This window comes from Pleuronectes platessa, chromosome 6 (genome assembly GCF_947347685.1).
Source record: "Pleuronectes platessa chromosome 6, fPlePla1.1, whole genome shotgun sequence".
Classification (NCBI taxonomy): domain Eukaryota; kingdom Metazoa; phylum Chordata; class Actinopteri; order Pleuronectiformes; family Pleuronectidae; genus Pleuronectes; species Pleuronectes platessa.
The window spans coordinates 9,795,060-9,867,148 of NC_070631.1; the positions used below are offsets into that span (position 1 = coordinate 9,795,060).

A 72,089-nucleotide genomic window follows, 5' to 3' on the forward strand; every position below is an offset into this window, starting at 1 on the left:
GGGGGAGAAGGGAGTGCATGCATGGGTGCACTCTGAAATGCCATTCCTTTCCCACACCTCCATCTTTATGAGTTCATATCCTCCTGGTCCTATTGTGGAAAAAGAGGCCGTTTCCATCCCAGGAAGGCCCCTTTGACCCCTGTGAAAAAATCTGTTGTTTGTCCCTCCTGTAAGGACTCGATCCACGATGATTAACCTTTGGTGCATTGTTTGAAAAGACCACACTCCAAAATGAGAAATGCAGTCCTCGCCTCTTAAATAGTTATTTGTGATCCAAGCCTTTCTTTCACGATTATCTTAAAGTTTAAAACGAAATTCCCGAGTCGAAGATTAAACCGAACACAAGCCTCGTATATCCTCGTGACAGTGAGTTTCCGCACCGACTCAGGACAGTTTTTTCCGTACACTGCACGTGAAATCTTATCATCCCCAAGCCAATATGGAACACTTCCTCTCCCTTCGGTTGGAAAGCACCAGTGGGTCTTTACTACCCGCACACTGGAGAGCGTGGCTAATTTATCACCATCCGTCTTAAACTGTTGTAGATGGAGGCCGGATTTTAACTGCTGGTGTCACATGTTAACGAGCAGGTTTTATGGTGGAAATGATGGGGGGTCACACCACCTAGAAATTAACTCACCAAGTGGCTTAATTGCATATAAATTTCCAAAGTTTTCCAGACTTCACATCTTTGGCAGAAGCTCTGGTGCGTCTCCAACAATGAGGAATTACTTTTTTGTCCACAACTCTCCTGCCTTTGGTATAGAAAAATACACGACAACCATTCTCCTTGTCTGCAGGTCTTTATGAAGTTTGGGCCGCTTCCCAGGTCGCTACTGTAAGAAAGGCTCAAGTGTCCTCCTGGTTGCTAAGTAGCTGATGTCACCAAACTGGAATCCGTCCATTTTCTCTACGTCTCCCTCGCTGTGCCTCTGCCCCTGTGTTTAAATCTAATAAACGTGTGTCCTGTAGAAATCCAGGGGAAGACTGATAGCAACCGATGGGGATGGTTCATGAGGGGGTGAGGACAATTAAACTAATTGACTGGTGTCCTGTTGCACTAAAGTGGATTCATTAAGTTTGTGTGTTATCGCTGCAGGACTGTGGAGGTTCTACACTCTGATGGCTCCCACCAGGCACTGGAGGCTACAGAGGGAAACTGAACACAGGCTGCATGTCCCTGCAGGATACTGCACTCAGTGCTCAGTTTAATAGATACATCAAGCTAATGGCCGCTGCACACTGATCTACTTTTGACTGATTTTAAAAACGTGGGAGAGCACGGACATAACATGGACGACTTGGCCAGAGAACCACACATGCGGGAAACGGTTTCACAGTGGCAGAAACTTAACAGAAACTTGCAAGAGTCTTCTTTTTTATAACGATTGGCAAACAACTCTTAGGTGTATTACCGCCACCTACTGAGCTGGAGTGTGGAAAACTTGATTGAACGAGACCTCAGGATGAAAACACCTCAGACAACATGGTGGAGGACCGATGTCGTCTGTTCTGTTTTGCGATGAAAAACCAGCTGGAGGTGAGTTGAAGATTTATTATTATTTTTAGTTGCAGTTATACAAGTACACAACATCTGTTTGGTTACACTTCCTGGTCAGCTCACTCCCATTGGCTAGGGTTAGGTGTTACGATATGTTGGACGACATGACAGCTCTTCAAAAGTGAAGAAAATCTTTGTGATCGCCCCCTGGTGGCTGGCTTTAGCAGAGGTCATAAACCCTGCCTCGTCTGTTTTAGCTGATGGGACATGGACCAAACTAAAAAGGTAAAAGTAAACTTTAAATTATATTAAACAGTTTCTGTCATTTTAGCTATCACACTGATATTTGAGTTTTCATTTTTCCAGTGTCTTTGGTTTTAGTTAAAAATTGGGTGAAACGTCATGATTGACAGCTGAGATTGACATGCGATTGGTCGAGATTGGTATCCGCTGAATCTTGATATGCTGGATTCACATCACAATTACACACTTTGGCTTCCAATGTGCAGGATCGTGGTATTCGCTTCCAGCATATCTTGGCTCAATTTCTGAATATTGAGTGGAAGTGGTGACTCGTCATGTATATCCTTAATCCAAACCACAGAAAGATGAGGGAAGTGCACATTGCGTGTTGTAATATTATTACACAGTCACCAGCTTGAATATAGTACAAAAGTCAAAGTTGTATATTAACAAATGTTCCAGAAGCTACAGACGTCTCCCCCTCAGATTTCCATTTAGGACATGGAACCAGTCAAGGGGAGCAGATAAGAATATTTATCTGAAACTGCTCACAGATGTAGCTCAAAGGATATTAGGTCTAAAATTGGCAGAATGAGCTTCTGATCTACATAAAACAAGGAATTGAAAAAAGAAAAGATTAAATGAAATGATTGCAGAGACACGAGACTTGGTGATCAGTTTTTGTGCCCTGTAGCTCTGATTACTGGGGAAATAAAACAATAGTAAACTCTCACAAAATCCCAAATTTAGTCGGATTTAATCTCTGACCTCTATACAACAAATATTCCATTATTACTAAATGTTATCTGTATTTGTGTCAATTTATATTCAGGCTTAGGACGTATTATTTATCCACCAACAAGGTGAATATGAGTCCAGCAGATGTTTTACATTATTATAAACTAACACAAGAGACAGAGATATTCACCAATATCACTCGATTTCCCCTAACATCTGGACGGCGTGCTGCATGGGACGGACATCTGTTTAAAATTGTGCCAGTCGTTTCTGTGAAAAATGGAAGTTCAGAGTGGAGCCTCCTGCCAGAATAGACACGGATTCAGAGTAATTTCCTCTTCACTGTTTCCCTGCTTTTGTGAGGTGACAGTTTTTGAAGGGACGAGCTGAATCTCCTGCAGGAAGAAAAAAATTACATATTTCTATCTAGATAGATACATAGATACTGTAGGTGTTTGAATCTTTGGAGCAAAAAACACACAAACATTTATAAAAAATCTACATTCTGAATAGTTTTCAAGCCTTTTGTTCCTCCGCTCCTCAACCAGAGCCCATTTTTACTTGATAGATCCACAAACCTTCAGCCTGTATCTGGGAACTGCTCCACTTGTGTGAAGTGTCTGTTTGCCGACTGTTAAACTTGTGTTTTTCTTTCACACTGAACCATAAATGAAGAGTAAATAAAGCAGGGTAAATGATGCACAGACCACACACAGGTGAGAAGGACACTTAGAAACCGAACTGTCCAAACAAAGAGGCCCATTCAGAGACCTGCCTCTTCCCCTAAGGCTCAGAGTAATTGTTGATACACTTATAATCCTGTTTATTTGATGTATCTAATGCAGATAAAGAAATACATTTCCATTTGCCGCTTTCTGCCGTTGCTGGGCACTAACACTAGGAATGGCTGTGTTTTTGTGGGGGAGTGAAGGACGGCCACAAAGATTCTGTAGAATGGGGTAAATATTACAAATTCTGTCTTGGACAAGTCTCAAGGGGCTATTCAAAATGGAACAGTTCATTCAAGTCCCAGAGCGAGCCGTCTGCAAGACACAGGAGGCAGTTGAGCATGAATTCAAGAAATACACCGAGGCGCTGCAAGACATAAGCAGGGGTCAGGGTGTGGACCGCAGCCGAAGCTGTGGCTGGGATTTTTAATGAGTGGCCGCGGTGAGGCAAGGAGGAGGTCCATTGTGTCCAGAGTCTGCAGCGTCTTAGCTGGCTGCAGCCGCGGCCGCGCACATGGCAGTGAACTGGGGCTGAGCTTTGATGCACAGCTGCTCCCGGACCAGATGGAGAGCGAAAAGGAGAGAGAGGGAAAAAAATATACAACTGTTAAGGGATTAAAGAGACAAAAACTTGAGTTTGTTTGAGAAAGGATAGAAACAGGACCGACGAGGGGATGATGAAAAGAAAAATGAGCAATTTGTGTGAGATAGAGAAAGAGAGATAGAGAGATAGAGAGTCACCAAATCATATTAGCAGCCAGTCCAGGCCTCCACCCCTTTGTGCAGCGCTGCCAGCCTGGAGTTGGGGTGGGATATGCAAATGCAGGCCATCGGTCCGCCTGCCCCTTCACAGGCAGCAGAGCAGCACGCTGCTTCTCACACACAAACCCTCACTCATGCAGAGGAGGGCCGAGCCTAGTCAGCAGGTCGCACACAAGCATGTGTGTGTGTATACGGAGCTGAAACTTTCCTAGAGGCACTCTCGCACACTCTCTCCTCCCTCCTTCTCTCCTCTGTCCTGCTCTCCTCTCTCTCCTTTCCCCTCCTCCTGCACACCTTTGTGTTGTTTTCCCTTGCCCCTCTTCCTCCCCTCTCCCCTCCCTCTTCAGCCCTCACTTAGTTTTCCCCTCTGCTCTGCCCCGTGCACTCAGAGTGTGGTTGGTGTGCGAGCTGAAGGCGTTGCAGGGCGAGATGCTGCTGATGCTCCGGCTGTCTGGGCTCCATGTCACCTCCAGGGCCCAGTGAAGAAGACAAGACTGCAGGTGTGCCGGGGAGCTTCAACACAACAACCTGAGGAACCTTACCACCGGTCGCTTTTTACCCTGTTCTCCTCATCACCAGTTGCATTTTAGGAACAAACCATGGGGACCGAGTTGTGTCAACTGGCTGCCCAGTGCTTCCTCTTAGGAGTGCTGCTCTCTGTGGTGGACGGTAAAGGAACCTTCTATGGAGGCCATGTCAACCCTTTCTATGGAAACAGATACAACCTGTTCAAGGCTGGACACAACCCTCACCATTTACCAAACAAGCCAATGACCCGTCACAAGTAAGTTCTCCGTTCTGGCCGTGTCACAGGAGCTAGAGCACGTTTGATTTCCCTCCCAGTGCTTCAGGGAAAATATCTAGAGTGCATGCCAAATATCTAGAGTGCTTTGCGAGCCGGACCCACCTCATATACTGTATTCCCCCCGAGGAACGCATGTCACCGGCGAGTTGTAGAAATGTGGTTTCGGTTAGGGCATCGGCTCGGTAACAGATCCCTGAATTGACTCTGTGTTCCTCTCTTACTCACCATCAGCCCTTTTCTGTGGTTCACACCTAAAACCATCTGTGGCTGGGGATAAACATTATACAGCAACAATGACATTATGAAAACAAAGCCGTCATTATGGTCTTAATGGTGCAGAAGGGGGGTGGGGGGGTGCTGAGTTGATGACAAGGGTATTGATCCCTCGCAACCGCTGTGTGTTTGTGTGTGTACGTGGTGAGGAGGGGGCTCGATTAGAAGAAAGACGCGGCTGCCAGAAGGGAGTGGTAACACCAGTCCTCTGTCGATTCAATTTAACTTTCAGTGCGATTACTGTTGAAAAGTTTCTCTTTCTCCACTCAACTCTTCCAATATCAACACCAAGGATCTCCTGTCTCAGATCACTGGTCCGTGATGTGTGTAAACACACTGGCCTGATATTGACGGGACAATCAAACCTACACGAACAGAGCGGAATAACAATCCCTATGATGTGCATGAAATTTAAAAGTCATGAAGCCGGGAGATGAAACTGAGCCCTGTGGATATATATTTTGTCTGGATGGCTGATGTTTGGCCTGCGGGGCTCTCTCGGGTTTTCAGTCCCTTCCCCTCTCATCTCTTTTGCTTGGCTTCCCCTGAGAGCTGTTATGTCTTTGGACAGCTCCCCAGTGACCTGCTGCTTCACTCAAACTGCCTCAGAAGACTGTTGATCTCACAGCCCCGTTGAGACTCCCGGTCACAATCACCTTCGGGGGAAGAGAATCTTCAGCAACCCTGACTGCACATTCAGTTTTCTACTTTAAGTCGATCATCTGCCTTCATCCTTCATCTTCCCTATTCCTTGATTTCAGGCACAACATCATGTGCACTGTTTATCTCCCAGCCCTGCTTCACTTTTTCCACAGGGAAAAGTGAAAGCAGTTACTTATAATATATAGATTAACTCTGTATTGACTCACTATAGCTCTGTCAAATGGACCATTAAACAACGTGACAGCCTCATGTCACTTAGTCCATAGCTGTGCATCAATTCAGGGGCTGCATCCTTCGGGCCCTCGCCTAGCAACAAAGTGATTTTAATATGATTAAAAACTTTTAAAAGACCATTAGCCGTTCGGTTTTACATTTTTTAAATAATTCTTTTGACCTTTTACGCTTTGCTTTTGCCGCCATAACCTCTTTGAAAAAAGGTTTGTCACAGGAGCATAGTGAATAATGGGATATGTTGGGCCAGGAAGGACCCAACTGGTGGAGGGAGCTTGTGTTGCTCAGGGTGGAAGGAACATTTTTCACAAGGATGCAGCCCCCGAATTGAGATATAGCTATATTATAACACGTAAAGAAACTTAATTATACATTGTATATCATTGGGAATCGACCATCACCAGCGCGGTTGATGTTCGGACGCTTCATGCCAGAGGTCTCGTCCTCATCCTCGTCCACCACGTCCAATACACACAGCTCCTCATGCATGTTGGCAGAGTATGATAGTTGCATGCTAACTTTTCCACAGTGGCACCAAAGAGGTTTATTAACGTCAGACATGCTTGAATCCTGCAAATCGATCAGTTTGAAGAGTGACAGATGTTCAGTAACTTCTTGTTGCTGGTGGCCGGTGACGTTCTGTGTCCATGTGTCCGGCCTGTGTTTACACGAGAGGTGCCGAACCACCTTGGACACAGTGGGCCCCGGGGACCTGTCAGTGTCAGACCACCGCCACAGATATATGAGCTCAGGTGTTGTCGGCCTGACGGGTCAGTGGAAATAGAGACTTAAAAATAACACACGTGCCAAGTGTGTGTGAAAGTGTCTGTGCGAGTGTGTATGGGTGTGTGTTTGTCTGTATGTGCGTCTGTGAAGGGTTTCACCGCTTGTAAAAGCCTCCTCTGGTTTCTGACTGACCAAACTGTCACATGGACAAAACTCGCCTCTGTTTAGAAAAGGGAGGGATATAAAAAATTTTAATTCTCAGCTGTTGAGGTGCCAAAGTCTTCTCTTTCTTTAGGTTGACTTATTATCTGTGTTTTGGCAGCAAAGCGAGTGATTTGATTTCACAGTCATTCCTTTCATTCAACACAGCCACTCTCTGCTGTTAAAGAATCTAGAGCCTCTATTCACAGGCTGTCACATCTTAGAGTACCAGTGCACAGTTGAAATACTGCACCTAACACTTTATTACACTTTGCATCAGGTGGCTTAGAGAGCTCAGATTTCCTGAGGTGTCTTTTATTGACATCTCCATCTTCAAGGGCAAATTATATAATTCAATATTCTGTGCAGCACTTTCACAAAACAACTGAGTCCAGCGCAAAGGAAATGAGCGAGTGTGCTTTGCATCTCAAAAAATTGCAAAATAACATGTGAAACATAATCTCAGGCCCATATACCCTTGGATTGGCTTCAGTTTTTAAATCAATTAGGGTCCCAGCAGATGTCTCATGACTTCCCTGATCAGATTAGAGACATATCTGTGGGCTCAGCGATGATGTATGAGACAAAGGTCAGGGGAGAAAGGTCAGTGAGTCAGTAGAGGTCAGAGGTCACGGGTTGCAGTTGTAAGTTTGTGTTGAGTGTCCAGCGGAGGACAAGAATGGAGCCAGTCTCCTGCCAAGGGTCACAGAGGCTGGGCAGTAAACTCCCAAGCTCCCCACCGACGGCAAATATTTCAATAACACACTGGTTTCACTGACCTTCTCGGCAAAGATGCTTTCTAGGGTTAATGCAGTTAATGTGGATTTATTTAGATTTGTGTTACCTCTGCAGAGGAGGTTTTGTTCTGATTGTGTGTTGATTGGTTTGTTTGGAAGCCAGATTACGCAAAACAACAAGAGGGTAAAACTTTGGTGTGGATCACGTTCGCAAGAAAAGGCGTATTTCTACATGTTCCCAAATTTTTACACAGAGCGATTCAAGGATCTATTCAAGGGGACTGATGTGTGTGCAAGTGTGTGCAGCTTGATTGAATTTAAGGGAACTATTGGGCCTTGGCAGAGTTACGTGCTCTGCTTAGTTCCATTTTAGTTTGTAGGTTTGATTTTCAGCAAGATTATTGAACAGATTTCCACAAAACTTGGTGCATGAATGGAGGCATGAGCCAAAAAACACGTAGTAGAATTCGATGAAGATCTTTAAAAAAGAGGGGAGGGATTCAGAATTTACTTTTTTTCAATATTGGAAAAAATCCTGCATATTTTGGGGACTGATGTTTGGGAGAGTGTTTGCGATTTGGAGAAATCCAGATTGAACAAATTTAAATGTGGTTTCTTGAGGGAAGGCTCTGTATTGAGTGCACTAGTTTCTACCAATTGGCCTGGTCTGGCTGTCTTTCTTTTCTAAACAGCACTCTTGTATTTTCCAGTGACTCCTGCAACAGTTTTCACGAGAGCTACGTTGTTTTGCTCGGCAGCTACAGCACCTCAATAAAGCATCACCACACATTGCTACCGGTTGTTATGTGTGATTGCTTTTGGTTTCACCCACAACTCAGACAAATCTATTTCAAAACCCTTTCTTTCAAAAGAAACACAGAGAACTATTCTCACTCAAGAAGATTATGTGCTTTGGGAAATGCCTGAGGATAAGTCATCGGTGTGTTTTTTCACTACCGGTGTTTGAGCTGCTTACTGTGTCCCCAGAGAAAAATTCAAGAGAGCGAAACTTCATGGAGAATGAAGCGGCTTGTGTTTGTCTTATTTTAATATCTAAAAGTTAAATATGATGAATATGGATTCGTCAGAATAAATAATGAAGTGTCTTTAACACATGACCGCATTGCTGTAAGGATTAGAGCCCAAGAGCCAAACTTTGAGCATATGTCAAAGTAATGCACTGCCTTTAAGCTATAGCAATCAGAGCTGGCTTGAATCTGAGCAGCACATCTTTCCTTTAACCCTAATCAGTAGCCACAAGAGCCACGTCAATCACCTCTGCACCATGGGGCCCTTGAGTCCGGCCAGTTAGCCAGAAATAGGACTCATTAAAAGGATATATGGAAAGAGATGGGCCCTGGAGAGGGAGTTGTTAGCCCAGAGATCAGGTCCGCTGCAGCCGTAAATCTATCAGAGGCAACAGCAGTGACCTGAGTTCAAACAGTCAGAGTCCCTGCAGGTGAGTGTGTGGTTAGCAGGGAGGAAGAGCCCCCCCCCCCCCCCCCCCCTAGTGCCGCAGTGTCAAAACAAGCGGGGCGGTGGTTGGAGAAGTGGCAGGAGGACGTCTGTGGCGCGATCCGGCAACACGAGAGGCTCAGTGGAAAAATAAAAAGGTGGAAGGAAAAAAGAGAACACTGGAAACCGAGGCAAGAGCAGGACTGGTATGCTTGGATAATTAAACGGAGATTACCTGCCGCTTTCGAGGAAGGTTCTGAAAAAAGCAGAGCGTGGAAAGGTGAATTGTTTTGGTCCCAGCAGAGGGTGGAGGTCAAGCAGCAATAATATTTGCAGAAAAAGCTCCACGTGAGAATCTGAGCTGGGAATTCCTCTTCCCCCCTGGGAGGCCCGGGAAGCGATTTAGAAACTGTAATACCATACTGGAAATATTTACAGTGGGCCCAGACATGGCAGTCAAAAAAATGACACGGCCCAGTGACAGAAAAAAGACAATATTTTGGTGTGAAGGGCGGCCGGGGGGTGCTGGCGTTAGGAGAGAGAGAGGGCAAAATAAGTAGTAAGTGTGACTTTCCTGAAAGGAGGTGAAGGCTGTTTTGATTTTCATTATAGGGGGGGTGGGGGAGATTGAGGTCAGGTGATGGTGGAAGGTGCACGAGAGAGTTTAAGAATTGGCGGCGGGTCAGTTGGGGTTGGGAGGTTCACTGAGGGTGTGGATGAACTATTGACACATTGTTTTTTTGATCTTGGGTGTTTTCTTTCTGGTTTTGGTGAGATAGAGCTTCTATGTCTCTTAAAACACACAGAAGAAAATGTGAAAGATCATCAGGAGCATTTAGAACTTGTTAGTTTTAAGAAAGAGGGAGTACTGGCAGGGATTCGTTCATATGGGTGTTCAATGCCTTGTTTAGTTTTAAACTGCTAATGAGACAAGCTTAATGTAATCACATTACATACATTAGGTCAAGTTCAATTATAGGAAGCATTGTGTGGTGGCCGTGGCTCAGGGGGTAGAGAGAGTTGCCCACTAACCAGAAGGATTGGTGGTTCGATCCCAGCACCTGGAAGTGTCCTCGGGCAAAACACTGAACCTCAACCTGCTCCCTACTGGTGTGTGATAGATTGGAGTGGATAGAAGTGCTGGAGAATGTGTGTGTGAATGTGAATCACACCATAAAGTGGTGTGAGTGGCCCATTAGGCCTAAGAAGTGCTTCATAAATACATTCCGCTTCCTAAGCAGCAGGATTTGATGCCAGTAGTGTGGATCTTGGAATGGTGAAGTTTGTAATTCGGTGAATTGCATTTGGTTTGTCACCACAAATATTTGACAAACTACTGGGAGGATCGTGGTTGTGGCTCTAAGACGATTCAAACCAATGACTTTGATGATGAGGAAAAAAAATTTGGTTCATTGTGAAAAGTCTGTTAACTATCGGGGTGAAATCTATGTCCTCCTCAGGATGAATAACTTTCATGATTCCTGTATTTCTCATCAAATGCCATCATCAGCTTATAAACTTTATTTTTATTAAATAAATTACCTAATTACCTCCGCCAAGGAGATTTTCATCTATGCAAATATGTTTGCTATTTATCAGTACCAACCAAAAACTACAGCATAGATTACCACACAAATTTGTGAAAGGATGCAGTTTGGGTCGGGAAAGAACTCATTCAAGTTTGGTGTAGCTCCACATCAGGGGGCAGATCCGGGCATTTAGTTTTTCCACTTTCTTAAATATTGCAAAACATGGCATCTGTTCTTTAGAAGGTTCTGTGTCAATCTTGATTTGAAAAAATCTGACATATTTACACGGTTCATATCGAGTGTGAACATCTTTATGCTTATTCCTAATTAATTTAAATGTGTTTGTATAACTGGATTGTTGAGCCTTGGCGGACATATGTGCTCTACTAATTTCATTCTATTTGACAAATGTTAGTGTGCTAGAGCTCTTAACTGAGATGGTGACCGCAGTTAACCTACTTCACCTCACTGTGAACAGGTTAGCATGGAGACATCAGTATTTAACTGGGCCAAAGTGCAGCCGTGCAGAGCCGCGAGCATGTCTGCAGACTCTCTCAGGATTTATTGACTTCCTATTCCTCTGACCTTCATCACTATTCCACCTCCAGGTCAACGAGATCCTCTGACCAGATGCTTCGCTCTGTCCCGCAGGCACAGTTCGAGTTTTCTTATAAGTGACTGCGTTATTCCGTGTGGCCAACATCTCCCCTCTGTCACCCACCAGTGATAAAACAAACATCAGAAAGTATTAATGATGCATAATGCCCCCCTGTCTCTTCTCCATATTCTCCATATGCCACATCATACTGGATCAATGCTTCTCATCCTTGCACGTGTCCAGACTGGGGATCCTCCCACACGAGCAGCTTAAACAAAGCTCTCACCTACCCTGCTGCAGCTGGTCCTGGTTGAGACAATAACAAACTCTAACATATGTCCACTTGCCGATAAAACTTGTGAAATCCTCACCCTGCAGAGCTGTGTGGCCTCCGTGGATGTAAAATAAAAGGGCCTTGAGCTTCGCCGTGAATGCGGAGTATGCTCATGTGTGTATCTGCACAGCTAAGACACGATATCCATATCTCTCAAGGTGAAACTCAACATTGGTCTTGTAAAAATCTGTTTTTACGCAGCCGAGGAGGTGACCTGCTGCTGCTCTCGCCGACACCGCGGCGCAGAGGGACAGGATTTATCTCAGCGCTCAGCTTTGATTCTCCCAACGCCAGAGCCCCGCTGTCTGTAAGACTCACAATCCCAAATGACATTGACAGATTTGTGAAAACAGCCTGAGCGCAGACGGGGAGGGGAGCAGAAACAGAGACCTATAAACAGAAGAAAGGTGGTTCCTGCACTTTTTTTTTCTCTTATGAGTCTTGGGGTCATTGGCTCCCCCCAGATGTTCACCTGACAAACAAATGGGTGAACATGTTCACTGACGGCTCTGTGCGTGAGAAGGATCACACACCCCTCCCGCGCTGCATTCACAAGCATACCCACCGAGTCTGCTCTCGATCAGCTGTCACAAATCCTACTCTGCTCTATAGAAGCCTTTCCTCAACTCTCACATACACAAAAACAAGTCATAAAGCTCCTGATTTCTCTCAATAAATCAGTCTTCATGAGGAGAGAACCACTGAAAACAATTTTGATTTTATAACATAACACTTAAAGCGCTGGAGTGCTGAGAGTTTCTGGTTGGCAATGTAGCCAGATGCCAGGCGCCCCTGTGAAAGACTGATTACATCAGTTCACTGCAACGACAATTTGGTGAGAACCCCGTTAAATTCTGTGGTGAGCTCTGTACAGGAGCCTGCACCATCGCTGGAAACCCCCTAACGAGGCCTCATGCCTTTTGCTTTTTGCCAAACGCTTCATAATTTTACAGGGTCGTTGAAATTTAAAAAAATGTGTGTGTATGAAGTGGTGGTGGGGAATCGCCCTGAAACTTTACTGCTTTACAATTTCTTATACATATGCACATTATGATTTTGGTTTTGCTCTCCCTTGGGACCCTTTTGCCCGGGGCCCCCAAAGTCCCTTGAAACGCACCTGGACAGATCACTTTTTCTTAAATCCAGGGAAATCAATCTCCACTACCACATAACATTGATCAAATATAGTTGTTTAACTTGTCATTTATTATAGTGCCTAAAGGCTGAAAAACAAATAAATAGGATTTTTTTAATGGGAAGGAAATAGAGCAGAAATGGTGATGCAGCCATATTTGTTTGTTAGTATTCTCTTCAAGTGTTTTTATACACTTATAAACCACATGAAGCATTAAATCAATGTTTTCCAGCCACATGTTTTTTTGTTCACACATTTGCACCGGCCAGTCAATTGCCCGTGCGAGTTTAAAGTGCTCCCATCTCACCACATCAGTTCAGGTCTTAACCGCCACTTCCTTCCCAACGCATGACCTGGCAGCATGTTGTCAGGCGAGTATGAAAGGAGCTCTGTCAGTCTGACTCCTTGCGCTTTTCCCTCCCCAGCCATTAACATATGTCAACACAGTCGGAGCGGTGACACAAACGCAGGCAGCGGTTTGCAGAAAGCGGCAGCAGTGGTTTCTCCCCGACTTCAGCAGGCCGTGCTGTTTGTTATCCCTCTGAACCTGTTAACTTGGCATGCAGACCCCCGCTCAGCTCCCGTGTCCCTCCCTGCTCCTCCAAACACTTGTATTTGTCCCGAAACAGCTGTGGAGTAACATGAAGTACTGCATGTGTTGCTAAATGCTCCCTGCTGAACGTAAGAAATGCTTCACATGTGAGCCCAAAGAGCCCAGATCATCGTTTCCTGTGCTGCGCGGGGGCCAGGGGAACATTTAGCAGTTGCTATAGCTCCACTGGCAGTGGAGCGAGGGCTGAGAAAGGGGTCCGGCTCCGCCATGATGCAACAACTGTTTAAAGTACTTACAGAGAAGTTATTATGTGCTGGATTCTGGACACATGTGAAAACTGTCTCAGGAAGGTGTCTTGCTGCTGAGTTACCACTTTTAAATAAAAGCAAACAAAAGACCGATGAAAAGCTCCCAGCAAACATCATCTGTTTTCCTTGGTGTGAGAGTTTTTTGAAAGGATAAAAACAAATACAAAAGTTTGATTCAACCATATGTAACAAAAAGCTCCTCTGTGAAACTCATAGACTGTAAATAAAGATAGACGACGACGAGGTTCATCAGAGGGATAGGTCTACCTAAATTTACATAAACCATCTTGGAGAAATATTTAGTTGACTTGGACATTGACTTGTTACTTTGGTCCTATCTATCTATCTATCTATCTATCTATCTATCTGTTTGTCTATCTATCCATCTATCTATCTCTCGGTCTGTCCATCTATTTATCTATCTATATATATCTTTGTGACTTGCAAATGCAATCTAATTGAATCCACTGAGTTTGACTGATATTCAGTAAACACACTTGTGATAAATTAGATGGGGACTGTGGTGTTTTCATATCAGATACATAGATATTAAATAAATGATTTACCTCCGATGTCCCTCTACTGTCCCCACAGAAACCACTGTGCCTACGTGGTCCACAGGAACATCACATGCACCATGCAGGATGGAGTGTCCACCTACGTGAAGGCCGAGTACACCACCAAGTGCATCTGGGGTCAGAAGTGTCCTGTTGTCGTGTAAGTCTTTTTTCTTTTCATCTTAACAAAATCAGATAATGTGGATCAAACCTGTTATAATTCAGTCTGAAGTGCAACAAGTTTGACTCAGAGGATTTAAATGTATATTCATCAGCTAACATTCAGAAAACTGTGACTTTGAAGAGGACACTCTATGCAAATGCTGCCCTCTAGTGGTCACATGGTGAGCTGTTCGAAGAATGATGTGCAGGCCCTCTGCTGCCAGGACAATGCAAATATTATTTTAAGAGCATCATCTATCATTCAGCTGATTTTGAAAATTTAAAGATACATTTAAAGCAAATGTATTTATTGTAATGATGTAGATATGGTCACATTTTTATTTCTTTTGCCAAACTAAGAAAATATTCCAAATAATAAATTCCAAATAGATCATAAAAACTGTGGTCTGAAACAACACTTTAACAGTATATACTTTACTTTAACAGTGTGTGGTTTTATAAATTGTTTTAATGTCAAAAGCGCACACAGGGGAAATCGAAAGAGAAGACCTTTTTCCTCCCTGTTTGTGTGTGTGTGTGTGTGCGTGTACGTTCACAATTGAAATCCAGCTTATAGGAGATAACACTGAAGTGTGGTGTTGACCCTGGTTCAATCCTCTGATGCCACATCATTCACACTACACAATATTTAATCTCCTAATCTCCCTCTAATCTGTGTTTAATCCCAAAGAGAAAAAAATCCCTTTATTTCTGCCCAGCACCTCTCATCTCTCCGTCCTCTGTCCTGGCGCTGTAATCCTAATTAACAAGAACTAAAGCAGCTCTTCGGACAGACCCTCATGGGACAGTTGTATTAAAACATAAACCACCAACAGTAAACAAGTCTTTTCTCCTGTTTCCCTCAGGTACAGGACTTTCTACAAGCCAAAGTACAAGGTGGGTTTTAAGTCCGTGACTGAGCTGGAGTGGAGGTGCTGTCCCGGCTACTCTGGAGAGCAGTGCTACGATGGACCCACCTCATCGCCCGACGCCATGATACCACCTTTCAGGGGTGCTGGTTTGCCCCATCGTCCAGGGGTGAAGGGCTTCCCTCATGGGCCGAGACCTCCCGTGGACAAGAGGCCTGGAGGAGGCCAGTTGGAGCCAGGCAAACCTTTTCCCAGTGTGCCTGACCACAGACCAATACCAACAGGACAACTGCCTGGTGGAGGCGGAACACCAAACTATGGTAAGAACAGACTGATTTATTGTTAAGCCCAAGGGTTTAAACTCCCACAACTGCTGTCTGTGTGCAATGCTTGTGCATCTTTGAGATTATCTGAGCGAGCATGTACAGAATTTAAAACTAAGCAGGAGCAAAAATAAATCCTCTCTTCTCGTATTTTTCATTTCTGGAAATAAAGGAAACAGATTTGGGATTTCTGGTGTGACTGGTGAGCGTTTGGACCGTATGGAGGAGGACCTGCGTCGCCTCACCCAGGGGCTGGACACGCTCAACGGGGTGGTGGCCGGCCTTGAGGAGAGGCTGCGCACATCCCTCCGAGAAGATACCAACAAGATCCTGGTGTCTCTGCTGCCCAGTGGGCCCCGCCTGCCTGGCTCCACCGTGGGATTTGGGGTGATCCCCGATGGGACTCCTGATGGACTGGAGGGGGGAGAAGGCTTCCCTGGAGTTGGAGACTTGGCAGGGAGAGTGACAGAAGTGAGCGACGAGCTGCGAGCCAAGGCTCACATCTTAGAGGAGATTCAGGTACTGTGACACTTTGATGAGGCCAAGATCAGATGAATGTGTCTGTCCAGCTTGATCGAATCAGTCTCCTCTCCCCTTCCTTAATTAAATGCTTATTTTCCTCTGGTCTGGGTCTTCAGGGGATGGTCCTGGGGCATGATGGCCAGCTGAAGAGGCTGCTGGACGGGGCTAGAGGCATACCCATCCCGGGCCCCGGCACCAACGCTTACCTTGACGAGATCGTTGACACTAAGATGGCTGGCGTGCGGGCGGAGATCCTGGACGGCTTCGAGAGTCGTCTGAGCGGTCTGGAGAACCACTGCAACAAGAAGATCGGGGAGGTGCAGGAGCAGTGCCACCTGGAGCACATGGACGGCCAGGAGCAGATGCAGCAGACTCTGGACGGAAGAGAGACGGGGATCAGGGAGGAGCTGGGCACCATGCAGGCTCAGATCCAGGGTCTAACTCTGACGGAGAGCTGCTGTGGACAGGTAGGATGTGGATGAGATTGTGATTTGACCAACATGAAGTAGAAACATCCAATCTGTCAGGTGAACAGCACTGACATACATTTACTGATTGGATTTAGATACAGCCGTTTAAATGTAGAGGCAGGAGAACTGTTTCCCTGTTTCTAGTCTTTATTATTCAATCAATCAAATCTTATTTGTACTGCACTTCTTACACAAACAATGAAACGAGTGCTTTACAGAAGAAAAGCAATAAAAAAAAAACACCCAGCTCACACAGCAAAGAAATAATAACAGGAAGTGAAGTCTCATAAATTTGCAAAGAGGAAACACCGAAGGCAGGTAAATAAAGAAAGATAAAATGATAAAGATAAAATAAAAAATACTTAAGAAACATGAAATACAGAAAACCCTACTATTGTCTACCTTTGTCCGGGCAGAAATGTGTCTTTGCTTACATGTGCAAAATCTGCTATAAAGGTCGATTAAAAACCACAGTATGTCAGATCCAAACAGACACATTTAAAAGAACGTTCACATAAAAGACTCATGAAAGAACACTTAAAAATGAAGATGTTTATATTATAATACTAAAGAAAGAAACACTAAAAGGGATGAAAAAGTATTGACGGGAAAACAATGCTGAGAGAAGGATGGGTCCACATAGAAGAAAAGAAAATAGAGAAATCAATTATATTCCTGATAAGCAGTCCACAATGCATAAATAAATAATACAATTAAAATAAATAGAATTCAATTAAAATCAAGACTAAAAAAGGACAGTTATAAATCTTCTTTTAAATATATCATGTCACATGTTAGTAAAGCTCCTGGTTTTGTCTTTATAGTTTTGCTACTTCACAAACAAGAGCGTAATGTGATCTTAACCAGAGAGTCAATAAGAACATCTCCAAGTATATCGACAGGAAGGCCTACATTTCAGACTGTGCTACTCAAGGGGCATTTTATCACTACACTGTGATCATGTCTTATTAGTTTACCAATGAACCAACACCTTCTTGATGTCTGCAGGTAAACAGTCTGTCCAAGCGTGTGCTGCTCCTGGAGGAGTCAGTGAAAGGTCTGACTGAGTCTCAGCGTCTGCTCCAGACTGCGCTCACCGACCAGAGCATCCACGTGGAGACGCTGATCGAGACGCACCTGCTGGACATCGAGGGTCGTCTGAACGCCACAGACGGTGGACCCGATGGAGCCGGGGGGCTCCCAGGTGGTCTGGATGGCTTCAAGACCATGCTGGAGGACAAGCTGAAGACCCTGGAGGAGAGTGTGTTTGTGGCCGTGGAGGAGCTGAGCAATGCCACAGCCCCTGCTCTCCTGGAGGGCCAGGTGGTCCCAGCGCTGGAGACGGAGATCGAGTCGGTGAGGAGGAGAGTGGAGGGAGACCTGGACGGCATTCAGAAGCAACTGATAGACCTGGAGCTCCTCTGCACCTCCTCCTGCTCGCCCTCCACCCCACCAGCAGGGGGTGTCAGCATCACCGAGGTGTTGGAGGATTGTGAGGGGATGGAGAAAAAGATGACAGACCGCCTGGACTCCCAATCCACCAAGCTGAACCGCCTGAACAATACCATTCAGAACCTGCTCTACAGGATTGCACAGGAGGACGCAGAGGGCATGGTCCAGGGCGAGATCACCCTGCTGAAGGTCAACATCAACTCGGTGAACCGCACCCTGAAGGGCCTGAAGGACTCTATTAGCTTCATTGCAAGTGAAGTGGGCCACGCCAACTCCACCTGGGAGCAGAGAGAGCACCAGATAATCAACCAGGTCCAGGGGATCACCAAACTTGTGGGCCACCAGGCCTCCATCGTCGGGGCCGGGGAGAGGCGGCTGGCCCAGCTGAAGGGAGAACTGGTGACTTTGAAGAGGCGGCTGTCCGGGGAGCTGCAGGGCTGCAGGAGCACGGCGATAGAAGTGCAGAGAGAGGTGAAGGGCTTTGACAGCAGGGTGAGCCAGGTGGAGGGCCAGTGCAGCAGCATGGGAGAACTGGCGGAGCAGCTGGAGAGGATCCGGGCGGAGCTGGAGAGACACTCGGACTCGTACCTGACCGAGGTCAATGGGACCCTGGCTGTCCACTCAGAACAGCTAGCTGAGCTGAAAGGAGAGGTCAAAGACTACGCGGCCAAGGAGGCGGCAAACCAAAAAGAAGACCAGTAGCATCTGAGCTACAGATTATTATGATTATTTTCTTTATTTGTTTTGTTTACAAGGAGACTTAATGTGTGCTTCTCGTTAGGCCGATTCTCTCTTGTCGTTTTCAAATCCCATCTGCGCAGCTGCAAATGAACTGAACCGGTGAAAGACATTTCCCATAAGCCCCCCCAGCCCAGTGCCTCCAGATGTCCTGGGTATTTAGTTTAGTGAAGTGAGGAGGAGCAGACGCAGAATTACAAAGACACACATATGGTTGTATAGCTGGGCAATATTGTCCCTTGAGATTTTATTCAATAGGGCATTTTGTTTTTTCTCAGATCATGATTGTTTTCCTTTTCATATTTTACCTTTTTTCTTAACTTATATGAAGTGAATGCATTGATATGATGTAAACTGTTTGTATAAGAGAATGAATAGCAGAACAAAGTGAATGATATGGGACTGATACGCTGCTACGGGTTTCTGCTGATCAGCACATCCAACATCCTCTGTGCGGACTCTAGTCTGGCCCTTATTCAAGAATACTGTATCAACTTGGTGCTATTTACATTTTTTTGTAAACTCCACTTTTACACATGGTATAAAAATGGTATACGTGTTTCTGTTTTGACAGTTTTGTTTCCTGCCACATTTCTCCAGGTTTCAGAGAAGTTCCATAATTCACCATTGGGGGACTGTGACGAAACGTTACATGGCATGGTAGATGGAAAATAAATAAAATCAAAACCCCTCGAGGGCTGTGTGTAGAATGACGGCTTTATATGTATTTTTCCAAATGTTATATGGGTTGTGGATTATGTTCTGTTTAATTCAGTACAACTTTATTTATCGCTGTAAATAACTGACTGTCAGTAAATGTGGAGTTTATTGTGGAAAGAGTTATTATTGTTTATCAGCAATCGCACATTTCTTTGTGTTTTTTTTTTTTTTTTTTTTTTTAAAGGTGGGTGCCAACAAAAAACAATAGATAGAAAAAGAAAGAAAATGTTAATCACAAACAAAAACAATCTAGATATGGTCAATCGGTTATCAAATATTGAGATCAATTTGAAATGAATAAAAAAATAACCACTCAAAATAACTCAAAATACAATTACCAATACCATCATCAATGATGAACTGGGAAGTGCCAAGCAGGATGGTGATATGTTGTCATCTGTGTTTGTTTGTTAGTCAGTCAATGGGCGACAGACTAACCTGAAACTTGTAGGAGGAACAACTTACATTTTCGTGCAGGATCCAGGATCCAAATGAAAATCCAGATCTGGTGATTTTAAATGTGGTTTTATACAGGGACTGTTGGACCTTGGTATGTGCTCTCTGAGGGGCCCTCGTGTTACAAATGTAATCTGAAGGATTACAGAATTGGGTCAAATACCAGAGCCACTATTATGTGTACAGGTAGAGTATATCAACATCCTATAGAGGCAGTGATCGAAGATGTCAGACGTGTTGGCCAAGTGATTTATCCCCATGTTTCCTCTCTAGTCTTATTTTTAAATGGATCTTTGAAACGATATTAGGCTATGCTGCGGTTTTAAAGACAAGAAAAAAGACCAAGAAGAACTTCTCTAATGAGTTTTTGAAGGAGGTAAACTTGTCGAGCCTTTGACAGCAAGAAGTTGACGGTCAAAAACTACAACCCAAGTTTCCATGGTGGCATTAACATGAACCACTGTTTCTCTCAAAATCAATATCACAGAACCAGGAGAGAGAACAGACTTTGAATAATGACTGCGCCTGAAGTCGGGCTGCTCTGTGCTGCAGGATTCACAGAATATCAGCACAGGGTTGAAGACAGCAACATCTACCACTGATTAAATGGCTGTCAGCCTGTAATGGGGACCAGAAATGTAATCATATATTATATACTGCGGCTTCAGGAATGTGAGGTGTGACTGCACCGAGCAAGCGGGTTTTTCCTTCTTTTCCTGTAGAGGCACTCACTATTGTTCAAAACCCCTGACTTCACTAAACTACTCAAACTGAAAGGAAGCTGTGCTCATTTGATAAGAATGTAATTGAAACAGCAGCGGCTCACAAGACTCTGGTCACGTGACCCGGTCAGATGATCCACGGGTCATTCGGTGAAAGTGTTTGTGGACTCAGAGGTTTGGTGAGCCTCGGTGGTAATGAACGAAGCAGAGTGAAACGAACTGAAAACACAACAAGTTGACCTTGCACCACTGACGCAGCGTCAGCAGGTCTTTCTGTACAGCATCAGCACATAGTTTTATATAGACAACATCTCTGGATAACCAGAACGGGATGAAGCATTGGTAGCGTAATGAAAACCACAGGGCCACATATAAATATACCCAGTGGAGAGGGGGAAACCCGGGAGCGGATAGAGAGGGTGGAGGTCACAGATAAAGGCACATATGGATCAGCCTGCATCTGGTTGGAATGATGAGAGATGTAATGAGAAAGAAATGTATTTACAACTGTGCAGTACGGTAAAGATGTGTCGGAGAAACCCCCCCGAGGTGAGACAGTAGATGAGACAGGATGTGACAGTCAGTGTGGGATGCGAAGATGAGCCCGGCTCGCTGGAGAGGGAAGCTCCAGCTGATAGACGGGGATGTGACCCGGAGCCGGGCAAGCAGGAGAGCAAAGGACGGACAGTCAGTGACACAGAGAGACACAGCAGATGTGTTTACAGCCTCCCCGTCCATCGGCCGTGTCCCTGAGTCCTGACGTCAGAGCAGGCAGGAGTCACAACAGAAGACGGCTCAGGTATGCAGCACACACGGAACTCTACAACCCGGCCAAACAGCGTTAATGTAAGTGTAAAGGGCCCGGGGGGGGGGGGGGGGGGGGAATTGACTGGATGCTCTGCTGTCCTCTTTGGAAGCAGCAGCCATACAAAGGACAGGCCTGTTAGTGATCAGGAGAGGACGGAGCACCGCTGTACATATGACCAGAGAGAATACCATCATGGGGGGGGGGGGGGGGGGGACAACGCTTAAACCTGAGAGCAGGACGAGCGGTTATGTAAAACATAGATAGGCCTGTTACAAATTCACGTGACATGCACACAGGAACGCCGCGTCGCTCTACTCCGGGGTCTCGTGTTTTTTTGCACACGCCTGAGACGGCTCATAGTCATGCGTACACACACGCACGCACCAATGCACGTGCACACGCAATATCCCATAAGGCACTGCTGTGCTCTCCCTCTCAAACATCTGATTAAACAAGAAATGAGTGCAGGGCCCCTTGAATGCATGATGTCAGCACATACACTGTTTTATATAGAAGGCACTAAGCTATGCTGGAAAGCTAAAGGCCATGTCTCTCTGTGTTTAGAGGAGGCACGCACACTCTCTCACACACACACACACACTCACACACTCACGGACTCATCAGACACTCACACCGGACATTCACACAGAAAATGCAGCCACACAGAGGAAGTGTGGCTTGGATGAAGAGTGTGCCACCATTCTGCACCACTGAAAGACTCTTCAGCTACTTCCTGATGCAGATTCCAGTTGAGGACCCTCTGAGGGGAGAATCGCTCTGAAACAGACACACAAGCCGCATACAAAGGCAAGGCGCCACAGATGACATCAAAGCCTTTGAGTGGCACATTACTCATGGGGGTGCATGTGGATGAATTAATAACGGATGGGTGTGTGTTGCCTGGCGCGTGTTGTATACACATACCAAGACAGCTCTTGAGATCTTAAGAGCGGCCCACTGTGTGTGTCTGTCAGCTAAGTGACACTGGTGCTATAGAATACCAAAGCCTTGTGTTTCCCAGACTCCATTAAGATGTGGCTACTCCAGCCAGGCTCTGTTCCTCTGCCAAGAACTCTCTCTCTCTCACACACACTCTCTCACCCACTCTAAGACACACACACACACACGTTTTCAATCAGGATAAATTTAGGTATTTTTGCATGTTTCTAAATAAACTCCATCATATGAATTACTGCCATTGCACCTTAAACAACTGTGGGATATGTACATATCTCATCCCTGACACTTAGCATTTCCTTTTTGTTTTTCTGAGAGCATAATTAAATAATCAGCTGTCTCCAACTCGCAGAGAAGCACAGTGAATGTGCCAAATGCCACAGGCCTGTAGCTGCTCTGATTCAAAGCATCTCATTCTGTTCTGTGGACGACGGGCTGGACGGTTCCAACACACATCACCTCTGTCTCGGGATGTGGATGGACACACACACACGCACACACACACACAGACACACACAGACAGTCAGCAGTCAGGAAGAGAGTGGCACCATAAAGAAGAATACCAACATTGAGGAAACTGTAACAGAGATGTGGGGATTTTATTAGCAGCTGTGGATCACAAGAGCCTCGGCCATGCTGTCCGACACACAAACACACACAATAATCCTCTGTTTGGGTGAGAGCATGTTAAGAGGGGATGTGATGCCGTCTATATCCCTGCTCACACTGCAAAACGTCACGCGTTCCTCACACAGGAATTCAGCCCTCAGACTGAGGGAATTCAATCAGCTTTCCTCACGTAGTTCCTTTTGAAGGAGAATTCATGTGATAATAAGAGAGAGAGAGATTTGTAATTTCTGCAGAAAATTCTATTGGAGACTCTCAGCGAATACATAATTGTACCATTATTTCTAGACTTTCGCAATAAAAAAAAGATTGATGGATCTTCATGAAAGAGAAGAAATCAGGCCTATTTAGAGGACTGATATCAATGAGTGTGTAGAACATGGTGCAGCTGGATTGAATTGAAGGGACTGTTAGGCCTTGGAGGAGGTACAAGCCAAAGCAAAGAGGGTAAACTAGATATTTCTTCACAGGAGGCATGCGTGTGTATGATCATGCACACTTAGGAAGTGCAGAAGCTGTTATATGCAGCATAACCACATTTATCTTCCGAAGAATCAAAATAGACCCACTAACCACACAGCAAGGGAAATGCTTGAGCTTAACCAGTGGTTCCCGGAACTGCTTAACAGACAAACGCACACAGAGAGCGATACAGTATGTTTACAAGTTTTATTGGTGTACTTTGACAATAACAATGATGGTATAAAAGAAAATCTCCATCATACAAATTTCAATAATCAAAAGATAATATGCCAATACACAAACAGATCCACGTAAGGCTGACATCAAGTTTTGACAAGTAGCTTCAAATGGCTTCAATTCAAGGAGAGTTTCTCTCCTTACAATCAGAGAGTATAGATTTTTAATTTACCAATCTGCATTCTGTTTTTTCTTTTTAAGTAGTTAGCTTTCATACAAAAAAAAAATCTATGTCGATTTTGGAGTAGATCATGTCGCTGGTTTGGGTGCCTCTGTTTCATTGCATTGTAAGCATATGGTGTTTTTGGCTGACACATCTCTATCCTGCAGTGCTTTCCTTTGACCGTCACCTCACCCCGACTGCCGTCACTATCAAAGAGACTTGACATGCAGAAACAAGGACACTGGATTTCATCTGAAGATTGATGCCAACGTCCTGCTATGATACGTCTCTCCTACCGCTGCAGCATACTAAGTGCGGGGAGGCCTCCGGAATGCGGAACACGTCTGAAATAGTGAGAGGAAATCTAAGATTCATGGGATAAATATATTTTTTATTTTAAAAAAAGAAGGGAAAAAAAGGCTTTTGTGCTGGGAAGCGGTGATGTAAAAACATTGATGTCGCTGTGTAAGCTTCACTAGCACTTAAAAATGGCACCAGATAATTTGCCCCCCGGGCCAAACCCCTCCAAAACTTGTTCTTAACGCTAGCATCTGTAGTGATTTAAGACCTTATAGAATTTCTAAAACAGTACACACAACAATATTTACAATGATCAATATGATGATATGCACTTTTTTCAATTTAAATATTTTTGCTTATAAAAAAAAACACAACTTGAGTGAAAAATAAACACTGCAATAAATTAAGAAGCTTTAAGGCTGCCAGTCTTGTCAGATGCCCCCACAAAAATGGTCCCTTCATTTAAACTGGCACAGAATGGATCAGAGCAGGTGAGATTATGGTACAATGAAGAATGGGTTGACAGCAGCAGGCCTGGTCTTGTTCTAGACTGAGATCACATACATGGTATATGTAACAGGAACAAGACTAGCCAGGATGCTAACAATATTTCCTGTGTTTAATAAAAAGCATGAGGCTGATTTGCTCCTGTTAATACGCCATCTAGTGGGCAAAGCTGTCCAGCAGTCGGAGAAAACCCTCCCATTTTAGGACATGGTGTGATTAAGCTGCTCATTCTACATTATGGAGTATAGAGCTCAATACTGACTCTACAAGAATATCTACTGTACGTCATCCAGAGGGCCTCCTGATATCGAGAGGTCCCTCTGCGCCTGAATCTTCACCTGAATACTCAAACTAAAACCATTTGGCTTTTCCGCTATACGTCCATCGAGCTTTTAATTTAAAGCAATGAAAACAAAAAGGTAGTATACAATGTAATCATGTTGGTGTCAAGAACTAGAAAATAAACCTGCAAGTTCTGTGAGAACCAGGCCATAGATCATTTTCTTATCAGTGCTGGAAAAACAAAAAAATAAAAATAAAAAACTAACTCAAACTCCAGATGGAGGACAGGTTTAGCCATTTCACTCAAACACACATGGAAAAGAAAACTAAACACACACGCTGCCACTGTCCTTGAATTCCACTGGGCGCCTCCCGGCTGACTGGCGAGGAGGTAAACGCGTGCCTCTGCTTGTGGCAACAAATACACATATTAGCTTCACCTGGCAGGATGAGAAGGCATCAGGATTAACGCATGTTTTGATGTAAAGACACAGAACATCTATGCCACTTCAGAGTAGATTGGAATCAAATGCAAAAGCCGTAAAAGCTGCAAGGCTGCTCTGCCTGTGGATACTAGTCTTTATGTCAGGGTTGGTTCCAGTAAGCACGTAGAGAGAGACTCCGCTTCAACAAGAGCTCTGGAAGGTCAGCACCATTGATTATCAATTAGAATAAAGGCGGCGCCCAGTGAAAGACAGTGACCACTAGCATTTTCTGATTAGGCGTCTTTCTCTTCCTGTGGTTGTCACACAAAATGGCCTCCTCCAACGCGTCTGTTCAGCAGATTAATACACACCGTTCCGTTTCACCGAAAACCAGCCCCCACCCCCCCTCCATCATATCTGAGGAGAGGGAAACCCGTGCGTCTGAATGAAACGCAGCAGTTCCCAGTTTACACAGACCCGAACCTCACGATCCCACATATACACATTACTACAGGTTTCAGTGCATCTAACACTGTCATACAGTATGTCACCTACTAAATCATCACATCAATCGAAAGAAAAAAAATTAAAACTGAACAATTCCAGAAAATAATCCATAAAAGATCAAATAAATAAAAAGAGGTCCAGCCTCTTTGCTTTCTTTTCTTTTTTTTTTCACTGTGGGAACACAACAGTTTGTCAAACACCCACATTTCCCCCAAATTGATACATCTTAAGAAATGCATACAAGGCGATTTGTGTGAAATGAAGTAGCTGCATGACTAGGACAGCCAGTGAGGAAAGAGTGTCTGTATGTGTGTATATGTACGTGTGTTGTATTTTTCTTTTTTTTTCTTTCAAGGAACTACGTGTACAGTATTGGGATATTCTACTTGAAATCAACACTGTCAAACACAGAAATCAGGGAGGAAAACGTTAGCAATGGCTGAAAACTGCCATAGCGTTGTCAGTCAGTGCACAGTTAGGTTTCATGCCATGCGACAAAAACTCTGCTGAGGCCGCCACTACCTTGAGTCTGATTCACAAAACATGCCTACAAGCTACCAGGGATAATCAGTGGTTTATCACCTGATGTCTCAGAGAAGCGTTGAGCTCTGCTTTTTTTACTCCCCATTTCCAAGTCACGATAAGGAAGTGCCAGTAAAAGAACCAGACAAAGGCAGCCATAGATACATTACTGAAGAGATTTCACAGCACCAACAGTGAAGGAGGGCTGGCTGACGTCATATACAAACACAAGATAATCTGAAAAATAACAAAGAAAAAAGCTTCTGTAAACACCAGTGACAGTGACAGCAATCAAGTATTTTCTACCTCCGATCCTCTTCTGTAAAAATGAAGGTGAGTAAACATCGAGGATGTTGGAACTAAAGTAAAGAAAGAAGGCGACAGTTTATCTTTCCCTGGCCTGGACTTCCACCACGCACACACATGTGAGGTCTGGAGTCAAGTCGATCACAGTTTCAAGGGTGAAGACTGGTGGAGGTCACCCTGAAGACCTCGCACTGACAACAGACTACACACAGGCCATTTGCATAGCTCTCCCTCACTTTTAATCTCTCACACACACACACATACACATACACATGGTACTGAAAAGGGTGGCATGTTTGCTTAGGCAAAGGTGTGTTGAATGTGAAGTTTGCATACACAGTCACTCGTTCTCTGTAGTGAGGGAATGCTAGCACCCGTGCTATTGCATCTGTATAGTGAGGAAGTCTGCTGTCTGCTATTACAGCTTATTGCTAACAGGATGAGCATTGCTTTCCTACATACAGCCACTTCCAGGCAGCCAGAACATCCAACGCAACTATGCAAACACAAACATCACAGTCTGTAAATGGTATTTTCACAAGACAAACTATAGTTTTTAAGAGATGATTAATTAGGAATTAATGTTCTCCAAACTTAGGATAAATTATTTTACAAACAGTATATATATATATATATATATATATATATATATACAAACACACATACATATATATATATATATATATATATATATATATATATATATATATATATATATATATATATATACATATATATACATATATACACATACACACACACACACACACATATATATGTGTATATATATATATATACACACACATATATATATATACCTAAATATATATTTTTTTATAAATGAATGAAAGCACTCACTCTTTATATATTTTCTCTTGCTCTCTTCAGTTGTAGATTTGGCATACCTTCTGCAGAACCAGCTGCAGGAATCAACGCAGTTGAAGTAGCTATGTGGTTAGAAGGTCTGGAGTGTGTGTGTGTGAGTGTGTGAGCGTGTGTGCGAATGTTTTCAACGTTTTCACAGGTTTACTGCAGTTGTGTAAAATAAGAAGTGCAAGAGCAAAGTAAAAATCAAAGCCTCAGGGAGCGTGTCAGCGCATGCAAATCAAACTGTTTGTGTGCGTGCGCATGCACTTGAATGAGCGTGTGTATCATGGCCTTTTGTAATAAACGAGCACAAGAGTGAAGGGCCGACCTCAACGTTAACCGTCTGAATCAGAAAATGAACGGATGAATGATTGAATGGATGCTGAAGGCCAAAATGGTGCAAAAGGCATGTGGAGAGAGAAGACTAGATAAGCCCAGATGAGAGGAGTGATGGACTGTAGCGCAGCATTTAATCCTTATTTTTCTATTATGATTTATCCAACATACTTATTTAAGTCTTCTTTTTTTTTTTTTGCATACAAACAAAAGAAAGAAAGCAAAGTATCAGTCAACCAAAAAGTCATAAGCAGTACTGCAACTGGTGATATATGGCTGATGTCCCAGAGGACTTTGATTCCCATGTGGTCTGCAGTCCAGCTGTGCCTACGTCAGTAGACGGCTACGGGTGCAAGCTTTCTGCTCAAGCTGACTGTGATGTTGGTGTAGAGAGGCCTCCTGGACAACAAGGGGGAGTAGTTTAGGTTGTTAAGACCATCCACTTTCTGTCTCTCCTTTGAGTGGCGTAGTAGACTGTACCTGAGGAGAGGAGAGGAGAGGTTTCACCTTGTTTCAATCATGAGTAATGAGTAATTCATAGTGCAAGTTACATAAGTCACATCAATTAGCAAACTCATTTATGAAGGATTAGGAATGAATATGAAGAGGAACAGGTTTAATTATCCCACATAGTGTCTAGATTGATGAGAACATTGCTCTCTGTGGTTTGGACAGAAAGCGACACCTGCATATTTTTTACTTGGGAGTGATTCATCAGCAGATAACCCTCTCAGTAGGACTTTATCATCATGAGCATTTTAAATAAGAACTACCAGAGAAAATCTGTTTTTTAGAAATTATATGCATTTTCTTTGGCTCTGCCTCTGAATAAAGAAACATTTATTATTAGGGCTGTTTATAAAGAGACATTTTACTCTTAGGGCTGTTTTAAGTAACTTAGAATTTGAGCAGAGAGCAGAAGGGGCGATGATCGGAATTCAGCCCTGATGCGTACAAACATATCACATGCAAAGTCTTTAAAAGAGTGGAAATTCTCTCAAGGTTGCTGCTTTTCATGTGACTGGCTTACATCACATGAGGCTAAGCCACATTCCAATTATCAGCCTCCACATTTAACCAAAGGGTGGGTGTGTGTTTGCGTGGGAATGAGCTGTGCGTGCATGCAAACTAACCTTCCCAGGAACTGGACTTCCCCGCGATGGTGGTGTGGAATGGACATGTAGCGTCCCTGCTCTCCCCGCGGTCTACTCACTGTGAAATTGGCAAACTGCACCCTGCACATACAAATTTAAAGGTCATTAATGCATAATAAATAGACAGGCGGTATTGTTTTCACAGGAACTGAATGATTATGACACTGAAGAAGGACATGGCAGAGAGACAGAGGAAGGCTCAAAGTAAATACACACTAAAGGGATCATTAGGCTAAATAAAGACACATGTTGAGAGCCCCCATGGGTGAGTACAGCTGCCTGTGAGCTGCGTCAGTGGGGGCCGGCGAAACTGCTGTTTCTTAAAGGAGTTGAAATAGAGAAGGAAAAAAAAATAATACAAAATACAAAAGCTTCCCTCACCTATTCCAGAGGTCATCGTCCTCTCCTCCCCAGCCCCAGAACGCATTAGGAAATCCATTAATCTTCTTGAGCTGCTTTGACGTCATGCCACTGACACCGCCGAAGAACTCATTATATGGAAGCCTTGGAGGGACAATTACACTTATTATATTCATGTTAAGGAAGGAACACATTCACTAGACGTGGTCACAGAATCCAGACTCACATGTAAGAGTACTTGTCGAGTTTGACCGCAAAGTGACGGGGCATGCCTGTGCAGCCGTAGTAGTTCCTGTCGTTCTCCATGAGGTGGTCCACGTCGTGGAAGACGAGACAGTCCCAGTCCAGGTCCTTCATAGCCTCCTTGAAGCCCACGTTGAACAACATGGCTCGGTTAAAAGGCTCAGTGCCCCCCTAAAGAAAAAATATATCAAAGAGATGATTTCGTATTATAGCAATTCCTGTTTTTGACGGTAGCTATGTTCAATCATTTCAAACTGCGAGTATCTACTGCAGACCTGACAAAGTGTCAGGAATCACACGGATAGATGTTAAACCCTGCAAATAAATGTATGTGTATACCTGCTCTACGACATAAAAGGCGAACTGGAGTCTCTGTTTCTGCAGCACTGGCACCAGGTGTCTCAGGAGGATTGGTAAGTGTTCGTGTCTGTTTCTAAATGGGACGAGGATTGCCACCTGGAAACACAGAATGGAGGAAGATGCAATATATATATAAATATAACAAAAATCGACAGGAAAATCTGGTAGATAGCACGGCAGCGAGATGTGTGACACAACAATGCAGGCATCCTGTTCGTCCATATTCACCCTATTACAGAGACTTTAAACCTGAACGGCGGGGCAGAAAAAAGGTGCAACGTTCCCATCTTGAACATGCAGTGTAAAAGGGGCTTTAAGTAAACTGGAATGTTTGTGCACAGTGTTCCATTATTTTCCAGAAAACTAAAATGTCTATGAAAGGAGTTCATTTTTCCTTATAGACTGTATGCGTTCATTTTTACATGTGGCTGTCAGCTAGAAGAAAGTCATATTCCTGTTATGCAGCATAGGTTACAAAGTTAAAAAGCTGGTATGAGCAAAAGTATGACTTTGGCATATTCTGTACTTGAAAATAGGGACATATGTTCGACGTGCAGTCACTATATGTGCACCTCATCTCTTTGACATTATGTTTCTAGTCTTACATTACAGGGAAGTTCAAAAACAATGTGTAACAACCCCAGTTTAAGTTTGATACGATCAAAGTCCTTTGCTTCAACTATCCGGTGAACCCTGGTCCTCACTCTGACTCGCCATCTGTCCTCTGCATAATTCCCGGTCAGTAGGACTAGATGCCGTCTGAGGTCGGGGCTCTTTGCACTTTCCCTCGAATCACTAGCTCAAATGAACCAGTCTACTGCTGGTTCAGTTCAGTATTCCAGAGTAAAAGTGTGAAGATATCAGCTGCTGCACATTAGTTTGTGGAGCTCAAGATAATGATCTAATGGCTACTCTCAGTAACAGCTTTTTTTGTGCCCCTTTTTAGTTGTAGGTGTCTTGGGGAAAACTTTCCAATGTACTGTTGTTGGGGTTAGTGAGGATGACACTTCATGTAGAAAATGAGGTAAATCATACTGCCCCTGCTTTCATGTCATGTTCAGCTTATGTTGAAACTGTTTCAGGGATGTGCTGATTCAACCTTACAGTCATTTGAAGGATGTAGGTTGATGTGCTGTTGAACTGCAGAGGGGGGTTTCTGTTGATATGAATAGGGTTGACAAAACAACTCATTTACCTGTCACTAATACACAACACAATTCAACAACTGCAGCCGCCAAAACAAACCACAGAATTAAATTATGATTTTACATATAATAACAAACGATGTGACTGAACCCGACCAGAGCCATAACATTTTGTCTAGACTTGGCCCTACTCAATCAGGTCCCTATGGTGGAAATATCAGTCAAGGGCAATTAATATCCAGTGTCTTGCCCAAGAACACTTTTCAGCATGCGGACTGGAGAAGCCGGGGATTGAACCACTGACCCTCTGGTTTGTGGATGACCTGCTCTACTTCCAGGCTCTGCCATTTCAGATGCAGATGACTGACCAAACTGATTTAATGCTCCCTATAAACATTTTACAAGTCTCAGAAGTGTACGAGAGCACACACCTTTTCTCAAAAAGACGCTTACAAAGAGGTCTATAGTGTTTGTGGTAAAAAGGAAACTGATGACGGTGTCTGTGTGAAATCATGTGACCCCAGCAGCAGAACTAATACATCATTTCCTGCCCCTGTCTCCCTCATGCGGAGGATTTGCTGCTGTTGTGAATGTGTCTCCTTCCCAGTGCTGTTCATGTGTGAAAGGAAACCTGCGGATAAACACTGAAACCAGTTCTCCAACTTACCTTCCAGCGAGGTAAACAATCGTGGGGCTTCCAGTAGCCTCCTGGGGCAATGCTTGGCTCCTTCTCTAGCAAGTATCTCTCCACCTCCTCCAGCGACACCTCACTCATGTTCACCTGCAACCTGCCCTCTGTGTGTGTGCGTGTGTGTGTTGAGATGAAATAATGAAAAAGAGAAAGATCAAAAAATGAAAGAAGATAAGGAAAATGGAAAGGAAAGAGATATGGAAATGGAGGGAGGGAGGGGATGAAAAAAAAAACGCTTGTTAAAGCCTATAACAGTCGAGCGATCTGGAACATAAATGCTGGGTAAAGCAATTCTGTGCTATTACAACATATTTGCATGCATCATCAATCACAGCTGAAATAAAACCCAAGCTTAGAACCATTTCACTACTCATTATTAGGACAAATATGTACAGAGGCACAATGGACATCCCCTCGAGGGAACATTTAACATGGGCCAAGGAAACGGAAGAGTCACTGTTTAATGTGGTTAAAAGATCAACCAAGGAGACAGAGAGATTTCCTTATCTGGTGCTCTCAATTTATGACAGAATCATGCGCCAAGATCAATGCCAAGTAGAGCTGCTCGATTATGGAAAAAATCATAATCACGATTATTTTTGGACAATATCAAAATCACGATTATTCAAACGATTATTAATATGTGCCCTTATTCTGAAGTCTATGCATTATTTTTTTAATTACTTCCGGTGTGTCTTATTCCTCCATGAAACCAGGATATCGGTGCCCGATTATTCAAACCCTTAATGATGGCAACCCTAACACTCTCTGACCGACTGACCGGCGCGGAGAAATGCGGTTCCGGTCTGTCCGGTCTGAACAACCAGGCGGGAGCGCGCTTGAGAATAGCGGTGCGCAGCGCGGCCGCTACATGGTCTGCTGCTGCTCTCCCTGCTTTTCCACTCGCACTGTTTTTTTCACCAACGATCACCACACACACACAACTCACCTCCTTCACTTTACTGCTGCTTGAGAGTGAGTGCCAGTAAGATGGGCTGCTGAATGCTTTGGGGGAAGGAGTGAATTGCGCTCTTTCGAAAAAAATGCCAAATAATCGTTTCAACTCGATTATAGTAGTTTGGAGATCGTTTGACCCCATAATCGTAATCACGATTAGATTTCGATTAATCGAGCAGCCCTAATGCCAAGCATTAAAACTCAACTTTAAATCAAAAACTTTAACGTTGTGTACTTACTCATGGAGGGAAGCCTGGCAGGACAAACCTCAGAGGGGAGGTAGGTGAAGCCCTCAGGGAGGTATGTTGGGGGAGGAGCATCGCTGTCGCTCAAGTTGAAATCGTAGGAATAATCTGCAATCACAAAAAAAAAAAAAAATCATGCATCAATGCTTTGACTTTTTCAACTCTAATCTCTCAAGGGACCATAACTGTACGCATGAACGAGTCACAAAAAACAAGACCAGATGACTCAAGTCCAATTTAAATTGTATCAGTTTCAGAAGCTGATTTGTGCCCTTTTAAGTGCATAAAAGACAACATAAGAGCTACAGGAATCATTTCTAATACACCTATGTTCTTACCTGTGCCATTGACGCTGTATGCCCCTCTCACCACCTGCTCCAGTACCTGTGACCCGATGTATTTCACATTTTCTCTGATCTGGATCCCTCGGGCTTGGACCATGAACACATACTCATTCACTGTGGACAGAAGGGATGGAAGAAGAGAAAAGTTAGTTTCAGACAGTGCACACATTTTACAGTCCGACTATAGATTATTTTGTGACACGAGTCGAACATTTCTCTACACACAAAATAAACAACCAAAGTATTTGTAGGTGTTTTAGGTCCAGACAACATTTGGACTGATCCCCGCTAACAGCGCATACAGATACATCTAGACGTCGAGAGCTGATGCATCTGGATCATTTCGAACCCTCACCTTTGCAAAATCATATTTATAGAGACTACTCATGAGCATAATCATGACCCCCCCCCGTCAAAACACACTCTTCCACTTGATCTGGCCCAAACTGATTATCTGCCTTGGTGGTGGTGGTGGGGGGGGGGGGGGGGGGGGGGGGGATTTCCGGTGATTTCCGAGCCACACATTACGGGTCATTCATTGCAAAGGAGCCAACTACTGGAATGTTAATCTATAATGATGGGGGAGATGAGAGCAGGAGGATATAGACTGAGATAACCAACGTGAAATGATTGGGCGCTTTCCTCCTTGTGTGCAAGAAAATTGAATTATTATTCTTATCTGAGCATCTTTTATGTACTCTTAGTCACAGATTTAAAAAATTGATTCAGTTATCTGGTACAGGTATTAAAAAAAAAAAGGAGGCACGCAGTAGAGTGCAGGCCTCTTCCAAGGCCAGACCGTTGTGTTCTTCCCTGATCAAGTTTCATGAAAATCCTTTCAGTTGTTTCTGTGTAATCTTGCTCACAAAATATCAAACATACAAACCAACCGAGAATAAAACTGACAGTTTTAGAAATCTCTTATTGCTGCTGTTTAGTAGATTAGCATGATGGTTTCTATTGGTAAGTTTACCAGAGAAACTGAGTACCATTTCCACTCGGTGTGTGCTGACCTAAATAAGTAAAACAAAAGGTCAACCGGGCAAACAGAAGTTCCGTGGAACAGAGGAAAGAGGAAATGTGGTCTAACTGACCCGATTTCTTCAGCACAACTCACTCAGCTCTGCGCTTTAGGGTGATTATATATGCACAATAAACAACTGTGTGCTGCTGAATTACTGGAGAAGTGACTCACACTAGGTTCTGGTGCCAAAACACGACACAGACAGTTTACCCACAAGTCCTGGACCAACCTCCAGGATCATTTACTTCTCCTGTTTCTTTGTTTGGAGAAGCAGTCGAGCACAATGCAGCCAAACTGTGGGTTACAGCCTCAGGGAATCTATATCCAACTCTCCGGCCATGGATCTAATCAACATTCTTCTTAAAGCAATGCCAGAATAATCCACACCCTTCCAGCAAGCCAGTGCTTGCAGATGTGTGTCTCTGCTTCGTGTGTAATAATGCTGCGCTAGAAATCCACAGGAAGTGATTTGCCATTAGTAATTGTATTACAGTCTCCATCACATTCATCTTGTTTTATACAAACTGCCTCGCTTGCAGGACTAGAGACTTGTGGCGGAGCAGTAACTGAAATCAATGTTCTCATTTTACCTCTGTAACACGCAAATATTACTGTGGAGCTGGAGCAAATCTACGCTGGGTAGAAACAACAAAAAGAAAAGAAAGAATACAGGGTAGATCCTGTTCTCCCTCTCTTGCTGTAGGATGCAAAAGTGGATCGGCACACACACACGCACACGCGCGCACACGCACACACGCACAGATGCTCACACACGCTCTTTCACTGATGCCTTTCTGAGGCATCATATGATGAGATTATGCTGGGAGGCTTCTGGAGTGTGATCAAGTCCTGCAGGCAACAACATATTTTTACATGTTGGTATCTCGTGCCTGCCAGGAGACACAAAATGGAGTAGATGGAATGGAATCATGGGTATATATGTACTTATGGTCTGTTTCAGAGCAAAGGAAACTGGAATCTCTTCCTTGAAACATTTGTGTGTCTCTTTCTGAAAACGTCACTTGCTAGGTCCTTCAAACGACAGCTCGTCTTAATGCCCAGAGATGGAGAATATAAATAAACACTTCTACTGTACACAGACCAGGAGGCACACAGCTCCTCTCTCATCAAACAAGCACTCTATAGACTGGAGTAATGGTGAGTGCTGAGGTATTCATGGCTACAAACTGTGACAAATGCAATTAGACACGAGAGAGCTGCAGTTTAGAGGAAGCTAACGTGGCAGATCCGACACTAGGCCATAAGCAGCGCACATACAGGCATATGAGGGGGCACACGGAGACATAAAACACACAGAACATTCTGACGCGTTACTGGCAAGGGACGTTGCATTCATACGCAAGCACATGATACACAAAACTGCTTTTCATCCCATTAGAAACCCCCACTGTAACCCGTGAAGCATGACTAGAGACCTTGAACGACCTTGCACTCTATAGCTCTCAAGGAGCAGGCTGTCCGCATGCCAAGCCTGGCCCACCTCTCCCCACCTCCCTCTTTTATAGTTATCTGTACTTCCCTCTATCTCTCCTCTTCATCCCCCTGTGCTGCTGTCTCTGTGTAATGTGGTTTTGTATCACTAACTGTCAGGTCCATTTGCTCCAATTGTTTAAGTAAATAATCTGAACGATGTATTGCAGGCTTAAGGGGACAGTTCCAGGCACAGATCCTCCACCGCACTTTCCTGAGGTTAATCACAAAAAAACGGAAAAGGCCAACAAGGAAGAAAATAAAATAAAAAAATCTAAAAAGAAAACACACACACACACCACCCCACCCTGCTTTGCCTCTGAAAGGCAATTAACTCCACATTGATAGCTCAGCAGTGGGAGGTGATCGTCCCTGTTCTGCTAGCTCCCTGATAAGAGCTGAAAGGCCGTTTTTTTTGTTGCACCCAGCAGTAATGGCTGCTGCCAACAAAAGCGAACACAAGCTATGCAAGAACACACACATACATCGAATCATTGCCTTCAGGGTTTAAAGCTGTCCCTCTCAGAAGGTGTCATTTTTACTGCCACTGCCTATCACTGCCACGCAAAGACTAAGGGAAGCAAGGGCAGGGTGTGTGCGAGCATATCATCCATCAGTGAATGCTGAACGTGTGCTATAGAGTTACAAAGGCCGAAGTAATCACACTATCAGCTCTGTAATGCTGTAAATTAGCCATGCATGGCCTGCTGCAGCACCTTATTGGAAAGTAAGCAGGCGATTACTGAAAACATCAGCACTAAATCCCTCACAATTAACTAGAACAGCCACTGTTATTCGAGCGCATTGATCTGTCGAGGATGTTTTGGGATTGGCAGGAGATGCTGATGAGGATTATAGATTTCTGCTGGGATGTAAACTGACTTTTTTTTAAAGACATAAAATATGCATGTTCCTTTTAAAAGATTATTGGATCGGAACTACAAGGGACAAGCATATTATTACCTCCTGTGACCCTCTGTAAGTAAGTGATGCCAAGAAATCCTGAGGCTATGATGGATCGATACACACACACAGAGGCCTCTTGGTCAATACACTATATACACATACACACAACAAATTATATTTTTCATTTTCTTAAATCACTTCATTAATTTTAATATAAAAAAAAACAACTGAAAGTATCAGGGATTTTAATGTCATCTGAGCAGATTACCCTTCATTAACCAATGAATGCCCAACACAATCTCCTCTGTAATCTTAGGTTTTCACCATGCAGGAAAACTTTTAGTATCGCGTCTGTATATATTGTGTCTAGTTTGTGTTTCAACGAAAATACCTAAAGATTAAATCCGTAGGGGGAATGTTTTTTTTAAAACTGAGCAAAACCTCAGAGAACATTATTTTACTCTGTTGAGAGTTTTTTACTATGTCACCAGTAACACTACATACAACCACCAGGGGTCGAAATTACATGTACGCAAAGTCACGGGTAAAGCTGATATGACTACCTACCATTTTAACCTCTGACAAGTAGCTGCTGAAGTGGTTGCAACCAAGAATTGCAGTGTGCAAAGAAAAAAATAACCGACAGCTTATTGTTCAAGGTCAAACACTGTAGAGTTGTACCTAAACAGGAAGCGAGTTCTATATAATGACCTGGTTAACCGATTCAATGTCATTTTCTCTTTTGTTTTGGTAGCATTTAGACACAGGTTTCCAGGTGACAGGAAAAAAAGTTTATTGATCCTATCTTGCATTCTATCATGGAAAAAAGATCACTGCTGTCAAATATGGAATTTATCACTTCCCCATCCATAATGTGTTCCGTCTCACTCGCTGTCTTTATCTTGGTCTCTGTTTATCTTTCACACACCCTTTTCTTCATATCTGACTAGCTCCTACACCTCCAGCCCCCATACATTATATTGTCATGGGTTATGTAAGCAGCAGCCACTCCTAATGCTTTCTCAAGGGGCCATTATATGCACATTTCGTGTGACACATACAACACATGCAAAAGTATTCAAGTGCTGTATCTTTCTTTGCTTTAAAAACTGTTTTTATCTGTGAAGCAGCTGATATCTCACAAAGCTCATATACTGGTACAATGTAATCTCTTGGGAAATTAAACCTCAGAAACCATGCAGTTCTTTTATTCTATGTCGGACCCATCGTTTTCTGAAGTTAACAGATTAGAAAAAAGGAGGAATTGATCTAGTCTTAAAGTGGACATATCAACATCAAACCACCGTTGCCAGAGATTTGGACATGGATTTAAACTCTACATGCTTCATCGAGCACTGAATTTATTAAGAAGTTAAATACAACACAAAATACAGAATTACAGGACAAATATGGAGCGAAACTAGAAAACATACCAAGCCCAACCAGTTTCCTTACGAAACCACATTTAAATTCACTAGATCCTCATTCTTATTTGGATCTGCACCAAATTGTACTTGCCCGTATATCAGTCCCCCTAACCTCCAAACATTCATTCATTATTCTCAGAGAAATCAACCAAATTGTTGAAAAACACCCAATCCATTGATGTTAAAAAAATGTAATCCTGGATCCACGCCCTGATCCGGATTTGCACCAAAATATAATAGGTTCTTTCCTGGCCCATACTACATCCTTTCATGTTTACTGGTAATCCGTATGGTAGGTTATTGTATAATCCTTCTAACAAACAGGCAGATACACAAACAAAAAAAAGGCAGACAAAAACATGAACTCCGTGGTAGGGAAAATGATAAAAAAACAAACACCTGAATAACAAAATACAAAAATCCAATTAGCTTCCAAGACCTGAACACCTCAGTTAACCACAGGCAGGAAGGAAAGGGGGCTAGACAGCAAGTAGGATGTGGTGACATGCTCAAATGCGTCGGAGGAAGCTGGGGCACATCAGCGGTGGAAAGATCCGCCCTGATAAAATTGCTACGTGAATCTTTTCTTCTGAATCTATAGTATACAAACAGACACAAACCTACATAAACTCTTGCATGGCTGATAATGGGGAAAATATAAGTCCAGAGCTAGCTGTGGTCACATAACAAGTCATCAGTAGATCATGAGGATGTGCTCAAACCCAAAACTGCTTTGCGCACACAAACACACTCGCTCACACTCACAAAAAACAGAGCCCCCTTCACACACCACCACACCCCAACTGCGTAAAAATAACTGAGAGGGGAACTACAATTACAAGAAAACCATCATGACTGCATTTACTAGAATCCTCACATCACACTAACTGGAATTCTAAAACGTTGCCAAGAGCTCCATTCCCTGATCGGAAACACAAACAGGCTGACTGGCATACGTGAGACGGAGAATGAAAAGGTTCATGGGAGGAAAAAAAGAAAAGAGACAAAAAAAGTCACGACAATTCTCAGAGCAGATGTCTCTTTGACGGGCTGAGTACTCCTCATTTACTGCAGTAGAAATGATGTCAGCACTCTGTCCCTGGCATCCCACCCACTTCCTGAGATCATCCATACCACTTCTGCTCCCTTCTTCCTTTCCAAATTCCTCCTCTCACGGTCAGTTTCATTCAGTCAGTCATTCATTCGTTCAGCTGGGACCACTTGTACTAAGTCGCTACTCATCACCACGCTGTTTTTCTCTCTGTTGCCTTCATCCACGTGCTAAAGTGACGTGCACATGCAGCGGCTTCAGAAAGTATTCAGAACCTTCCATCTTTGCACAAAACCTGCTCCAGAGCACCCGTGACCTATTTGCATGACATTGACCTCAAGTGTACAGTGGAGACAATGCTCCGAGTGTTTTCAGGTTTCTAAATGTCCTTGAGTGTCCCAGCCAAAGTCCAGACTTTACTGAATTAAAGGACTGAATACTTTGGTAAATTAGTTTCTAAATCCGTTATGATCTTTAATCAATTAGAACAAGAAAGTCCCCTATTCATCCACAAACAGATTTTTCAATGACAAAATCACATGGAATCAGATGTGGGCCACTTTCATATGTAGTTCTAAATCACATATTCTTTCAAATGCAACCTCAGTCTGAACAGCCGTGTGACCAGTATTGGAATTAAGTGCGTTTTTTGAGTCACTCTAGAGCCACAATCTGCAAAAGAGGTGTTCAGTGGGGGACAGTGAGGTTTTAGTCCTACTAAGGTCTTGGGGGTGACATGTCTGTATAAGCTAAACCTGGTCTGTGTTTGAAAGAAGAATGTGTTTAAAAGAGCACACGTGAGAATTCATCCATCCTTTACCTATACCGCTTATCCTTTGAGGGTTGCGTCGAGGCCGGAGCAAAATGTGATAGTAATAAACCCAAAATAGATTAAAGCCCCCTGCGTGATGTCTTAAGATGGAGGTGAAAACATTCTTATTTAGATCAGCTCTAATGTATAACACTGCAAATTCACTTTATCATTCATTTAAGACCCAGGATGGGGTGTAAATAGAGAGGACTCTAAAACAAAACGGTAACAGCCAACTGGTGGCCACCTCTCAGAAGCATTACACTTAACTTTATTTAGCAATTTACTGGCCAGAGCCTGAATATGCATACTGTTTTCACATCTCCTAACAGCCTACTGTTATTGTGTAAGCTCTGTACCAAGATTTCCATCTTAATTAACCTCTCAGCTTAAAGGGTGTTTTCAACAGCCCTGGTTAATCAATGACAGCATCGATTGATTAACCTCCAAACAGAGATAAAACAACACTCCACCTTAGAAGAAAAATAATTGCACTTGACACTGTAAAGATTCTTCAACTTTTTCCACTGACTCACAAGATAAAACAGATGGAGGAGTTGATAACATTCATTTACGAGCTGTGTGGTAACCTACCATGATGTGCAGTGTTATCGGAAACTAGGTGTCATGGAAAATCTATTGAAGGTGATAAAAAAAAAAAGAAGAAAAAAGGATCTTAAATAGCAAATCCCACTCAGACACAGCCTATACAAACACATGCCAGCAGGGACAGCATGAGATCTAGTTTGAGTTCAATTTTGGTCTTGCACTTGTCATTCTGCTCCTCCATCTGCTCTCCTGTCCCAAGTGTGTGTGTGTGTGCGTGTGTATGTGTGTTTGTGTGTGTGTGTGCTCACACGCTGACCCTCCCTTGAATCACTGTGTCTGACAAGCCACTACGTCGACACGGTGGTGCCAGGCCCTTGCTTTTACTCTGCTGCAGGCAAATACTGGGAAACAGATCTAAGGGACGGAAAGTGAGAGATGGAGAGTGGGACACAGACAGATTGTGTATATGCATGTATGTTTGGGTTAGAGCTCTAGAGAGATTAACTTTCCATCAAGATAATGATCACACACATACAGACGTGTCACAAAGTCACAAATAAATGTGTAAAAGAGGAACAAGAACCCGCATCAGATGGCTTGGCCCCCACTGAGTCCTGATATCAGCCTCATGGAGGTTGTCTCTTCACATGAAGGACAGACAACACTCAAACTAAATCCGTGTCCTTCCCGACCTTTACCCACATTCACTAAAAAATGCAAAAGTATTGACTTTTTTTTCCCGACACACACAGTGGTTAACTGGTGAACATGGTGTATTTATTGAGTCAGATATATTTGTGTCTCCTCCCACTTTAAAAAAAAATGAATCATTGGGGAAATCCGTATATCTACAAGTTCAGTATTTAAAGTATCTGTTCTGCTGTTTATGCTAAACAACTCTCACTTCTCCTTTCTTGTAAAGAAGAAGCGTAAATAGGGGGGGTTATTAATCCCACTACCAGCATGATCACCCCGCCCTTGCCAGCAAATAATTCAGGATCATTTTTCTCTGTTCTCACTTACTGTGGATCCCCGTATTATGGTTGAGAGGCTAAGGAAGTTGATGGCCATCTCTAGATCAGTTTTAGAGTGGCTTTCGTCACTTGTCTGACATAAATTATTGATACTCTTCATATTGCCTCATCGGCTGAATCTCTGACATGTGGTGTTCCCCAAGGTTCTGTCCTCAGCCAAATTTTGTTTGTATTTTTCTAAATGTTGAAATATGTAAAGACTGGAAATATTCCCCAAAAAACATTTCTTCTAAATTGTCTCCATTATATGGACCATTGGAAAGCTGATTACTTTCTACAGATTAATACAGACAAAAATAAAAACTTGCAAGTCTGCCTCAGCTGGCACTGTCTCAGAGGTGATGGCCCTTTATCTTCTTCTGTTAAACCTCCCGCCTCTAATCTAGGTATCTCTACAGGCCAGGCTTTGAGGCTAGACCAGCATGTTAACTGTCTGGCTCATGCTGTTGCTACCAGCTGAGGAATGCTGCTAAAATCGTATTGTTTCCATAGCTAGCGAGAGGAAAAGGAGTGAACCTGCATTTAATTCCTCCCCCTCTGATGACTGTAATTCACTTTTTTGCCTGTCTCAGCAACACATTGAGAAGAACTGCTTACTAGTGGTTTGAAATGCTGCTGCCAAGCTTCTGACCAAGTCACCAGACGATCTTATGTAACACTGCTTCCAATTCCAAATCAGGTTCAAAGATGCTTGTGGTTATATTTGGAGGCTTGCAGGGGAAGGCACCTGCCTATCTTAAAGAGCAACAGCAGCCATTTAATACCAGTAGGAATTTGAGTGCCACTGATCAGGATTTATTGTTTTTTCTCACTCCAGACTCAAGAGAGAAGGAGACTGTGATTTGAGGTCACAGCTCCCAAACTTTAAAATGATCTCCCAGTGGATTTTCAAATTGTCAATACTGTGGACACTTTTCAATAGCTTTTAATTTTCCCTGTTTTTGTCAGTTGTATTTTGTTTTTATTTCATTGAGAAGCACTTTATCATGACTCATCTACTATATACTTACTCACCCGCCCAATAAGGAAACAGGTGAAATGATAATTACGCATAGTGGGTCATAGCTTTCAGGTTTTGCAACTGTTAAAAAGGGTTATTGATAAAACTTTAAATCTCAAACATTCAAAACTAACAGAGCTGACCGAATCAGACGCATAAAATAACATTGATGAGGAAAAAGGAGAATGCAAGTTTTTGAGCCCGCCTGGTTAGTCGAGTTTTTTTTCCAGTGGCTCTTGGCTGTTGTACTAAGTGGGCCTGCAGGTGGTGGTGGAGTACCTCCACCATCTTCTGCTGTTTTGGCTTGCAACACTTTTTCAGTTGTCTGTTGCCTAAGACTTAATTTGCTAACCAAACCCTGGCTCATCCTTTCATAACCCCTGATTTCAAAGAATGATTATTACTTAATAAATGCACACTATATAATTACAACTATAATCTTTTCTACTTAACCCGGCAATAATTTGTAACAACTATTGCACACATAGTCCAGTCGCAACCGCAGCACTTAGAGTAGTGAGACATTATGTCGTGGGTACGGTGAGCAGTGATTGATTCCTGCAGTGGCTCCGTCATTCCCTTCTGCCGGCCCACTTCAGCAAGCTTTTTATTTTTGGCAGCTCTCCAGAGCATTCTTGTGTTATTGCAGTCGCTCAGTGCACAGGATTGGTAATACACAGACAGGCACACAAACACACATGGGTACCTGCCACACACAACACACACAATACTGCCACTGCCTATTTTCTCCAGCTCGCCCTATTTTCCTATCCCCGCCCCCAGCAGGCGGATAAGGTCTCCTCACAGCTTGAGGTTACTCCTGTTGACTGAACAAATGGGCCAGAGCAGGCAGCTAGTATACCACTGCACTAGCACAGTGGCTACATAGCTGAGCAAGGTGCAGAAAAAAAATATACACAAATATCTCCCAATGGATTTCTGAATCTATGACACTATCTTGATTTATTTCTACATGCTTACCCGACTTAAAAGCATCAATATCTATTCATTCTGTGTTTGCTGCAGGGGTTGTATCTGATTCATAGTACAATTGTTAGATTAAAACCTGTTCTTTTAATGTGGGAAAAGTGTTTTTTTGGTATCAGGCTTTAAGCCATGTACCGCAGTACTCTGTTTTGTTATACTACATGTATTAAATAATTATGTACACATTAATTGAAAGAAAAAAAAAAGTTTGGTAACTGCAGTTGGTGCAGTTAATATTTCATTAGACTAGATTTTTTGTGTTTATTCCCTGAGGGTTATGTAAACAGCTCAATGTGGAAGTAATAATGATTAACACATTTAAAATGAGCTACAGATTGCTATATGCCACCATGAATCCAGGTCATGACACTAATTGAAAAGCTGTTTATTTGTTTCTTTCGCTGTGCATAAACAAAGGGCGCTGAAGGGTTTTGACTTGTAGTGTGGGATCTGAATACAAACTGGTTCCTGTTGGGGAGTCAAGAAACATTGGCTGAAATTATGTGTATAGTTAAAAGCGGTGATAAAGTTGTTCTAAATTAGAAAATAACAGCGATGTGAATGTCCTCAGTTAATCTGGTATAAACCAATTGAAACAAATCTAGGTTTCTCAACATCATCATCACTCTAGTCTATTACTTAATATTTCTTTGCAGTTTGAGCCTTTTCGAGCAAACTCCAAATACAGATCTAGTAGATGGTGTCACATATTTGCAGTTCACCATCTAGCCTCTAATTTTAGAGGCTATAGTCAAGTACTATTTACAAGATGCTGGTAATTATCCCACACTGACTTTGCCTGATCATCATACAGTGGCAATCAGTTCCAAGCACAGCTTTGCTTTATTACCTAACTCAGCTGCTCCTCTGGGGTTTTATTATAGAAGCCTGTTTAAAGCAGCTCCAACATGAAGTCAGTTTTGTGCTGATTGTTTGCATTCGCTGCCTTGGTCTCCCTAAAATGTTGATGTGGATACCTGAGATCGAGATGGGTGTGTGATAGAAGCTATAGCACCAAGATATCCCCAAACAGTGAGTCTTCATTGGGACTGACAACATACGACGATCAAATGTGTAGCTTCCAAGTCATTTTAAAAAGAGACCACTCCATTGGTGGGATGGGGATGCCACCATAGAGGGATCAGCTAAAAGACAAAAGGGCAAATGGTATAGCCTGGGACACACTGCATCAAAACCGAAGCTGCTATGACACTTTGATAACAATGAAACAACTTCAACACAGACTTGCTGGTCCATATCACATCATCACCACAGCACCTGCAGATACAACGCCACACCAGCACAGCCCCAAGGGTTTTATTAATTCAGTGCAATATTAAGTCAGAGCCTTTTCCCCCTAGTGTATTTATTGTGTTTTCAAAAATATATGAAATAAGACAAAGAGATAAAATTCAATGTCTGAAAGATGATGAGAATCTAAATAAATTATAGATCATAGCAAAAGTATCTGTCATATGGATTTAGATTATAATTATATTAAAGTTTGGTTTCTGGAGTATTCATAGTGTTTCCACACTGGCGCTGAAGAGAGCCCTTCCTAAAGACATTCCAATGTACAAGATGGAGGCCAACAGTTCTATGGCAGCTATAAAAGCTCATATAAAGCTTCAGGAGACTGAGTTAGCCAAATCGAGTGGATTTTACAACATTCAAGTCTTTAGAGAAGGAAATTCCTTTTATGTTACTCTCCCTCCTTCCTGGCTTCAATAAGGAAAAAGACAGTAAATGTCGAGATCCTCTCTTGATATAACTGATCATACCACTGACGCTCATAAGCTTCAACTGAAGTCTAAAATGTATTTTTCCATGGAATGAGGACTGAGATATAAAAAAGATCTACTACTTCTTAAAGGGCATGGTTGGTTGGCAATGTCAAATGATTTATAAATATATATAATATCATGGAATTCATTTAATCTACAAATGCATGATGTCTATTTGAAAACAGCAGGATGTCTGCACCTGTCCAGAAGTAAAGTTCATACAGCCTTTCATTAAACACTTATTTTGGGAAAACATTACAGCAGGTGCTGTCATCACAATCCTTACAATCTCCACCCATCATCCACACAGAGATCAATGTTGCCTTTTGGATTAAGCCTTTCTGGCATCATCACACAAGTTACAGTTCGACCGCCCTAAACCACATGACAAACGTTACCACAGTAACCGTTTCAATAACAAAGGGAGGCCCAGACCAGGTCAACAAAGACTGGGATTCTCCTGATGGGTGATTAGGTTACATAAATGATTAGTGCCTCACCACAAGTCCTTCAGTCCACCCCTGAAATGACTAACAACCCTCCACCATCTGTCTCTGGTCAAATATCCAGACTACAGGTGTTGGACGAGGGTCATCTTACAGTCAGCAGTATAAGACTAAGAATAAGATCTCGTATTTTTGCTGAGCATTTCTACTCATAGACCAAACAGGCTTGAGTTACAGTTGAAGCATCTACATCAGGACGACAAGGTTAGATTTAGAAAAGCAATAGGATCAACATACAACATGAAAAATACAGAAGCTAACAAATGTGTCACACTCTCATTAAATAGAATATTGTAGCTTTCACAGATCACCTGACTTCGTTAAAAATAAAATACACCAACAAGCAAGTTAACGCACAAATGCCACGGATAAAAATAGATAAAGTGAAGCTGCAGTTCCTACCTTGGGGTTGAGCATGAAAGAGGAGTCATGTCAAGAGAAGTAACTTGATAATATTCAAATCTGTTTTACCTTGTGAAATACAATACGAAGTTGTTTTCTAACAGTGGCTATAAAATCTATTAAACTGAGAAGGAAGATGAATTCATTAATAGTTCAGCACTTTGCCTGTCCATGTCCAAAGCCTGAACAGTAGAGAACCCGTTGAGCAATGTGTCTGCATTGTACCATTTCAAATAAGATAATTAAACAGATTGAAAAGGATTTGCCGTGGTTACACAGAGAATATTGTGTACACACTGTCTTTTGAATTTCCCATGCTATTGTATGGAGTGGTTCATTAAAAGGGTTGGCCAAATCAATGAATCAACTGGTTATGCATGTGTTAAGCTGGGTTCTAACTAACAATTAGACCCTACCTTTTTATTAAAGCTAGACAAATATGTTCTTAGGGATTGTCTTTGACTTAGTTGAATTACGTGGTCAACCCCTTCTGAAGCCACAAGCCCAAATTGCTCTATTCTGTGATGTAACGCTGTGATGCAAATCTATCCAGTCTGAACAGGAGACTGCCACATCATGTTTGCTTGTATACGCAAGAAAATATGAATGCATCTGCAGCAATAGTTCCAAAGAATTTACAAAGCATATGTTGTCACCTTTTACATCAGACTAATCTCTTGTTTTCTTCATTTGACTAGGGAAACTACACCCAAAAATGCACCCAGAACTTCCCTTAAACTTAGGCTTAAAGATTCAATGATTAAAAATTAGGTGAAAGGGATCGGTTGGATAGTGTTGTTTTCATTAGTATGTAAAAAAACAATGTCTTTACCATAGAATCGGCCCTTTATACCTAAATACTTTGTATTGAGATCCGGAGCGGAGGCCGCCATGTTTTTTACTGTAGTCCAAAATGGACAAACTAAACACCTTTTGAGTTCTTATGAAAACTCAAGGCTACCATAGGTTCTATTTCACGTTTTGAAGGGGAGGGTGAGGTGATGGGTATTCAGCTGCAACATACAACTTCACCATCGGATGGGACTACATTCTACACTCTGAACCTTTAAATGGTTTCCTACATCGTATACTTTGTATAATTTAAAATTACAAAATGTATATGAAAATTGTAGTGTCTATATGTTGCAAAACACAAGGAAAAATAATTTTACTCTCACAATCCAAACACTTTCATGAACCATGTCCTTTTTAGGGATTAATGTGTCTGTGTATTCAGATAAGCCATATTTCGACTGCGAGTTTGTGTGTGTGATAAGGGGTAGCTAGTAGGGTAAGGGTATCACATGGTCAATGAAAGGCTTTAAAAGGCTTGTTCATGCCGCCGACTGACTCACTAGGTGCAATGAACTCCCACTCTATTGATGTTTAACTAAATTCCTTTGTTAATAGAGTATTTAGAGTCACATGTCCCTGGACTGTGCACTCATAGTTACAGCACTGAGAGGTAACAGACTTCCACAGCAGGGAGATTTATACAAGTGTTAATGGTCTAAGCGCCGAAGACGGAAGAAGAAATAACAATTTTGGAATTGTTTATTTAACTAATGTGACATGTGTTGTTCTGACCCATCAGCGGTAAAGAGGAAGAAGAACCTTTTGAAGTTATTTATACTTGATGTGATGACCTGTTTGCAGTGTACAGATGTCCCAGACAAAGAGACACTGAGTGGCTCTGTCCCAAAAGGACTATAATGACTGTTTCCTCTGGGAGTTGTTGTCACCCAGATCATCGTGGAAACAAGGATGGCATGTTTCTGTGGTTGCCGTGACAATAAAAAGAAGTCAGTCATGGATGGGAACAAGCCCTTAGGGAACCATGGCAACTGCAGTGAAAATGTCAAACGCCAGACCTTTAGTGCTTCAGCCAGAGGAATTTTGGAGATTGAACTATCCAGCTTTCCACGTTTTCCCCTCTTTGCTTCAGATATCAAAGTTTGGAATTAATTGTTACTAAATCAGGTGTTTTAAATGGCTGAAAAACGTATTTAACAATTTATACTATATATAAGTCAAATAAATGGGAACTTGAATTATTCATTGCTATGTAGCATACTGGTCTGTTTACAATGGAATCTATTTGAGGCAGTTTGGCAACAAGTTAATATTTCACCCTGGCTATCCCTAGCCTCTGGAAATTAGCCTTAGGAGGTTCACTGGATTTACCTAAATGGATGGATCAATTAAGGGGCAGAAGGAGTGTGCGAGTGTGTGTGTAAAGGGGGGGTTATAGAGTGGGCCTTGACGACCAGAGATGGAAGGCTTTAAGAGTTCCAGAGAAGCATGACTGCATTTATGGCCGCATCAGCACAGAAGCAGCAGGCCCAACAGGCACAAGTATTGCCTGAGACACTAACCGGTACTTTCTGTGGACACACCTAAACTTGTATGCACAAAAACACAAGCACAGTCCCGCACCACACTAGTGCAAAAAGACAGATACAGCTATCTCCACAGCAAGTGGTTACCAACAAAGCCAGAATTTTTCAAACTTATAAATTGTGAAGAGCACCTTCCTAAAATGACCTTGATAAAACATAGCAAGTAATGATTTGTTTTATTTAAAAATTAGAGAGGAAATGTGGTTTGTTTATCTGATATGTAATCCATCTAGCATTATGAACAAAGTTCAATGTGCAGTAAATTAAACAATACACCTTCCTCCTAAACAAAGTTAATGATTTATAACAATAAGCCAACCAGGGCAACTGGTTCAAGCATCCACACAGCGATGTCACAAACACATGATAATCTCTAAACCAAGGCTAGCTATAGGTGGCTTTTCAATTTCCGTCTAATGCAAAGCACCGAACCACATAGCGCCAAACATAATCTGTCTGATCTTTAAAAGCACCTTCTTACTCGAATGCCTCTCAGCTGCCAGCTGTTATTCAAATCATGATTCAAATGTACCTGGGGCAAGGCCGCCAGTCAATATTGAGCTGGACACACAACATTGCAGGAAGTGGCTGCACAAACAAACAGACAGTGAGGTGGACGGCTCTTACATGTTTAAACTCAAACACAGTGTGGTGGGTGGAAATGTAAATAGTGCTCTGGGGGAAAACGGCTTTCACTTAAACACACTGGAAAGAAAGCGGCATGTCCAGTAGCAGCGACAAAAGTAAAGCACAATGCTATTTGGACTGAGTGATAACACAGAACTCTGCTATAAAAGAAATGTCAAGGTACAGTAGGAAAGATAGGCACGCACAAATCAAAAACGGCTTGTCCCCTCCAATTCAATGGCTTGAAGCAGGGTAGGAAATTAGGAAATTACCAGACTAAATAATACATCTGAGCTGAAAAAGTGAGACCAGGCTTCACAGGATAACACGCAATGACCGGATTCTAAATATTTTAGTTTTTTCTTAGATTTATAATACAACATAAGAAAGCCAAGGCCAGACAATAATGTTAATCCTTAGTTATTTTCGAAATGACAGTTTGCTGGCACAGTGAAGCGGACCTGCCTGTACAGATTACACCTACAGATCTACAATTATTTCCTGGCTGTAAGGGCAGGCAGTGTGCTTACGACCAAAGGTATCGGCTATAATTTGCTTCTGAGACGTGTACTTACTGGCAATCTCCACAACGGTTGTGTGAAAATGATGATAAAGCAGATGGGGCATATGCAGGTTTCAATAAACTAAATAGGAGCTGTAAGGTCACGTCTAAGCCACATGTCTAATTAGGAGCTATGTGGTTATTATAGCATTTAAGCAAAGGGTATACTGCTGTTAGCAAGTGAGGCAAGTGGGCAGCTCCTCAGCTCACCTTTGTACAGTTTGACCATCTATTGACAATAGCTCAAAGCTTCTCCACCTCCGTGCTGGACATTTCCATTCCTCACTAATTGTGTGTATGCATTACCTCAAAATCGAGTGCAACCTGAAAAACAGTCAACTCACTGTTCTGGCTGTCTTAAGATTACACCTCAAAACAAACTCTGTATGCCAAGATATATATATATATATATATATATATATATATATATATATATATATATATATATACAGTATTAGTGACCAACATGCATTAAGCCTTACACATACACACAACACCTCGACACACCATTCATATCGAAGTACGATCCTATGTTCTCCAGAGACAAACGGAGGCAACCTGGCTCCTTGCTCTTCTCGGACATTAAGGTGTGTGTGTGTGTGTTTGCATCTGTGTTCAAACCTATAAATAGAGCCTGTGTCTTCCCTACCTCTCGCTCCAGTGGGATCCTCTCATGTTTTAATTAAATAAACTGCTGCAATCAGGCCCAGCTGTGCCCTGCATCCCCAGCCTGCATCACTCAGCATCAATGCTCAGGGGCAACACCGAGGCCGGGGGTGTCAGTGCATATGAGTATATGGAGTCAGAAAAATGGAGAGAGGAAAATGGAGGGATAGAGGTAGACATGGAGAGAGAGGGAGAGAGAGAGAGAGGGGGGGGGGAGAGAGAGAGAAACAGACTATAAGCTGTGAAAATGGGGCATTCTGCACTGGAGCCACCTGGGTAGCTTAGGAAGCCCTGCTCAGGTGTTCTGGATGGGTTCCCCTATGTGCAAACCAGCAGAAAGAAAGGAGCTCAGCTCATCGCTTTCATCCTTCTCCCTCCATTTCCTGCTCCCCCTTCCCTTGCCCTTTCCCATTTTTCTATTTACTGTCTGTACTCTTAAATATTCAGCTTAACCTTTGCAATGCCCCCTTTCCTCTCAGAAATCTGCTAACATTCAAGGTGTTGTGGTAAGAGCACAGTTGTGGCCCATACTCCTACACGATGATGAGATGTGCAGTATAAACTAAGGCTTTATCGGAAGATGGTATGATGTTGTTGCTAAAGCAGCTACTATGTAAATATAGTTCCAGCTCTTACTTTTATTTTTGGCCTCCACTAGAGTGGCTTTGTATTATTTAAAAGGTCAAATATAAAGTCCTTATTTATCTCAAACTGCCTTTTATGCCCCTAAGTTGAGTCTCTGACTGAAACAGGAAATACTAGCTCAGGCATTTTTAAAGCTGAGGACTAAAAAGTCCATTTTCTTCTGATTGGCAGAACGTCTAGAAGCCTGCGAGGGGCACCATGCTCTGCACTTGTGAGCAGCCTCCTCAAAGTGTGGAGGTTGGCAAAGCAAACTGTAAAAATAAGTAACTAACTAAAGAGAATAAAACTGATTGGAAATGTACATTTCTCAAATCCATCCTTATCTGAGCCTTATTCTGATGAATATGACTGCGGACATTATGAACATCTTAAAACAGGACATCTCTGTCAAATCTTTAGGCCCATTACCTGCTTATTGTGTCACATACTGATGGATTAAGTCTTTAAATCTGAATACGTAAAGCTATTTTTCTGAGATATATACGCCTCTGTTAAATGTTGTACATCTGAGCAATTTGGTAAAATGCCGATTGAAGTATAAAACCTTTGCAAATTAAATTTTCTATTAAAATGTTACTTACTATTGTCAAATAACTGTCCAATAAACCTGTGCCATGGGCTATTTGTATGCTGAAGCACAATAAATACCTATAATATTACACAACTAGACTTTTGGGGCGAACAAGATGCGCTTGGAGCGGACAACTGTATAAAGAAATATGTGATGAGCCAATGTCAGATCTTTCTTGTGCAATGTGAACTCTTAATAGTTAATTTATGGAGAATGCAGAATAAATGATTTACTTGCAACTTTGAACTTCAATCTGTCTTAGCGTGCTTTTAGAGGACAATATTTTCCGTACAGAATAGTGGTTAAAGATACTTACTGGAAGTATAAGTACTAATTAATAGTAATATTGTCAGACAAAAGATGAATCAATACATGTCAAATATTTCTCTGAATCATGGGACGGTTTTCTTTCTTCAATTGTTTCACAATATTCAGAATTCTGAGAAAAGCACCACAAAGACAGTTTTTATGATTTAGGGAGAGCTAATTCGTATGCCAATGATGCGTTGTGGTTTCAAATGATTTTGTTAACTGGCCCCATTTGCTACCATTTGTCTGGCAAGCCTCAGGTTCACTGGTGGAAATCTGACCACAGGAGATGAAACCACAGCCAATGTCTACCCGTCAATATCACTACCAGAAAGTAAATCACACCACCTTATGTAAAACGCACCATCTTCCAACACCCATATGATTTCCCTGTTCAGGCCTGCTGTTAAAACTAAGTAACCCGAGTGTAACAGAATAAACTGTAGCTTTTAGCAGCAGCAACTGAACAGAAAAGCCGCCTTGCTCCTGGTTATCATCTATAATTTATGGACTGGTCCTGCTGGTGCTTGTTCTGTTTCTGAACTAACCCCCAGCAATCCACATGGCCATTACAGCCACTGCACTAGTCAACACCCAGGAGGATGGATAGCACCGTTCTTAGTCAGTCACAAGACACCATCAATACCTGAGCTGGAAAAATAGTGAACAAGTGAATAAAGGATTATTTTTAGCCCAGTCACTCAGCTACTTATTTGCTCATTTGTTTCACATTTAAGGGAATAATTGTTCCCCGTTACTGGGACTCCCGCTGGCTATTCCTGTCAGTAACATTCATGTCAGTAATTCCATATGAGAATTGATTCAATTATTGATTGTGGTGTCCAGAGCAGGTAAAAAGCGTTAATGAATCAATAACCATTTTGATGAGTAAGCGGGACGAGCTCTCTCTTTAATGTTTTAGAACGACTGCACTTGTGTGACATAAAATACAATTTCGATCCAAAGACACCATTTGTTCCAACAATGACAGGCTCTCATTATTGGCTGTGACTACTATGCTGATGGTAAACGTGTTGGAAAATTAAATGATTGTGTCTTGCTTCTGACAACTTGGGGCTATTAGTGTATTTGCCTCACACCTGATCCATGCCCTCTTGAAGTGCATGTTGTTAGGATGGGGGGGTAGCAGATAGGGTTTAAAAAATGCTGCGAGAAAGCCCGACCTCGACAAGCATATCTCTTCAGCCGGCACAGCAGGATACCCAACGAAGGTGATGAAGCACTAAACAAGGTAAATGTTGGAGTGGCTAATTTCCAACTGTATGCCAGTGTTTCCTCAAACATGTATTTGTGAACTTACCTCTTCATTACCCAAATATATATATATTTACACATATATAAATATAAATATGGAGGTAACTGTCTTCTTACGTTTAGACATTGATCCATATTCTCAAATCCAGCCAGTGGAAAGTCAATGCATATCTGGTTGTCGCAGAGTCAAGGACAGAACCTGTCAAAAGTCCACGTTTTACAATAGTCATTAGAGCTATTCATGGAGATAAGCTCTTCCTGTTTTGCTACAATAAAGAAGCAGACGTTTGGACATCACATGGGAGATAATGATGCACACAGCATGAATTATTGCCCTCATGTGTCCAGGCTGATACAGGAAGAGTGGACCAGGGCCTGAGCTGGAGGACATCCAAGAGAGGATAGGGTGAGATACTCCAGAAGGCTGAGCCCCCCCACACACACACATATATATATACACATACACACACACAATGAGCGACAGGAGAAAGGGGAGGGAGGAGATGAGCCACATTGATGAATTATTGATAGGAGGGATTCAGTACATGATATTACCCAAATGCATGCGACTTACAGGCAGCAGATGGTGCAAGGAATGATTTGTCATCCCTCTGCTCAGGTTTCAATACAACCCGCTCTGAATGCTTGTGAATCCATGAGTCATAACGTGACCTCTGACATGACAGAAACACAGTCACACAGACAGGGTGAGGCATGTGGTATGCACATGGGTGAGCTCGGCTAACGACGAGCCCCAAAACCGAATCCAATACAGCGTACGTCCTCCTCCCCGTGGCCTCAGCTGTATGCTTTATAACCACAGCTCTCAGGCCTGCTAACATCAGTGTGATCACAGTCGCCATGATGCTCGTTAGAGCCCCTTTTATTAGCATGGTCAGGTACATGGATATCACCGGACTGAGCTCCAGCATCCAGCTTAGTGGCATCATCGATTGGGGCGGCGATTCGGGCTCGGGAGAGGCGCATGGCCCCCTCGCTCGGGCTGCACCCCCGAGCCGATCTGTCACACATGACCTAACGGCCCGTACGAGCAGCCGTACACCGCCCAAACCTCCGAGCATTTCAAACAACACCAGCGCATTTTGATGGGTTGGGGGGTTGGGGGGGAGACTCACCGATTCCGGGGGCGGAGTAGATGAAGTACAATGCGGTGGTGGACAGCGAAAAGAGGAATATGAGCCCAAATGACCTTCTCCGGAACCGCAGATGTGTCGGCATCATACAGGCAAAGCAGCGGCCAACACACGGGCACGTTTTTTGGGGGTTGCGTTATCAGCGGCGACGATGGAGCGGGTTGTGTCCAGATGTCGGGGGTGGGGGGCCGGCGGTGTGCGGACGCTCCCGGTTGAATGAGCTGAGTGGAGGCGGCGGTCGGTTCTGCGGCAGCCGAGAGGAAACCAGGCGACGAGGAAGTCCGTGTATTTCCGCGACAGGTCGAGGAGAAGAGCACCTCCAGGCTTCAGTCAAGACGACGCAGAATCCATTTCCGAGAGGGAAGGCTTCGGCTCTGGCTCGGCGGCGCACGTCCGGTGTGGAGACGGCGGGCGGTGACAGCAGCGCGGTCGGAACCTGGCCTGGTGTTTTTTTTAGTTTTTTTTTTTTTTGGGGGGGGGGGGTCCTTCTCGTCAGTGAGACACCATCGGGTCGCTCTCACACTACGTCGCTGTAGGGTGCTCGGCCGCTCCGGCGGTTTGCCTGCCTGCCTGCCTTTCAGCCCTATGAATGGAACTGCCCCTCCGCAAAATGAGCAATACCTCGAGTGGGCGTCAACGGTATTCACCAAAAGAAAAAGAAAAAAGCGTACGCGCTCGCAACAGCGTAACCTGGCGACCGAGGTTTCGTAGCCACGCAGTGAGAGTGACAGCCCCCCCCCCCCACACACACACACACACACAACGCAACGTCGTTGCGTGCAAAACATTTACGAAGAAAGACAGTTATAGACTAGCTGAGTGACCTGCAGTTATAATACACATTAATGAGGACGCATACAGAAATGAGCGTGCATTCTGGGTTAGTAAGGCCAGTGCAAGTGCATTATCTAACCCTACTTTGATGAGAAGGCTTCTGTGATGACATCGACAATGAATCCTGTATGTGACATGGAAGATAATCTTTATGAACATGTCAACTTTAAGACTTAAATGATTGCAACCAGCCATAATAGCACATAATAAATAGAATCAAAAGCATATTTTCATATCAATCAGTCTATTAAAGTATAAACTGTTATACTTTGAGTTTTATTTTGTTGATCCGGCTATGGTTAGCTAGCCCGAAAAGGAGCGAGCTAGCTAACAGCTACTTAGGATTGTACATATTTCTCTTTCTCACAAGTAATGGATTGTAAAATAAGACTAACATGCATCTGATGTGCAAAAGTGGCTATGTGAAATGTATGACAGGTGTTCCATAGTGAAAACATATTGTACGGGTTATTTTTGACCCATGTGTCTAAAATGTATGTAGTACAACATTTAAGTTTGTTTAGAAAGTACGGAAGTAAGAAGGGGAAATAATGTTTTTTTTAAATCAAAAACAAGACAAAAGATGATACAATACATTTATTTCCAAAAAAGGAAAAGCTGCAACGATGTAGAAAATAAAAAACTGAGCCGGGTCACTTTTGACCCATGTTGTGTATCAACAAATCAGGCTAATTAGTGATGCTAATTACCCTAATCTGTTTTCTATAATTACATAATCAATTGATTAATACACCAATATTTATAAGATTACTAAAAGTAATTGGGCCACCGTATGCCTTATATCTGCATACTATGTCGTACCGTCTACAATGTTCTGGGTAATTTGTTCTGTACTCATATGTTCTTTCTATTTATATGTTTACACCTGGGACCATAGAGAAACAGCATTTCAATCTATGTCCTGTACATATATGGTAGAATTAACAATAATGTTAACTTTGACCTGAGTTTTACCACATAAATTAGACACAAGGCATAATAGGAATGGCCTGAAATTCCCTAGCTCAGATGCCCTTTAATACAGACATAAGTGACATGTGTTGGTAATGGAGGCTCAATATGTATTCATTTTGTCATGATAAGAGGATTAAGGTTTTAAAATGCTCTGTTCTAATTTTTGGCAAAAAGCCTTAAAACCTACTCGTCTACTTCAAAGTTTGTTTAGATTCTGCTGTCTCAGGTTTAATTAGTGACTAATTTAAAAAAAAGATTTCAAAACCAACTAATTATTTTTTCTATATTTACACTGAAACTGCATTCAGGTTTAGATCTAAATATCGGAGGTCATTACATTGAGTGTTTAACGACACTTTTGAAACTTTTATGCTTTTTTTGTGGCCTTAGGAAACTATAGTGTTAATGTTGGTTTCTACCCACCTTAAATATCCATTAGTATTATAAAAATGTGAATATAGTTTAGATGGGGACATAATTATTATATATTTTTATTTAATTAACAATTTTCCTATTTAATGTAATTTTCAATTCGCGTCCAACGAAATGTGACTCCTTACAAGGTGACGTGTAGTTGTCATACATCTGCAGGGGATTTGCAGGAAGTGCAGGCTACGATAAACCTACAACATCCATGAAACAGCGGGCGGAAGGCTGACGACACACTGCAGGGACTGATGGGAAATTGAGTACGGGAATTATTGTGACTATTAACATTTTATCTGAGCAGTTGAAAACTTAAAATTTAAGCGCTGCAACTATAAGAAGCACATTTTAAACCGAACAGCTGCAAAAAAATTAGCGTGTGTTTGTTTCTCCGCTGCTCATCGATACTGGACACGCTGTGTTGAAACTACAACTCCCTGGGGCACCTTTACCCGGAAGTGGAGCGGTGATGTCGACAGATACACGGCGACGTCGACATGAAACTGACAGTGACATTTTACAACAAAACGCTGCGGGTCTGTGCGACAAACGGACGGCTTTGAGGATGAGTGGCGTCGGCCGTCACGTTTTGTTGCTGTCCATTGTGTTGTTGCTCGTGAACCCGTGCGTACCAGTGCGAGCCGAGAGAGGACAACCTCTGGACCTGCACCAGAGAGATGTCGACGGAGCAGACGTGAAACAAGCTCCCACTGAAAACCGAAAAACACCTGTGAAACACGAGCAAAAAGACGGAGTCGATTCAAACGTCCCACAAGAGGGCGGATACTCTGTCAGGTCTGACACAGCTAACACTATTAGCACTGTGAAGCTAGTTAGCTGATAGCTTTTTTAGTATTTCCCATGTACTGCAGTCCAATCACAAACCTTGTTGTTATCAGCTGACATGCACTGCATATTTCCATTTGATGTAGCTAAATGAACATTGTACATATGTATCCTAAGACGTACTATTGCAAAAACTGCAATACATGATGTATGAATAGACTACAATTCAATATTCCGTCATGTAAACCTGCCAGAATCTCACAGCACATTAAATTGACCGAGATTGGAAATCATACAAGTATGTACACACCCCTCACAAGTGTAATATACACACTCTACTAATCTACTAATGACTCTGCTCATGTCCTTTTATATATATATGGTGTTTTTGTGATTTGAGTCATGAATAAATTGTCTGTAATCCATGCAAAGGATGTGGATTTTATGCATCCTAAGCGTCATCACCTTACAGGAAATCATTCAAAGTCGTGATTACAAACACAACAGGTGACCACCTTCACATTGCTGCCTCTGACACCTATCTTTGAATGCACGCTTTTCCAAGTCTTCCTCATTTTAGTCGGCTGTTCCACCTCATCTATCCATCCATTATCTAGAAGAGTCATAAGAGCCAAAACCCAGCTGACATGGGGCGAGAGGCGGGGTACACCCCGGACAGATTGCCAGGGTGTCCCGGGGCTAACACATAGAGACAACTAACTATTCCCTCTCACACAGGTCTAATGGCACTGACAACTACAGCAATGAGACCCTCCACAATGCCACAACTACTGTCAAGCCGACCACCCCAATTCCTCCAAGCCCCAAACCCATTCTGCCTCAGCAGACGGGGGTCAAGGCCCAAGAAGAAGAGCAGTCCAATGGGTTGACCATATTCTTCAGCCTGCTGGTTATTGGTACGTAGACTCTCTGTTACAGTGTTGCTGAATATCTACCCGACTCTTTTTTTTGGTTCTGCTTCAATCCGTTATGCTCAATAAAAATGTGGTTTACAAAAAATGCATTACTTAGACTTCATGCAAACGACAATGGACGGCAAATGTACAGCCATTTGAGTGTTTAACTAAATTTAGTGTGGATGATCCCGGATGAAGGAAGTAGACCAAGGAGAGGATGTGGTTGAACATTAACATGTGTGAGGTCAAGAAATGCTTCTTCAGCCGCACAAAGTGCCCATTAGGCAAGTTAGTTCACTGCAGGTTAAGTCAAAAGCTTACCACTGTGGGGGTTTATAGACTGGAAGTGGCATAAATAATGCATAGGGTTACTAACTAACTCTATACATAAATCATGCCTATTGTACCCAACTAAAAGACCATGGTATTTTCTCTTGGACCAAATAGTTTGTCAGGACAAACATCCTGTTGATTTTGAGAAACACAACATTTTTTCGTCTTTTATACCAACTCATAAAGTGGATTGACTGATAAACTGTCCACATAATCTACAAAGAACAATCCAGAAGGTCCCAAATAGAGCTTCCTGTGATGTTTTATTTCCCCCTTTGAGTGGAAATGCTTTTCTTGATGGACTGACCTTTGCAACTTCTCGTGTTGCCAACGCAGTGTCTTATGATTACCTCATTTGCTGCACTGCATTTTTTACCATATGTATGTTTGAATTGCCCTTTACTTACTTCATTGTGGCCTTGGGATTTGTCATCATGATTATGCTTATATGCATACACCGGGATTTAGCACATTGATAAACGTGGTTGCCTTGGCTACTATCTTTCAATGCACCGTTCCCCAACTTAGATTTTTATGTCAAACCACTGCATTGTAGTCCTATTTATGTCAAGAAAGTAGATTTGTATTTTGTCAAAGACATGCTTTCCAAGATCTTAACACTAGATGATGTGGGGACTACTTGGGCTGATCTGAGTTGGTGTGACATGTGGCAGTGCAGACATGGATGCGTTTGTCCAAAATATTCACTCGGTGGTTTTTTGCTCTCCCCAGGTATCGGCATCATATTGGTGCACCTGCTTATCAAGTTCAAGTTGAATATTCTTCCAGAGAGTGTGGCTGTTGTGTCCCTGGGTGAGTACGTCTTACATAAGCATCGCTCTCTGTAGGCTAAATCTAGGAGTGTAAAATGTTTCTGTACTAAAGAGTTCTCTAGGAAAATATGTATTTTTTTAACTTTGAACTTATTTGGTAGTTTTCCAATAAAACGTAGCTTTTTAAGAGCATGTTTAAATTATGAAGTAAATGCCTTAGTGTTCCCATGATTTACATCTTGTACTCTCTTAATCCTTTCTGAACCATACTTTATGTCATAGTTGATTCCTAACATTACTGACTGTTTGTGTTCGTCTTCTAAAGTTTTGTAAGGTTATAGCAGAAAAATATTTTAAATCTAAATCAAATATGTATTTTAGAACGAGAATGGATTTAGGAAGTGTTCAGAGAAACAGAGATAAAGTTTTGATTTTTATGAGGTAACTTGAGGATAATTCTACTCCCTCCAAACCCCTCCATTGTCTCCCTTTTCACATGTTTTTGCAGTAACACTCTCTCAAACTCAGTGACACACATCTGTCTTGACCCTGAAGGTCTTTTCCTCTTGCATGCCTGGCATGCTGCACACGAGACGGCACTCCCTGAGTGTTTGGCGCAGGGGACTCTGCTGTAGAGAGATAACACTCTGCTTACAAATCAGGAAGGGACTACCTTTTCCTTCCTCATAACTTCCTCTTTCTCATCTAGTCATTGTCAGTGTCTTCCCCTGCGCTAGCTCGTTCCGGCACCTGTAAATCTGGGTCTTGCAAACAGCTTTGATGCTTGTACTTAATTTCTTTTACAATCTTCTCTTTTTCTCTGCCCTTTACACATCTTTGTGTTTCTCTCACCCTTTTAATCAATGTTCTGCGGGCCGTGTTAGAGGAGAGCTGAAGGCCCAAGGAGACTCTCTCAAAGACAAAAACTAAAACTATAGCTCTTTTATACCCTTTGTATCTAATTTATCCCCAAACTATGGTGGTCATTTGCCAGAAATCCATTCTTTTAACCACTAAAATAGCACTTTCCCTCAGGTTTGCACTCTATCTGTGTTCTGTTTTTATTGAAATGTCCATATGAAGTAGTATATTATTTAAACAGTGATATTGTTTTTCATGTCTTTTGTTCTTCCAGGGATTTTAATGGGAGGCTTCATCAAGCTTATCGAGTTCCAGGAGCTAGCCAACTGGAAGGTACAGTGTTTGACAAGTCGACACAGCTTCTCTTCTTCTATCCACTCTGCACTGGCTGCACTAAACAATAAATGACCGATATCGCAATTAATGGTGATTAGTTTGGTTTGATTGATTCAGCATTGAGTCAAACAACCACTGTCCTCCATACACAAACATGAACAGCAGACACACAGCCCCTATACATTTTTGGCAATATCAAGGCATTTGGGTTTACAATGAAAAGATGAATATGAGACATGAGTTAAACTCGATACAACAATTACGAACAACTGTTGTGCTGAGCAACAGATATCGAACCAGAATCTTAGTGAAAACTGTGAAGAAAAACATAAAATCACCGTCTTCCACAGAGGAGTGGTCAAGGTATCACAGTCAAAGACTCTGAGAGCAGAAATACAGAGCTCATACCACCAAGATGCAGAGCACCATAAGAATCAAAAGGCCAAATTGTAATTTGCTAAGAGCTATTGCAATGAGCCACAAAAGTTGTTGAATAAAGTTTTATGAATCGTATATTTACCTCTACAAAGTGATAGAAAGGCCAAAATGTGGAGAAACAACAGATTTGCTCACGAGCTAGAAAAAACAATCTCCTCTGTGAAACATGATCGAGGTGGAATCATGGCCTAAGCCTGCATCGCTGCTTCTGGGACACTCATAGACTCACTAATCTTTATTGATAAGGTAACTCATGATGGTAGTACAGAATTCTGATGTCTACAGGAATATTTCATCAGCAAATTAGAGCGAGGTGAAGCTAAACTCATCAGGAGAAACTTCATCATCCAGCAAGACTGAGACTCAAAACACAGAAAAGGCTTATATCCAGGGGAAATTGAATGCTTTAGACTTGCCAAGTGATTCACTAGACCTTCATCACGAGCACAGCATTCCCCTTCCTAAGAATAGATTCCTCTTGTAAAATTTACAACAAAAAAAAAGGAAACAAAAGAGTCTGCAGTGAAAGGATGTGACGAATGCAACAGTTTGAGGAAGTTAGTGGTTTTCAGGCTTCATGTAGCTCTTTTAAACAAGGATTGTGAAATCAATTATTGTTAATTTAAGACCATTTGCTACTTTTGCCCACTGAAAATGTAGTGGTCTGGTTAATACAAAGGTCTCGTGTCCTAAATTCTGTTCCACATTCACATCGAAATAAAAGCTGAAAATCTGAAATCAAATTGATTGCCAGCTTGCAGCAGGTTGTGGGCGTAGTTGTCCTATTCCTTGGAAATAATCAACGGCTACAATTTGAGAAAAGCCACACTTCCTCCAGGGTTGCGAAAATTAGTGTTTTTTGTCTTGTGAAATGCTCGATTCCACCTGCTTGATTTTGACATGTTAAAGCAGTTATTTTCCCACCAGTTTTTAGATTGAAAAAAAGGTGATGGTGTGAGTACTGCAGCTGAAGGTAGCAAGCCTACAGATGTCCAAACATCATTTTAAAACAGTATCAGCACGGCCGGAGAAATGCAAATGGTTAATTTGGACGTATTAATATTCAATTTGGCTGTGACAAAAGTCTCGGATTCACCTGGCTGTAGATAGTAGATCTTATTCAGAATAAGCCATTTAATTATTGAACAACAAGGTTTGCATGGATGACACAAACAGTTTGTCAAGTAAGAGTCTGAAACAGCTGAATGAAATGCAACCAACATTCATTTAATTTTCATATACAATTTGAAAACGGTTCATGATAAATAGACTTCATTCATAAAGCACTTTTCCACTCTCAACAACCAGTAGAAAGCACTTTGTGTTATGTTCACACATGCACATCCATACAGGGCTTATTGTCACTTTTCTAACACAAATACACAAGTGTTGGTTTATTGAAAACCGGCTTTCCCTAGTTCTTGAATGATGCAATTCATCCCACTGCAAATTTCACCAGGAAATCCCCCACCCACCCAAACCCAGTAAACATGTGAGGTTGGTGTGCTGCACTATTTCATCTCTGGTCGTCTGCCTGTCTGTTTTCCTCAGTCATTCATTTCCTGCTCGCTTATTTTGCTACAAATCCCATCTCTTTATCTCCCCCCGTTACCTATCCATGATGGCATCCGCTATTCTTTGCTGGGTATCTCCCCCTGCCTGTCCCTGTGAGCCCTCCTTTATTTCTTCCTGGATCTCATCCTTTAATTAACATTCCTTGTTCTCTGCCATTGAGTGAGAGAACAAATGAACAAGAGAGGTAGAAAGAGGGATGTGTAGAGTGAGGGGGAGGGAGGAAAACAGGACAGGTTGTGTTAGTGTTTCTTGCACACAGGGGGCCATTGTTTTTTATCCTGGGGGCCCCTGGGTGTTGCTGAGTCATCGGCGCTAGTAACCAGAGCCCCTGAAGCCCCTTTCCCTGTTTTCCCCTGTCCTGTGAATTTTTAAACTGTTCGTGTCTCATACACGCTGTTTTTGTGTCTAACTTTGAGTAAGCATACCTGCTCATACATCCACATGTCTTCATGATCGATTATCTCTGTACAGCTTCATTAAGAAAACTGTCTGAGTAGAGCGTTATGATGTTACACTGTGATATTCAGTAGCTGCTTTGCAGGAGCATGGATATGCTAAGTGGTTAAGGCTGTTGGAGACCCAGGCTATGATGCAAATCTATTATGTCTGACCTATTTGTATTTGAGAGAGCCACTTAGAGGAGGGCGCGCAATGTCACCTGTAAGTGACTAACACAGCCAGTGGCCAAACTATCATTCTATCAGCATAACTTTTTTCACTTGCACCTCTTTTGAAATATGTGTCTACAGTGCACTTATTTATCAGCTATTGACAATATTCGCTGCCACTTGATGTCGCCACTAGCATCTCGGAACAATATTAAAAAAGTTATTTGCTGGCTACCAGATGTAATTCTTTACATCCCTGTCAATCAGAGCTGGTGCCATTACACATTATCAACATGGGAGGTGACCAACCGTTTCACAGGGCAGGACGCTGAACTGACATGAACTCGCCCAGCCACTATAACAAACAATGCTGAATGCTGGGATAACAAGACACTCACAGAGGGAGTGTGACTTCACTCTCTGCGCAGAATATGTTTGGCCTTATTAATGTTTAAAATCTCATATGGAACCTTTTAAAGGTTAACCAAGTGAAGCCAATGGTGTCGACAACGAAGCTTTTTTCCCCCTTCTCTTTTGTGACATCTAGTGGCAGTGAATATTGTGTATATATACAGGCTTGTATGTGTGTGTATAACCTTCAAGCTGTGTGACATTTCCAGTCAATAGCACGTTTCTAAAGCTGGCCTACTTGCTAATCTAGCAAGCCTCCAGGATTTACTCACAAACCACCAAGGGTGTGCAAACCCCGTAGGCGGCAGCATCCTGCCACCACCAATCTGCTTTCTTTCCTCCTCCTCCGACCAACTGCTCTAATTTCAGTCCCCTTCGTACAATCCAGCGTGTGAAGAGAAGCTCTTTTCCCGCCTGTGCTTTTCTTGGTACTATTCACCGCTTTTCCTTTTCTCTCATCTGCCCATCTCTCCCCTGTGCTCTGACACAGATTGAAGAAGAAATAGGCATGCTAGTACAAAGCAACTCGCTAGCAGCAATTTGTCTCTGCAGGCCAAGCACAGAGAGAGATGCATAGGTGAATATATTTGCATCTCCAGTGTGCTTCAGATAATAATTTAGTTTGCTTTCTGTTATGGCATTCTAGCATGCGTTGTTTAATCTAGGCTCTTCATTTTTCCTCAGTGACTGCAGTGGTGTGTTTTAAGCCCCAAAGGCAGCACATACTTTTAATAGATATCTCCCATGCCGCAGAGAGAGACACACAAGGAGAGCAGTTTTAATTGTGGTTTCAGGGGCCTTTTTCCATGGGGTGATGTCACAGTTTGTCAAAGCTGATCCTTCAGGGAGCCTGTACCCTGAATGAAGGTCCTTTCCGTCGCTCCCGCTCATATTTTCTGTAATCTCTCGACCCTCTTTTAACTGTGTTCTCTTCATCTTTGGTATTCATCTTTTCTCATTTACTTCAATCTCTGTCTCAGCACTTCCCAAGAGTATGCCCCTCCTCTGCTCTCTGGATTCATCTTTCCCTCTTTTACAACTTGTTTTATTTCTCTGCTGTCTTTCAGCATCCATGGTCCTGAAATCTCACCCCTCATAGGTCCATGGTCCGTGGTATCCGGAGGTCAATGTGGCGATTTCTTACCTACTGAATAATTAGTCGATCAACAAGAGTTTTATGAATAAATTAAATAATTGTTTATTTATCCAGCAGATATGCAAAAACAAATCTGCAATTTATATGTCATAATTTGCTGTGTTTCTTTATATCATTGTGAATTGAAATATTCTGAAATTGTTTGGTTGAAAAAACAACCAATTTGAAAATGCCACCTTGGGCTCTGAGTAATTGTGATATGCATTATAAATAGTTTTTAGAATTTATTAATTAAGTGATAAATCGCCTAATCAATAATAATATCAATATTAATCCTAGTAATGTATTGATAAGTTAACAGGTTAATTGATACAGATTTTAAGAATTAATGGCATCCCTTCTAAAATCAGTCAAAAAAAATCATAAAATGAGATTTTTCATTCTGCAAAAGTTTTTGGTTTCGTTCCTACAGAAACATGTGTGAATGAACTCCTATTTGATAAAACCTCACATGAAACTTCCTGTTAGTTTTAGACTAACAGGAACCTAATGATAGGAGACTAATGATTTCCCCACAACATGAGCAATACTTAGACCGCACGCACACACACACACACACTCCCCTGTCACCCACAGACACATTGGCAGCCAGAGCGTAACGCATAGGCACATGATTCCTACGTGTGATCTGTGATGTTGGCCCATTTAACTGAGAAGCAACAATGATCTCATTATATCGCTTAAATAATCAAAGGGCTAAGGTCTCAGGGATTCTCTCTGTCTGTGTTTATGTGTGTGTATCAATATCTTTGTGAGGGCCATTTTAAACATTGACCCTACACAATGAGGATATTTTTGGCATGTGAGGACAATTTGGGAGATCATTTGAGGGTTAAGACTTGGTTTTAGGGTTAGAATTAGCTTTGGGTAAGGGTTAGGGTAAGGCTTTTAGTTTGGATGGTTAAGATTAGGTTAAGCCCTAGGGAATACATTCTGTCAATAAGTATCCTCACTAAGATAGAAGTACAAGAAGCATATGTTGGTATTCACATCCTATTTAAAGCAAGTGGAAGAGAGCCTGTCAAACGTTGGGTGGGTGGGTGCGGATGTGTGGGTGCGCGCGCCATCCTTGGGTCCACATCCAAATGAATTTTGTCACATTAAGGGCTGTTACTCACAGCTCATTCATGGCCTCCCACATCACAACTTTCCCTTTCCCATGACTAAGTATGACGTTATAATGATCACTGAACCGACCTTCATCAGTCTGACACATACTTGGTAGTATTTGTTGAGGACTACTTAATAATAACAACAAGCACGTGTTTTATGTGATAAAAATGATTCCTGTTTTATTATCCTGCGACACACATAATTTGCTGGCACTTAACGGTGCTGATTTGCAGTATTTCAGAATGTGTAATAACCCTGTCCAAGTAAAATTGTTCCATACAAAATGTCCCTGTTCCCTCTACTAAAAAGGCTGCATTCCCTTTTCAAAGTATATATGATTTGAATGAGAATTTTCTTTTCCATTCTTCACTTTAACTGGACTTTTCCCCATATCTTTACAATTTATTTCTGCTGACCAGCGTGCAGCTCAAAGCCAAAGTTAATAATCTATCACCTTATCCCTGCAGCTTTAGTACCATTGAATGTGGATTTGAATTGTTTATTTGTAACTTTGTCCTTCTTCTCTTAAAGGAGGAGGAAATGTTCCGGCCCAACATGTTCTTCCTTCTGCTGCTGCCTCCCATCATCTTCGAGTCTGGATACTCTTTACACAAGGTACAACCGAGTGCGCGCATGAAGCTCAACTGACAAACCTACATACCTCTTTCAGATACATTCAGCTCCATGACTTATAACCCTTTTCTCTGTACCTATACTGTGCCCTACTTAATGCTGGCTACATGTTATCTAACACCATGCTACTTCAAATATCATGCTACTATGCCCATGAATACTTAAAATGTGTGTCCATGTACGTTTAGGGGAACTTCTTCCAGAACATTGGCTCCATCACCCTCTTTGCTGTGATTGGCACAACGATCTCCGCCTTCATAGTCGGAGGAGGAATCTATTTCCTCGGACAGGTAAGGATTTTAACAGCTCTGTCGTTGTTAGGGACTGTTGTGTGAGCGGGTACTTGTTTATGAGTTTCTCTTTGACTTTATTACCATTAATACATTCTTATTTTTCTTACAATCTTAGACTAGTTCCCTTGTCTCAGTTGTGCTACACTTGTGTCAGTGCGGGTGTCTTTGTGTTTCCTCAGGTCGATGTGATCTACAAGATGTCAATGACTGATAGGTGAGAGTTTTACCCCCTAGCTAGTATTCATGTATCGCTTAAGCGGCTTTTCAGACATACTTTGGATGCTTTTACTGACATTCTCAGGAGGCGGCTGTATGTTAGAACAAAAATATACGATTGAGAGGCAGTTTCTCCAGAATACAAATATCTATCTATGAAAAAGCGGCACCAAACAGGTAGGATACCCTGACGAAGATGTCAAGAGAACTTTTGGTGATAAGGGCGACGTCGATGTGCTGTACACAGGAACACGTGGTCTCTGCAGCAGAATTAACAGGTTACATCCTGCCTCAGCCTGTTCTGCCAACCCTCACCTGATGCTGCTGTAGATTAAGAATATCTTCAAACTTCTAAAGATTTAACTGTTGTACCTTTATACTTTTCACTCTTTCTGTCCAAAGCAACATAAAGGGAAATTCTTAATCTACAGCAGCATCACTGACACCTTCAGTCTCTTGTTAAGTTTGAAAGCTTTTGACTTCCATTCATTGGCAGGGTTGCTGGAAATACTATAACTGAGACTCACGCTTTTCCACACCCATGTGTTTTTGGTAAAACTTGGGATTGTAAATGTGCACAAGATCCCTGTTTGTACACAGTCTGAACGAATTGTGTGTGTGTGTTATGTATTCAAGCAGGGTGTCGCCGTTGGCGATGAGAATGTTTTTAGTCTCACTTGTCCTTAAAGTGGAAATGACTCAGCAGATTTTAATGTTATTATGGGAATTCAGGACATGGGCTTAGTAAGAACAGATTAGATTTGGTCGGGAAAGTCCCAAAAGGTTTTGATTTACACTGTTTTTGTTTTCTGGTTTGTTCTTGTCCCAGCACATACTGTACTGTATCAAGCCATCAATTTCTGCCTACACATTTAACTACTCTTCTACAAACCCTTTGTAGACAGTGTGCTTGCACATACTTTGTGTAAATAACCTTTACAAAGCTTTTCATTTGTACTGTGACATCCTTTACTCTTTCCTAGAACAAAGAGAGAACACTGGCACAATTATTCACTTGGATTCAAGGATTTACTCACTTGATTTTGTTAGTCAAAGGTTAAGGTCACAGTGGCCTCAAAGTATGTTTATATTCTTCTCAGATCTACATGAGGGAGTTTCTCTTTAAATTTGGTACAAACATTCACTTAGACTGAAATTGTGAATCTGGAATAAAAAGAAAAAAAAAGAGTGTAGAAGGAAACTGCAGTAGCTGGTTGAGGCATACAACCTTGATTCGGTATTTCAGGTTGTTTCAGAGGCATATTTATGAGACTCAAATTACTGAATATGATTGTGCTGCAGACCTTGTCTCTGTTGGCTTGTAGATATTTTGTCCCGGCTCATTTGTGTTTGTTTCTGAATGTTTTCTAGGTACTTTCATGCCTGTAAAAGTTTATTTTCACCACTATTAAACTGTAACTCTCCACTTACTCTCTGTCCTCCCTGCCCTGCTGTAGCTTTGCCTTTGGTTCGCTGATCTCAGCAGTCGACCCTGTAGCAACCATCGCCATCTTTAATGCCCTCAACGTGGACCCTGTCCTCAACATGCTGGTGTTTGGCGAAAGCATACTCAATGACGCCGTCTCCATTGTCCTCACCAAGTAAGAGCCCCTATCCGCCCCCTCATGGCTTGTTTGCTCTCCCAAACATACACTGGATATGTTTACTGTACATTTGCCCGTGCGTGAACTTTGCTCAGCTTCACACCACTAACCTCTAAATGTTGCGAACATGGAAAAACCCTCTGAGTCATAGGTGGCTGTACCTACCCTGCCTCTGATTGGGTTTAGGCAGAAAGACTGGTGATGATAAGTTAGGGTTAGGGATGAACATCAGGATAGGGTCTAGTCTCAAAACAACCCCAAACTCTCAGAATTACTTGTAATTTAGTTTTCAGGTTTTCTGAAAATATATTTATATTTATTTTATCATTTGATGCTGGGAGGACTTGTGTTCTCCTTGTTCTGCTGCACTGATCTGCTCCAGTGCAGTACACCTCACACACAGTGGTGATTAAGGGAAGATGTCAGTGACATCTGTCAACCTTTGAACGCCACCTGCTGTTTGCTCTATCAATCTGTCAAGCAGATGAATGTGGATGACATCCATGGCGTTCACAGATAAGGTTTGTTGAATTGTTACTGGAAGGTTTTCATTGCCTTTGTGTCGGATAAGAAAATCATCTTTCCAGTCATGAGAGAATAAAAGTCCCTTTGACACCCTCAGGTCTTCATATCTGTCAGAAAGGGAACTGAATACTTGAGCAGCAGTCTATTTGTAGTATCACCGTGTGTTACCACCACACGCGAAGACTGTGATCTGTTATAATACTGTCGTCAGATTGGTGGCCCACGTGAACACAGAAACAAAGTCTTGTCAGACAGGTTTGACAGAAACGGACAGTTGGCAGGAATACCTTGTTTGCACATATCACCTCATCTTCTGTGTCAGTATTCACTGGCTTTGTCTCTCCTGCTCACAACCAGCTAAATGTGAAACAGATCTCAAGTGTCTGTGTGCCCATGTAGGGTAAATGAACGCATGAATAATAGATTGGCTGAACAATCCTGGCAATTTGCTTGTTGATAGCAGCTCGCAGACGAGCTTTCTTGGAAAGCTACTCTACTAGATGGATCATTTTTTCAATGCAACCACATGGCTAAAGCGTTCACTTGGGAACTTGAGCATTACAGTTTTTCTCCATTGCTTTGGCTCATTTCACGAAACAGAAATGACATTCTCAGAGCTCTAAGTGCAATTGGCAAAATAGCCCATATGGTTCAGCACAACTACATAGATCACCTTCAAAAGGTCATATCTCACCCAAAACAGTTAACTCAAGTTTCAAAAGCAAATCATTTTCTCATATAAATAGTCAAAGCCCCCAAAATGAAAATTTCCTTCTCGCTTGCTGTGGCTCATCTCTCAAAATAACATAGATGGTTCAGCAAACTGTAAACTTACTGTGTGACTGGTGATGAGATGTGTGAAACTCAACCTTGATTACTAAAGTTCTAGTTGCACCTGAAAATTAAGCCAATGATCCAAGATATCCTTATTATAGTATATACCATGATGTTTTTCATGGTATTATGTGCCTGTACGATTTTGACAGTAGAGTGAACTATTGTGCAGGTGATGATGTAAACAATGAAATTATGCCAACATGTTCTGCAGAGAACAACCACTTGACTGAGAAGCGACAGTCAGTTTTGACCAGCAATATATATTCAATTGGTAATTGGGCTAACTGAAGGCAATTGTACCTAACCGTTTGCAAAGGTGTTCTAAATCATTTGAAATTTGTGCAAGCTGTTGGAAATTGTACTTGTCATGTGCAAGGATGTGGTAATACAATTGCAATTTGATTAAAGGAATGAGATATTCCAATCTGTTGTGAACAATTGCCCAGTGGTTTGGAGGTTTGCACGTGTTGTTTTGAGAATGTCATTTCTGTTTCGTGAAATGAGCCAAAGCAATGGAGAAAAACTGTAAAAGCAGATTATTAATTACGACTGTGTGTCTGAATAACTGTCAATTTTAAGAAGGATTTAAATTCGCCAAATAAACAAGTAGATTGTTTCTGTTCCTACTTCCCACCACAATAAATATAAACTATCCAAAATGCTTCTTTTTGGACATGGCGATAAATTATTTTCACCCAATTAAAGTCCAAAGTCTATAATAAAATGAGTCAAGTGGGAGAATTTGGTAGCTCATTACATGGGATTGTATTTACTACAAAGAAGTCACAGATGTTGTAGAGGAAATAATGAAGCATTATTATGTCATAATAGTTTATCTTTGCCTTAAACACTTCATAGTTCCTGATGTGTTTACAATTACAGAAGTATAGAAGTCCCTTCATTTTAAATTCTAGTAGAGTCACTGGGGTGGTTCAGCTAACTACTGTTTAGCCAACATGACTTTGATAACATTACAAACTATGGAGCCCTGTCCATGAAACTTATTCTACCCATAACTCCCTTGAGCAAGTCTTAACCCTCAAAGAATCCATTTTAACTGGACAGGTCAGAGTATAGTGGGCTCCTTGTTTTTGGACCCCACAACTATGTTAAATCAAGAGCTTTCTATCTTTTTCTCTCTCATACTGCTAAATTTTGATGATTCAGTGGTGGAGTGTTTCTGCCCTCTAGAGTCAGAAAGAGGTATAACAAAAATAATCTTCACTTCACTCAGTTTAAAAAAAATGTTTTTTTGTCTTTCAGCACAGCTGAGGGTTTCTTTAGCAACTCAGAAAACTCCACGGTTACAGGCTGGGAGACTTTTGTGCAAGCGTTGGGGTATTTTCTCAAAATGTTTTTTGGATCTGCTGCGCTGGGAACCCTCACCGGACTCATCTCTGCCGTTGTATCCAGACTTCTTTTGTCCACGTGTGTTTAAGTACTTGATAGTCTTCTCTGTATTGTCTGGTTTTGTTAAATGTTCCCTAACTCTGCGACCAGTTTCTGAAACACTTTGACCTAAGGAAGACTCCTTCTCTGGAGTTTGGGATGATGATCATATTTGCATATCTACCCTATGGCCTGGCAGAGGGATTAAAACTATCTGGTGAGCATACACAGTTACATTTGACAGCATTTTGCACGTTATACTTTTTAGGACTGCTTTGTAATACCATGCTCTCTCTCTATCTTTAGGGATTATGTCCATCCTGTTTGCTGGGATTGTGATGTCTCATTACACCCATCACAACTTGTCTCCTGTCACCCAGATCCTCATGCAGCAGACACTGCGCACAGTAGCCTTCATGTGTGGTCAGTAGCACTTCTTATTTTTGCGGTTTTCTCTTTGTTTTCAATTTTTTTAATTTGTTCTCATCACAAATTCTCAATTTCTCTCCCCAGAGACGTGTGTGTTTGCCTTCCTTGGTCTCTCCATTTTTAGC

General features: G+C 42.4%; 3 protein-coding genes across 4 annotated transcripts in view; 2 read left to right on the forward strand and 1 right to left on the reverse strand.

The window, feature by feature from the left end:
* The first annotated feature begins 4,112 nt into the window (after positions 1-4,112).
* LOC128442647 (EMILIN-3) lies at positions 4,113-19,308 on the forward strand. The gene is made up of 6 exons (XM_053425205.1): positions 4,113-4,756; positions 14,115-14,237; positions 15,106-15,428; positions 15,604-15,950; positions 16,070-16,420; positions 17,432-19,308. The coding sequence occupies exons 1-6, from the start codon at positions 4,572-4,574 to the stop codon at positions 18,575-18,577; spliced, it is 2,475 nt and encodes an 824-aa protein (XP_053281180.1). The 5' UTR covers positions 4,113-4,571; the 3' UTR covers positions 18,578-19,308.
* A 4,250-nt stretch (positions 19,309-23,558) lies between these two features.
* b4galt5 (UDP-Gal:betaGlcNAc beta 1,4- galactosyltransferase, polypeptide 5) lies at positions 23,559-54,925 on the reverse strand. Of its 2 annotated transcripts, none has more exons than XM_053424387.1 (9): positions 54,479-54,925; positions 33,311-33,430; positions 32,967-33,080; positions 31,747-31,874; positions 29,914-30,030; positions 29,558-29,745; positions 29,353-29,475; positions 28,951-29,052; positions 23,559-28,297 (listed from the first exon to the last, which is right to left on the reverse strand). In XM_053424387.1, the coding sequence occupies exons 1-9, from the start codon at positions 54,582-54,584 to the stop codon at positions 28,150-28,152; spliced, it is 1,146 nt and encodes a 381-aa protein (XP_053280362.1). In that variant the 5' UTR covers positions 54,585-54,925; the 3' UTR covers positions 23,559-28,149. The 2 variants fall into 2 exon arrangements, with proteins under 2 accessions (XP_053280362.1, XP_053280363.1); XM_053424388.1 differs by lacking the exon at positions 54,479-54,925 and adding an exon at positions 40,621-40,752.
* Positions 54,926-57,167: 2,242 nt separating this feature from the next.
* Positions 57,168-72,089, forward strand: part of slc9a8 (solute carrier family 9 member 8) — a 19,091-nt gene continuing 4,169 nt past the window's right edge. Inside the window, exons 1-12 of the mRNA XM_053425034.1 lie at positions 57,168-57,526; positions 58,256-58,434; positions 59,500-59,580; positions 60,676-60,734; positions 66,570-66,653; positions 66,860-66,961; positions 67,144-67,178; positions 68,638-68,781; positions 71,410-71,551; positions 71,647-71,752; positions 71,842-71,958; positions 72,049-72,089. The exon at positions 72,049-72,089 is cut by the window's right edge and continues 42 nt beyond it. Of these exons, the coding sequence (XP_053281009.1) occupies positions 57,201-57,526; positions 58,256-58,434; positions 59,500-59,580; positions 60,676-60,734; positions 66,570-66,653; positions 66,860-66,961; positions 67,144-67,178; positions 68,638-68,781; positions 71,410-71,551; positions 71,647-71,752; positions 71,842-71,958; positions 72,049-72,089 (1,416 nt within the window). The 5' untranslated portion in view covers positions 57,168-57,200. The remainder of the gene's footprint in view (positions 57,527-58,255; positions 58,435-59,499; positions 59,581-60,675; positions 60,735-66,569; positions 66,654-66,859; positions 66,962-67,143; positions 67,179-68,637; positions 68,782-71,409; positions 71,552-71,646; positions 71,753-71,841; positions 71,959-72,048) is intronic.

What these genes read in the sequence shown, in the direction of transcription:
- LOC128442647 (XM_053425205.1), top strand. Translation starts at nt 4,572, where the DNA reads ATGGGGACCGAGTTGTGTCAACTGGCTGCCCAGTGCTTCCTCTTAGGA. An exon ending in AAGCCAATGACCCGTCACAA is followed by an intron (nt 4,757 to 14,114) that starts GTAAGTTCTCCG and finishes CTGTCCCCACAG; the next exon opens with AAACCACTGTGCCTACGTGG. An exon ending in AGGCGGAACACCAAACTATG is followed by an intron (nt 15,429 to 15,603) that starts GTAAGAACAGAC and finishes CTGGAAATAAAG; the next exon opens with GAAACAGATTTGGGATTTCT.
- b4galt5 (XM_053424387.1), bottom strand. Translation starts at nt 54,584, where the DNA reads ATGATGCCGACACATCTGCGGTTCCGGAGAAGGTCATTTGGGCTCATA. An exon ending in CCTTTTATGTCGTAGAGCAG is followed by an intron (nt 29,746 to 29,913) that starts GTATACACATAC and finishes TTTTTTCTTTAG; the next exon opens with GGGGGCACTGAGCCTTTTAA. An exon ending in GAAGTCCAGTTCCTGGGAAG is followed by an intron (nt 28,298 to 28,950) that starts GTTAGTTTGCAT and finishes TCCTCTCCTCAG; the next exon opens with GTACAGTCTACTACGCCACT.